The sequence below is a fragment of the Euprymna scolopes genome, chromosome 39 (assembly GCF_053919585.1).
Source record: "Euprymna scolopes isolate OS-2025 chromosome 39, ASM5391958v1, whole genome shotgun sequence".
NCBI classification, from domain to species: Eukaryota; Metazoa; Mollusca; class Cephalopoda; order Sepiida; family Sepiolidae; genus Euprymna; species Euprymna scolopes.
The window spans coordinates 43,967,965-44,039,470 of NC_136520.1; the positions used below are offsets into that span (position 1 = coordinate 43,967,965).

The 71,506-nt window shown below is 32.6% G+C and overlaps 1 protein-coding gene across 1 annotated transcript; it reads right to left on the reverse strand.

Annotated features, from left to right (window-relative positions):
• Positions 1-51,797: 51,797 nt before the first annotated feature.
• LOC145263911 (protein FAM200C-like) lies at positions 51,798-52,358 on the reverse strand. Its single transcript, XM_080120990.1, has one exon. The coding sequence runs from the start codon at positions 52,356-52,358 to the stop codon at positions 51,798-51,800; it is 561 nt and encodes a 186-aa protein (XP_079977116.1).
• Positions 52,359-71,506: the final 19,148 nt, after the last annotated feature.

A 71,506-nucleotide genomic window follows, 5' to 3' on the forward strand; every position in this document is an offset into this window, starting at 1 on the left:
TTGTAGGAAAATGAGAAGAAACTTCATGAGGAAAAATTACACAACCGAAAAAGTATAAACAAATCTTGGAATCAAAGCTATCAATAAGTAATAACCTGGCTTATATACTAAAATAAAAAAAATATCCCGTTTAAGTTTGTGGTGAGTAAGCGGAGGCGGGCCAACAATCATCTAATGTATGCAAATTAGCTAGATCTTTTGCTAGTGCATGCAATCCCACAACCCATATATAAGAAAATTATATATATATATATATATATATATATATATATATATATATATAACAATTATCTAATACTGTTCAATGGACCTAGGTCTCGACTTTGTTACATATTGTTAAAATTCGAAACTTTAATCTTTAACAACCATGCTGAAATATTTCTGCACTGATTCTGTGGAGTTCTTGAAAATACTAAAATGTAGATTCTCGCTATATAAATAGATAACTGAGTTTTCTAATCCTTCAACGTATTAAAACGTTGTCTTAAATATTAATAAATTTATGTTTTTTTGGTATTCTATATTTTTTTACAAACAAAAGAATAAGAAAATGAATAAAATAAGGATGTTCTGCGAGAAAAAGTAAAATAAAAACGTAGAACAAACTAGACACTAATTTTATTAAGATGTGCGTACTAATGTTTGTTTTGTGTTTTGTTTTAACTTTTGACCTTTTCCTTTTCTTTTATGACTTTAAAATCAAATTGTAAACGGTGAATAATATAATGTATATTACAGAACGTCAAAAACACACTGATAAAAGCAAGCAAAACTAGTTGAAATAAAACGTCACTTAGATGACACAATCAACACGGTACACGTAGAGAAAGAGCCGATCGTCGCAAGTATTGACATATTTGACCTTGAGTGTCCCCAACCAGAGCAGGAACGGCCTGGAAGAAAGTGGAAATATATCGAGCCAATGACTATCGAACCAAAAGCGGAAAAGATCATTTCGATGGAAAAGGTTTGGGTAGGGGTGTCGTGGGGACTCACACATGCGCTAGAGAAAAGAACCCTGGCAATCAGAATAAACATAGCAAAATGTTGCGACTCTCGTGATGTGTGTATTGCTAAGTGTGCTATTTTGACCTTAAGTTCCACAACTCGTTTTCCATTTATTCTGTCTTCCTTTAAATACATAGGCATATAATTCGTGCCAATGTCCAAGTCTTTTAAGTTGGGTTTTAGGGCTACAGCATACACCCTCGCCAAATATATCTTTATATATATATATACGAGCAAATAGGATATAGAGGTTATTATACGAGCAAACAGTTAATAAAACATATTAAAAAAATTTAAATGAGTTAAAAGTATATATAATCTGAAAAGGAAACACTAGATAAGTGGGGAGTCCTTAATCCGCGGAGTTTCGAAGAAATACTTTCCTTCTCATCATTTTGCTAATTCCTACTCTCTGATGAGAAGGAAAGTATTTCTTTGAAACTCCGCGGATTAAAGACTACCCACTTATCACGTGTTTCCTTTTCAGATTAAATATGTTTTTAACTCATTTCAAAGTGTTTTTTAACATTTTTTATTAACTGTTTGCTCGTATTGTAAGCTCTATCTCCTATTTGGTTTTATCGAGCTTATACATCCGGCTGAGATAACTTTATAAATATTAATTCTGTAATATTTATAATATACTTTAATTTTACCATCTTGGATCATTTTGGTAAATTTAATTTTAATTTATATATATATATATATATATATATATATGTATATATGTATATATATATATATATATATATATATACTAGCAGCATATTCTTTCCCAGGCCCTATGTACTGTTCATAACTTTATGTGCATATGTATATATATATATATATATATATATATGTATATATATATATTAGAAAGTTTGACTTATGTCCAGGTGCTCTACATATAAAATTTCAAGTGTTTAGACTCTAAATTGGCGGAGGAGTTTTGTAGAGTCTGCAATGGTCAACTGTTTCAACTTTGGCCTCTTGGCAACAAACATTTCGCCACAAATACTGATTAAAAATATACGGCATGTCTTTATGTAAAATTTCCAATGTTTAGATCCCAAATTGGCTGAATGGTTTGCTACAGACAGCAATGGTCAAATCTTTTGAACATTGACCCCTTGGCAGCAAAAATTCCGGTCTAAACTCCAGATGAAAATCCATCCAAAACGAATAAAAATTTAACCTATTTTTAATACACTTTATCTAAAATTTCAAGTGTTTAGACCAAAAATTAGATGAGTAATTTAGTAGACACCGCAGATATCAAATTGTTTATAACTTTGACCCCAGTTTTGGCCCCTTTCACATTTATTGTCTTAATATTATATTAACTTCAAAAGCTTGAATTATGTACAAATAACCTACATCTAAAATGCTAAGTGGTTAGACCCAACATTGGCGGAGGAATTTGGTAGCGTTTTCAAAGCTCAAACCGTTGAACTTTGACTCCTTGACAACCAAATTTCTAGCCGAAAACCGATTACAAAGATTTTCTCAAAACTCAATACAGCTAACGTCAAATCTTGAGCCTGTGCACTGAAAATTGACTGATTAGTTTGGTAGGGAAATGTACATACACAAACCCTAACACACGGAAAATCCACACACACACACACACACACATATATATATATATATATATATATATATATATATATATATATATATATATATATATATATATAAGTGAACATGTCTGTGTGTGTGTCTGTGTACATTTCCATACGCAATAACTCTGTCAATTTTAAGTCTAAAGACTCCAAATTTAATATACAGAGTGCTGGGATATGGGAAAATCCACGTAATCGGTTTTCGGCCAGAAATTTTTCGATTAAGGGTCAAAGTTCAACGATTTGACCTTTGAGAACTCTACCAAACTCCTCCGACAATTTTGGGTCTTAACACTTAAAATTTTAGATATGTGTTCCTTGGACATGGATCTAACTTAATAACTTGATTTGAGCCCAAAACAATAAATGTTAAGGGGTCATAATCGGAGTCAAAATTGGCCATTTATTTATTTATTATTTATATTTTTGCTAAGCATACACCTCCAAACACCCGGGTAAAGCCGGACACCAATTGCTAGTATATCTATAAAAATGAACGTGTCTGTTTACATTTCCTAACGCAATAACTCTATCAATTTTTAGTCTACATACTCGAAATTTGATATACAGGGTACTGAGATATGGGAAAATCGATGTTATCGGTTTTTTGGTCAGAAATTTCCCGATTAAAGAGCCAAAGTTCAACGATTTGACTTTTGAGAACTCTACCAAACTCCTCCGACAATTTTGGATCTACACACTTGGAATTTTAGATATAGGTTCGTTGGACCTGGCTCTAACTTAATAACTTCATTTGAGCCCAAAACAATAAATGCTATAATAGGGGTCAAAGTTTTAAAAAATTGACTGCTTTTTTTTTTTTTTTTTTTTTGGGCTCAACATATACTTCCAAATACCTGGACAACGCCGGGCACCCATGCAATATATCTATCTATCTATCTATCTATCTATATATATATAAATATATATATATATACATATATATACATATATATATATATAGTAAGATAGATAGATAGATAGATAGATAGATGTCGTTTTTTTTTGTTTTTGCGATATGTTTTGAATGAATTCAATTATTTACCAAAGTGCATTTTTACTTAAATGCGAGGTTGGGAATAATTTTCCCTTTAACTAATTTGGTACGCCCACATGGAGGGCGGCATATATATTATTTTTAAAATATAATATATATATATATATATATATATATATATATATCCATCTATCTATCTATATTCCTATAATTTTTTTTCTTTTGTGTGTATTGATATTCATATTAGAAACCCTCTTTTCTATTTATTTAAAAAGAAAATACAATTTTCTTATATATGGGTTGCAGGATTGCATTCATCTGCAAAAGATCTAGCTAATTTGCATATTCTTTTGAGCATCCATTTTAATTAATTTTAGTTTTTTTTCGGTTCTCTTATGAGATGATCATCTTCAGTTAACTAGTATATGTAATTATATTCATGCAGATATTCTACATGATTTATACTTGTATAATATTTGCATAAAAAGTTTATAGTAAAAACAAAATTGTTTCCATATATAGTTATGTATTTTTGTTAGATCTATCTATCTATCTATCTATCTATATATATATATATATAATATATAAAATATATTTTTATAAGTGAACGTGTATATGGGTGTGTTTGTGTGTCTGTGTACATTTCCTTACACAATGATTTGTCAATGTAAAGTCTACAGACTCGAAATTTGATATTCAGGGTACTGAGATTCGGCAAGAAATTTGGCTATTTAATGGTCAAATTTCAACGATTTAAAACCGAACTCCTCGTACAATTTTGGGTCTAAACACTTGAAATTTTAGATATAGGTTCCTTGGACATGGATCTAACTTAATAATTTGATTTGAGCCCAAAACAATAAATGTCAAGGAGGTATAATGGGGGTCAAAGTTAACAAAATTAACCGTTTTTTTCTCAACATACACCTGCAACGCCGGGCTGAAATGATTATATATATATATATATATATATATATATATATATATATATATATATATATATATATATATATATATATATATATATATATATGCCCGTTTATAAGGAAACGTTCACTGTAAAAGCGTAATATTTATTTATATTTATGGTGCCAAGGATCAGAACAAAAACACAATATATATATATATATACTAGCCGTACCCGGCCACGCGTTGCTGTGATCCAGTTTGTTAAAATGGAAACATGCCTCATAAAAAATTGAATTTTGTATTGTTTATTTATTTTATTATTTTTACAATTTTATTTATCAATATAAGATGGGTTTTTTTTCCAAGAAAAGGTGAATTTTTTACCATAAATTGTTAGGTGAATTTTTTTTTCTTTTTTTTTTCAGGAATTTTGTTTTAAAAGAAAGTTGGCAGTAAACATTTCTTTTGGAAAACAGAATTTTAATTATAAAAAGAAAAGTTGAATGTTTTATATGAACACTGTAAATAGTTAGGTGAAAGTAGAGAAAAGTTAAATTGTTTTTTCAAGAAAATCTACAATTTTTTTGTGTCAATAGATGTTAAGAAAATAAACGGAAAAATACTCCCATCATTAATTAATTCTGCAAAAAAATAAATAAAATGTTGGTTTAGTGTTTCAACATTTGAACAACGCTCGGCTGCGTCCGGTGATTGCCGGTCGAACCCTAAACTAATTGGAATCCGGTGCGGGGAGGGAGGGTTAAATTCTGCATGAGTACCATTTTTTTTTATTTTGTCTTTTGTTCAATTTTTTTGTGCGCTTTTAGCGCTAGCAAACTAACAAATTTAACCAAAATTCAAAACATTCAACAATTAAATAATTTTAATAAGTGCTCAGCTCCTAATACAAATCCTAGTAAATCAATCCCCCTTATTGGAAACATTGAAAGGAAGGACGAAACCAAATTATTGCCAGTATGTTTGGGAGAGGTTCTATAGGTGTATCACAAAGTGGCCATTAAAAATGATGATCAGAACCTTAATTATTCAACTTACTATTTTTTAAAGCTTATAACTACTTGAAAATATAGTTCAAACCCTAATTTTTTTTTCAATTAAAGGAGCAAATATCAAATTTAAAAAAATAACAGGTTTAATGGCAAATTATGCAATATTTGTTTCTTTAAAACGGTTTTCTTTTTAAAAAAAATGTAAAGAAAATCAATATATTTTGACTTGCTTATAAATATATGTACATATATGCCAAAAAAATCACTTACCTAACAAATATTATTAAATGGGTAGGTCCATTCTTCATTGTAAAAGATTTATCCATATTTATATTTTAAATTCCATGTACTTTTTAAATAAAAGGATCTTTAAAGCAGGGTCCTACAAAATCGCATTTTTATAACATGTTTTGCACGAAGCGTTAAATAGCTGCTGCTGCTAAAATGAAATTTATGAATATGGTTTCGTCCAAGGGCATAAATAATGTCTCTTTTTTTATTGCGTGTGTTAACCAAAATTAGTATTTTTCATCCTCCGTAGTTAAAAAAGAAACGCACATTCACTCATAAGTTTTTCCCCTAGAACAAAAAAATCCGCTTCATTGATTAAAAAAAAATTATTTTAATGAAATACACGAGTTTTTGATTGATATATTTTAATACTTCTTCATCAACTAATGTTACTTTTTTTAATATCTAAAAAAAGAAAACATTCAATTAGATAGAAAAATTTGCCGTCAGCGTCTGGTATTTACTTGATGATGTAAGCATAACATGAGCTTTCATAAAAAAAAAGGTTTTACACTTTGGACTTTACAGGTAAATTACCAAAAAAAACTATTCTTTTTTTTGTTTTAAATTGGAATATTTTCTTTATTGATCTTTTATCTTCAATTTGTGATATATAAAACTTTGACACATAAATTAATTATTGAAATTTTAATAAACATTTCAAAATGGGGTAGTGAATTAAAAAAAAAAACAACGTTTGTCTAAAATATTATATTTTGTTTATTGGAAAGAGCATAACATTTCACATTGACCTTGAAAATATCGTAAAAATTGAATCAATAGAAAAATTTTGATAGATTTTTAAGTTTAAAAATTGAAAAATATTTAACTCGTAAAATTCTATTGATTTTATTACGTAAAAAATGGCTGCATAAAGGCATGCCGGCATTTTGTAAACATTTTGCAAACACTGTTATTTAAAAAAAAATATTTCTATAATGTTTTAAACAACTTTAATAGTTTATTTTGAATGTATATTCAATATAGAAAATAAACAACTCACTTTAAAAAGAAAAATTACGAGTTTTTTATATTTTATTCGCAGTTTTCTGTTAGAGGTGTAAAAATTGCTCCAAATTTCTGATACATCTAGAGTTTCTATTCTTTTCTTTCTTTCTTCTTTTCAATATTTTAAGCAGATTCATCACTCAGGTAGCAGATTTGGTGTTCGTACACTTTATTGCCGAAATTGGAGACTCCATTTTTTTCACGCACTTGCTATCCAAATCTTGGGAAGACATCATTATATGGCCGAATGATTGCTTCCGGAAAGGGAAAGAATAAATTTTCCAAAATTTACATTTATTACTTCCGGAAACGATAAATTAAACTAAATAAATTTACCAAAATTAACATTTATTACTCCCTTAAACTAAAATTATTTGTTCGAAAAGAAAACCCCAAAAAAAACAAAACACACAAACGAAAAAATAAACACACAAACAAAAAAAACTAATAAATGTTTTGGTTTTGTTTTGGTTTTCAAATGCCGCTCGCCCAGGTTAAACTATTATGAATATGTCATTTCAATTTTCTGTTTTTAATAAAAAAAAAATTGTTCCATGAAAAACTTTCCCGCTCTCATCAATTAAATTGAAACATTTCCAATTAAACAATTACGGATATGTGTTCTCTTTCCCTTTCTTTATTTACTTTTAAAGCAACATTGGACTTTTATAAAAAAATTTTTTTTGTTTGTTTTTTCGAACAAATAAATAATTTTAAATATATTTTTGAATTGTCGAGATTCATTTTCTCCAGTAATATCGGTTCACCAAGTTTCTGGAAGTAATAAATATAATTTTAGTTTAATTTAACGTTTCCGGAAGTAATAAATGTTAATTTTGGTAAATATTCTTTGCCTTTCCGGAAGCAATTGTTCGACCATATAATGATGTCTCCCCTAGATTTGGATAGCGAGTGCGTCAAAAAAAAAATGGCGTCTCCAATTTCGGCAATAAATTGTAGAAGCACCCCAGATTTTTATAGGTTGCTATTTTTGCCATAAATTATTAGGTGAAAGTTTGTTTTGTTTTTTTTTTCAGGAAAACTTGCACTTTTTTTAAAAAGAAAGTTGGTAGTAAACGTTTATTTTGGAAAACAGAATTTGGTACTCATTGGGTGCTGAGTTCCATGGCGACCACCATAAAAAACATGCATCGCTCCCTTTCGGACGCAAGCGCACGTAACACTTTTTTTTTATTTACTGACGTTTTCGTAGTAACTAAACGATTATTTGTCACATTTTTTTTGAAAAAAATGTTTACTCTTTATGAATATTAAAAGAAAAATTACTAAACATTTATTAATAATGCCTCACTTTTACAGACATTTGTTTTTAATTTTCTTTTTAAATGACGACATTTATCGACTTTTTTTTTAATAGCATTTGCTGATGGGTAAGCTGACATTTGTTTTTTTTAAATTTCTTTTAAAATGACTTTTGTTTTAATAGCACTTGCGGATGGGTAAAAAACGAAAAAAAATAACTTAGCCATTTACTGACAATTTCTCGGTCTCTTGGCTTTGATAAAAATAATTTGTTAAAAATATTTGTAAAGGTGAGAATTATCAGTAAATGGTTTAGTTTTTTTTTTTTTTCGTTTTTTACCCATCCGCAAATGCTATTAATAAAAAGAAAGTCGATAAAAAGTAATTTAAAAAGAAATTAAAACCAATGCCAGCAGACCCATCCGCAAAAGTCGATTAAAAAAAAGTCGATAAAAGTCGTCATTTAACAAATTTAAAAACAAATGTCTGTAAAAGTGAGGCATTATTAATAAATGTTTAGTAATTTTTCTTTTAATATTCATAAAGAGTAAAAATGGAATGGAAATTTAAATTTCGCTCCGATTTAATCTATTTTTTTAAATTGTGCTTCTCCCAAACAAATATAATCAAGAAAATAACATTCAACAATTGGACTTTATATATATAAAACACGAAATATTAAAATATATATATATATTAACGAAAGAGAAATAATTCCATTTTTAAACGAAAAAAGTCAATTTGATATATAAAAGTTCCGTTTAATGATGTCACGTGATGACACGCGGTGTGAAATAATTGTCCCCAAATAAAAAAAAATGGCCCACCCGTACCAAGAAAACCAAATATTTATTATAGAAAAATTAAGTATAATGTTATAATTACAAAGAGACATATAGAAACACGCATGCGTACCATAAACATATTATACCAAACTGTGGAAGCCATCCGTCGAGTGGTTATTTAGACTATTAATTACGAACGAACCAAGAGTTACATTATATATATATATATATACATTTATATATATATATTTTTTATATATATATATGTATGTATATATATACATTTATGTGTATACACATTTATATATATATATATATATATTAGAGAATATATATATATATATATATATAAATGTATATAATATATATATATAAATGTATATAAAATATATATATATATATATATATATATATTTCACAGTCGGATTTCGGCGCGGTTTGATTGATCTGTGTTGGTTAATAGAAATTCTTGTGTGCAAGGTGTTTGCTAAGTTGGTAGTGTGCTTGCCTTGCATGCAAGAGGCTCGGGTTTCGAATCCTGAGTTAGGATGTGTTTAACTTATGACCCCAAATGATTGCGAATCTCGAGTCTTGGACTTCCGGTTCTTTAACTGTGTTGGCACTTGTGAGCTGCGACGTTGTTTGGCTGTGGAATTTATTATATATATATATATATATATATTCGTCATATTTCTTTTTTCTTGATTACAATGAACGGATGCCTACCTGACGTAAATATTCCTAGAGATAGTTTGCCTGCGAAATGAATTTTCCAATTTTCGGCGAAAATATTCCTTTCAATATTTTTTTATCAAATTATTTCGTAGTTTTGGTCGCTTTTGTTCTTTTCTACCATCCACGATTTTTTTCGTGATATTCCCTTTAGGTCAGAGCTGACATAATTACCCTCCGCCCTCCCTACAATCGTAAACCTCTGCCATTCTTGATGCTGTTAGAAGGCGATTGTGTTATCTCTTGCCTCGCATGATCAAGAGGACGTATTCTTTTGCACGCTATCAAAACTCTCTAGATGAACAAAAAAAAAATGGAAATAGCCTGTTCAATACTTTGATTTGTATCACACTTTTTGACGTTTGTTGTCCCCGTTATTTTATTCCTCGTCATATTTCTATTTACGTAGTCATACTGAAACATTCATCACGTTTGAAATATCGTCCATATTTTTTTCCAGCTTCAACGGTATTTCTATTTTCAGTGATATTTTCGTTTAATATCATCTTCAGGATTATCTTCAGCAATTATATCTCTTTTTTTTTTCTTTTTACAAGGTGGTCACCGCTTATCAAGGCCCGGAAGCCACTCAGGGATAAGGTTTAGACCAATGTACAATTTTGTAAAACAAAAAAAAAACAAAAAAAAAAAACAACTTAATAAACATAAAAAATATAGGTTGGCAGCTGTGAATATTCGTTCTCCAAAACAGAACAAATCAAATGGACTAAATACACATTTAAAAGATGTGCCTTCATAGAATGTAGATATTTTACATCTTTTTCTTTTGAATCTATATAATTGTAAAACTCAAATTACCTTTTTTTTTTACACGGTGGTCACCGCTTATCAAGGCCCGGAAGCCACTCAGGGATAAGGATTATTGCAAGTATAGTACGTTAGTGTGGATATTTAAAGTGTCTACTTAAGGGGGCGGTTCATCAGGAATTTGTTTACGTCGGACTTGAAGACATCAAAGTTGTAGTCAGGAGGGAAGCAGGCAAACGGAACAGAGTTCCACAGGCGTGTAGTTCTAAGAAAGAAGCTTTATTCATGGAATCTACGTTTTGATTTAGGCAGAGATAAAGAGTGGGGAAGGTTTTTGACAGTGGATTCAGCTAGACGGGTGTTTTTTGTAAAAGATTGGCGAGGGGGGACCAGAGATTAGAGTTCAGACGAGCACATGTCATATTTCTCTTTTTCTTTATGCCTACTATTTTTATAATATTATTTTTCTCTCTTCAGTTTATTCATTTACATTTTCATTGTGTTCTTGTTTCCCAATCGGTATATCTTTCTTTTTTGATGTTCATCTTTTTCATTCCATCTATTATATAAATCTTATCTGTCTGTTTAAATGTACGTTTGTACATATGTATGTATGTATGTATGTATGTATGTATGTATGTATGCCGGCCTAAAACATTCGACAGACGCGACGGATTTTCAGGAGATCGGGATCGTTTTTAAGCTCAACCCTTCGGACGATAAATATCAAAAGATTTGCTAAAATCATTAATTTCTTTACCCTAAACTAGGCACTCTTCTACAATGAAGGGTTGCTTTTTTCGCCGATATTTTCAAATTTTATCCCCTCTTTTCGATTGACTTGTCTTTATTTAAACCGTCACCACATCCTGTTTGGCGATGGACTCAACAGCAAAAACGTCACGTTTTATTTCATGTTCTTTCCCTCCTTCGCGATACGGTTTGGGCCTGCCTGTCTACTACCACTTTTTGTCTTTGCTCAACATACACCTGCAAACACACGGCCACACCGGACACCCAAGCTAGTCTATAATTTAAATCTCACCTGTCATATTAAATGTATGTATGTATGTCTGCCTAAAACTTTCGACATAGGCGACGGATTTTCACGAGATAAGTACCATTTTGAAGCCTGACGTCTCGGACGATAAATTCCGGCAAATTGGCTGAAAACACGAATTTCTTCATCCTAAACTTGGCAGTTTTCTACAAGGAGAGGTTGTTTTATTTGCGGACAATTTTTGCAAGTCATAGTATCGGTTAGATTGCCGTTGCATAATTTTAACGTCTCGACATTCCGGTTGTGTCATGGAGTATTGGTTAGACGGCAAATGTTCTTTAACGTTCTTCTCCGCGTTCGCCTCACGGGTTCAAGCCTGCCTGCCTACTACCACTTTTTTTCTCAACTCACACCTTCAAACAGACGGGCAACGCCGGGCACTCAGGCTAGTTCAAAATAAAATGTAATGTTTATTCAATTTTTTCAATGTTGTCTTTTATTTTTTTTAGCTACTTGCCTTTCATACCGTTCATCTTCATTCTTTTATTTTCAATCTGATTATCTTCTTATTTCTTCTATGTCCTATGAGTGATTCACTTTATTTCCTCCTCTGTCCATTCATATTTAATAAATGAGACTCTGTGGTTTAAAATCCAAATATTTTTCATGCTGATTTCTACATCTTTTATCCCCAATCTTTCCGGCAGTTTCTATCTGTTCTTTTGCACTTTCCTCCCTTTTTCCATCTTCTCTCACTACCACTTTTTTCTTCTTTTTTTTCTTTAGCTTTTCTTTATTTATTACTTTTTTGTTGTATATCCTATTTACTCAATCGTATTTATTCTGGGGAATTCTTCCGGATTTTATTTACCTTCTGTTAAAAATAAATATATATTCATTCAATAAGATGTGCCGAAGTAAAATAATATAAAATAATATTTTTCAAAAACACCATCTTTGCTTATGTCTTATTTTTATGAATAATTAAGTAGGCTTTTTTTTATTAAGAAAGAATAAAAGCTAGTTTGCGGATGTCTTATTTCATGAATAATTAAGAAAACGTATTTTTTTTATTAATTAAAGTAGTAAAATGTGTTCATTTTGTCTCTAAATATCATTAAAGCTTAAGAAAAGGTAGGAAATAAATTTGAGGCAACAATTCTTCGAAAAGACAGAAAAACACCAGCCAAGTACAATTTTATTGTCTTCTTGTTTATGCATGTATATATATATATACATATTTACACACACACACATATATATATATATTACAATAGAAAAATGAGAGCATGAAAAGTAATATGGTGAAGCTTAAACATGGAAAAGTAAAAGACTAGTTGTTTAAACTGAAAAAGCAAAGGAAAAGATATTCTAGTAAAAATATAATAAATTCATACCTGAAAATATTGCCGCATTAAGAATTGATTATATAATGTTATAAAATGAATTTAAGAAAAATGCTTAATGCTGCAATATTTTCAGTTATAAATTTATAATATTTTTTTACTAAAATATCTGGTCTTTTTCTTTTCAGTTTTCAAACTAGTCCTTTACTTTTCCATATTTAAGCTTAACCATAATACTTTTCATGCTCGCATTTTTCTATTATAATCTATGATTTCCCCAATAAATTCTCCTGTTCTTTGTTCAATTTCAGTCTTATTTTCCCCATAAACACATGTGCAATAACAATGTACGACACTCGTCTGCTTTAAACAAAATCCCCCAATTATCTCCACTTCATGCTTTCATTTTTTTTTCTGTTTCACTTGTTATTCTCTTTTCGAATTAGTAGCAACAGTAGTCGCTGAGGCGACGTGGTTGCTATGAAAAACAGCCATAAAAAGCGTCGCCTACCTACTTACATATTTTTACAATTTTGAACACAAGAAATTCATCATAACTTTAATTTTACTGAATGAAAATTGAAAATTGTTTTTTTTTTCACAATATAGCTAAAAAGTTGATCTATAAACTGAAATAATTATTTAAAATTGGGTCGAAAAATGAGTGAGCGGTGAAGCTTTAAAGCAGTTCTAAATAACTAAAACTGTCACTTAACTATATACCGTATTTGAATGATATTTACACAGGAACTCACAATTAATGAAAATAATGTACACTAATTTTTGGCTTTGTTTGATGGTTATATCACTTACGAATCTGGTTTCACTAGTAAGTACTGAGGTAAGTGTTATTTGTAAATTTAAGTTGAAATTAATGTCTAACTTTTCTTCTCTTTCTCCTTCTTATTCTCATTCTCTTTTTTCTTTTTCTTGTTTATTGTTCTTCTTCATCTTTTCTTCTTATTACGATTTTTTGTGACATTGAAAGGTGAACCGTGTTGTTTCCTCTTGTGTTGCAGGATCGAGTTCAAGTAAACACAGACCAAGAGGATGTTGTATATTAACAACGGTATATAATTGCTCATGAATGGTGCATTGTTGTCAAGGCTGATGAATCAATCATTAATTTCTCCCTGTAGGTACACGAAAGAGCATCTAATCTAATTGGTTTCGCACTATAAACTAAGCTTCGACCTTTGCCCCCTTTTCCGCAATATTGTATTTTGTACATTTTTACATGTAATTTATACAAATATGCTCTGACGAATTCGAAACACGTCAGCACACTTCACATACATACATGCATTTACCAGATAAGTGGCAACATCCAAGCCCTTTATTATAGATGTCCTTAAATACCGGGAAACTATCCCATTATACTTTTTTCACTCGCATTGCTTTCATTAGAAATTCCCTTCTTGTTCCCAGTTTTCTATACGGTACTAAAATGTGTATATGTAAATAAAATGCGAACAGATATCCTGACCTGCTTTTTAAGTCTCTACATAGTGTCTCTGTAAACATATTCCGAAATAGATCCAAGTGATAATATGCTTTGTGTGGAGTGAATGAGATTATAAAATTAATCTAAAATTTGGAGATAAAAATGAAGAATTCATATTATTTATATTAATATGAGTATTATTCCCATAAGTGTTTACATAACGCGACTATTTTTATAAAAAAGAATGTTTTGGAAGGTAAGTATGTGGATCGAACCCGAACCCTTGAGACAAAGTTGTAAATTAAAGTGTGAAAAGAACGTGCGATGTTAACCATTGCGCCACCACGAGATGCTAATGGAGACACGTTTGAATTTATTTAATTACTTAAATAAGCATGGGCACGTTTTAAGGACTTATGAGGTCAACTTTTAACTGCGGATAGCATTTAATTTAGCGTGGGAATGCTTTTTTTTTTGTTTTTCCATGAAGAAGATTGCATCTCAAACTGGATACTTTCTGGATCGGTTAAATGACCCAACATCTTCCTCTGACCTTGCCAACATATGTTATCAAGTATATTGTTTCAGATATAAAGTGGGGCTCAGTTTCAGAGGTTTCTAAAAGCAAAGTTCCCCCTCAGTACAAGGGCTGCTTATTTCAATCAAGAGTGAAAGTCAGAGCGTTTGTTACGTTGTCGCATCATAAAATGAGCGTTTGTTGTATATTAATTGAAATTGGAATGGAGATGATATATTAAAATGTGTCTATTTTATAAAGGATTGAGTGTTTAATTATCTTATCAGAGTTAATGACGTTGTGTGTGTAATCGTCTAGTGATTTTTCTATAAACATATATTCATATGCTGTTAAGTGTGAATATGTGTGTGACATGTAATTTGAACATACCTTCTGCTATTTTGTTGGTCAATCTGGAACATCTCATCTGGGAGGGAGACTTGATACATGTTTTTTGGGACGAAGATTTATTTCACACCAAGACAAGAAACTGGTTCTATAGTTTTTTTTATTCACCTTCCAGATCGATCACAGAAGAAAGGAAAGTGAATTTTGTCTGTGGTTTCTTCTTCTAGGTCTTATTTCTACCACGGCAGCGTTCGTTTCCCACCCCCAGCGAAGGGAAGGGGACAAAGGCGAAGCCGTCCGCTCTCGTCCAAGTCGCAACCAAATTTCCTCGATTCAGCTAACCTGATCACATGACTCACACGCAATCAAATCAGCTGATATTGACTTCCGGTCAACGTGTCTACACTATAACTCACACATCTTCCCTCCTCTCTCTCTCTCTCTTTCTCTCTCTCTCTCTATCCATTCGCTTACACGTTTATCTAAAGATGGAAGCTTGGTTTTGGACGCATTTATAGTAATCACTCACATTTTCCACCATGGCGCCATGTATAAAGATTAGAACTATCTAAGTCATGTCGCTTTTTAAATTGTTGACATAGATTGTATTGCTGTCGCTAGAAACATCGGCGAATAGTCTTATAATATTATTTAGGTGCTTCATCGATAAAGGTTATGTCGAGAGTCGTTCTTTGCTAACTCACGACTACTTTGATAAACTTACCAGAGAGAAAAACCTCGATGGAATTTCCATTTTTAATCATCGTTTTGTTCGTTATTTTGTTCTTTATTTGTATTTTGAGATTATCTTCGTCTCATTCAAAAGATACTACGTTTATTTATTTGTTTTTATTATGTGCTATTTTCTACGTTCTACTTCTGTTTTACAGCTTTCTCAACTTCCGGGAATGTGAGCTACTCATCAATGATTTGGTTTGTTGCGATTTACGATTTGGGATTAAGCACAGAGTTGAAGGGCTTTGCCAACCTGTCTAAAATATTAGCTCGCTCTGTTATCAGCTTCGTCTCGTCGTAAGCATTTAGCAATGGCGAATTGTCGCTAGCCCGTGGACATACAAACAATATATATATATATATATATATATATATATATATATATATATATATATATAGTCTTGGACTTCCGGTTATTTGACTGTCATGGCTCTTGTGGGCTGAGACGTTGTTTGGCTGTGGAATTTATTATATATAATCTCTCACATTCTGAAAATTATATATATATATATATATATATATATATATATATATATATATATATATATAATGTGGAACGGTAAAACTGTCACCATAGAAAATACGATATGATTCTACTCCCCTTTGATGAAAAAACCCGCTTTTCTTTTTTGTTGCAGATAATCTACTAGTTGACCAGTTGTGTGCAAATCGCAAGAGTGATAGAAGCCTTCTATCATGCTTGAGAGTGACACAATGTTCAACGAGCGAGATCGGAGATCTGCTCCTGTTCCACTCATGCTTTCTACTGCTCCAAAGAATGACAACAGTACCATTGCAAGCACCCTCAAAATGCATCACTGGATTACCAAAAATAGCAGGGATGTGGGTAATGACAACAAAGTTGCCGGCAACGCTTATGGTCTTTCGCTTGATTCCACGCGAGGGCCACATCATGCCAACTCACATCATCGAAGTCGGCTTGAAAAGTAAACGCCAAAGTATACTTGCATGTGCTGAAAACTGTGGCGATCCCCTGGTGCAATCAGAAAGCTGTTGAGAGACACTTGGTGCAGCAGCAGGACTCGGCGCCGAACCACAAGTCTAAGGAGACCCAGGCTTAGCCTTAGAAGGAGTATTACGACTCTGTACCCTTCACTCACTACACCAGCTCTTCTCTCGACCTAAACTTGCTCGACTACGTCAAGAATATCATCAGCGTGATCTCTCACAACATCAAAGTCAGACTGATCGCCGACATATGCGGGGTGTTTGCCGAGTTCCCGACAGCGCTTGTGGAAATGTAATAAAAGTAAGTAAGAGGATCGAACCCGAACCGTTGAGGCAAAGTTGTAAATTAAAGTGTGAAAAATAACGTGCGACGTTAACCATTGCCCCACCGCGACATGCTAACGGAAATACGTCTGAATTTATTTAATTACTTGGATTTAATAGGTGCCCGTTTTAATGAGTTAATGAGGTCAAGTTTGACTGCGGGATTACATTTACTGCTGAACACCCCCCAAGATGTTATAGGAAAAAGACTAACCCATGTTACGGAACGAGGCGATGATCGAGGCTGAAAGCGGCTACATTGAGTAAATGTAACCTCTACTACATAATGAAGTTACCTGTATTGATTTGTTTAAACAAAGTATTAAAATAAAGCTGTAATTTTGTTTTCTTTGAGGCGACAACTTTATTGTTCCACCCTGTACATGAACACACACACATATATATATATATATATATATATATATATATATATATATATATATATATATATATATATATATATATATATATATATATATATATATATATACACTTGTGCCCGATATTATTCATACCCCCCCTTGAAAATTGAGTTTATTAGGTGTAACTTTGTAAGAATTTATTGTTTACGTCCATATTGATACATGTTCTTAATAAACCTCTTCTGATCATTTTCGTCATTTTAAAATCTCGGGATACTTGTAATAAAAGAAATATACAGCTATTTATAAAATCTGCAATGTTCAAAAATAATCATACCCTCTAATTTTTTTTCAGTATTAATCGAGTTTCTGACTGTTTGTTTCCTGTTTGATTCATATTTTGAATGCTTTTATACAACCTTTGATTAATTTCATTACGTTTTTTTCATTTTTCCGAAATTAAAATGATATCAACTGAAAACCAATAAAAGAATAAAAATTATTAGAATGGGGAAGAAAAAAGAGCTTAGTAATGATCTTAGGACTAAAATTGTGAATTCACATAAGGATGGTTTCGGTTACAAGTCAATTTCCAAGAAATTTGAGGTCCCTGCAGCAACAGTACAGATCATCATCAAAAAATTCCAGAGCCACCACACAATAAAAAACTTGATTGGTAGAGGAAGGAAAAGGAAACTGTCTGCTTGAGCCACCAGGAATATTGTAAGAAGTGTTAATGCAAATCCAACCACCACTACTAAGGACATTTTAGAAAATCTGGAGTGTTCTGGCATAAAAATATCAAGGCAAACATTGCAAAGGACTCTGCATGAAAATGGTCTGAAATGAAGAAGACCAAGAAGGACTCCATTGCACACCGGAAAACACCTTGCAGCACGTCTAAAGTTTGCTAGGACCCATGTGAATTCTCCAGAGTCCGTTTTCTCAAGTATTTTGTGGACTGACGAAACAAAAATTGAATTGTTTGGCCATATGGATGCTTCTTATGTTTGGAGGAAGAAAGGAGAAGCTTACAACCCAAAGAACGCCATACCCACAGTGAAACATGGTGGTGGTAGTCTAATGTTTTGGGCTCCTTTTCGGCTAGTGGCCCAGGTAGTTTGGTCAAGATAGATGAAACCATGAAGAAGGAGCAATATTTGGAGATACTCCAGAAAAAACATTACACAAGATGCGGAGAAGCTCCATTTAGGAATAAACTGGGTCCTTCAACAGGATAATGATCCAAAACATACTGCCAAAATAGTCAAGAAATTGTTTGAGGATAATCAAATTAATGTTTTGGAATGGCCTAGCCAGAGTCCCGACCTGAACCCTATCGAAAACCTCTGGCACATATTGAAAACTGAGGTTAAAAATCGGAAACCTAGAAATTTGAGAGATTCGGAGAACTACTGCATTGAAGAATGGTCAAAAATCAGTGTTGATGCTTGTAAAAACCTTGTTGATAAATATCCAAAACGGTTACAAGCAGTTATTAAGAATAAAGGACATGCTATTGACTATTAGTAAAAGAGGTATGAATAATTTTGAACTAGTGCCATTATTATTTTTCTTTGTATAATGTTTCAAACTTGCATAATTTATTTATTTGTTGAGTTTAAATTAAATGATTATGCTTGATTTATTGTTTGAAATCCCTTTAATATTGTCTACCTTCTGGTTTGAGCAATATTCTTATAGAAATCTCAAAGATCCGAGGGGTATTAATAATATCGGGCACAAGTGTATATATATGTATATATATAGTAAGTTATAAAATATATATGGCGATTAAGCTACACTGAATATTCCGCGTTTCATCCACTCTAGGATTCTTCAGACTTATGCGCATAAGCGTTTCATCCACTCTAGGATTCTTCAGGCTCATGCGCATAAGCCTGAAGAATCCTAGAGTGGATGAAACGCGGAATATTCAGTTTCGCTTAATCGCCATATACATTTTATAACTTACTAACTAGCTCTACCTACGTATTGAGCACTTTTGAAGTAAATACTTATAGTTTACGCATAAAGCTATACTTTTGTATATTAATTTTATGTGAGTAAATTAAGTAGTTATATATATGTGTGTGTGTGCGTGTGTGTGTGTCTCTCTCTCTGTCTCTGTATCTCTCTCTCTCTCTCTATATATATATATATATATATATATATATATTTATAAAGAACATCTGGTAGTGTTTACTTAGTAAAACTCTTTCGACACATATAGACTCATGAGAAATATTGTTGTCATCCTCTTTTGCATTTATTTATTTAATTAATCATCACGGTTTCTATTCTATTCTTTTTATTATTGCTTTAATTTGATTTTTTGTTTCATTTTCAGCTTACTTCTGTAAAGAATATTCAACGACAAACCTCACATTCATTGTTTTTTATGTGTTTCTATTCTGTTAAACTCTAAACAATGACATTTTCTCGTGGTTCGCAATTCATATTTCTTTTCGTCATCGTTCTATTTATATTTCTCTTATTTTTTATCACTTTTTTCATTATATTTTTCTACTTCTTTCTGTTTTATATTTCTAAATTTTTTTTCATTATATTTTTCTACTTCTTTCTGTTTTATATTTCTAATTTTCTTTCATTATATTTTTCTATTTCTTTCTGTTCTGTATTTCTCATATTTTTATTATATTTTTTCTACGTCTTTCTGTTCAAAATTTCTATTTGTTTTTCATTATATTTTTCTACTTTCTGTTCTATATTTCTCATATATTTTATTATATTTTTTCTACGTCTTTCTGTTCTATATTTCTAATTTTTTTATTATTTTTTTTCTACTCTTTCTGTTCTATATTTCTCGTATTTTTTAGTCATATTTTTTCTACTTCTTTCTGTTCTATATTTCTTCATATTTTTTAATCATATTTTTTCTACTTCTTTCTGTTCTATATTTCTCATATTTTTTTATTTTATTTTTTCTTCTTCTTTCTGTTCTATGTTATATATATATGTTATATTGCTAATTTTTTCATTATATTTTTTCTACTTCTTTCGCTTCTATATTCCTAATTTCTTTTCATTATATTTTTCTACTTCTTTCTATTCTATATTTCTAATTTTTTTAAATTATATTTTTTCTACTTCTTTTTGTTCTATATTTCTCATATTTTTTATTCTTTTGTCTACTTTTTCTGTTCTATATTTCTAATTTTTTCATTATATTTTTTCTACTTCTTTCTGTTCTATATTTCTCATATTTTTTATTCTATTTTTCTACTTCTTTCGCTTGTATATTTCTAATTTTTTATTATAATTTTCTTACTTCTTTCTGTTCTATATTTCTCATATTTTGTATTATATTTTTCTACTTTATTCTGTTCCATATTTCTCGTATTTTTTATTATATTTTTGCTACTTCTTTCTGTTCTATATTTCTTTTTTTTTTTTCATTATATTTTTCTACTTCTTTTTGTTCTATATTACTATTTTTTTTCATTATATTTTTCAAATTCTTTCTGTTTATATTTCTATTTCTTTCTCTCATTCTTACAAGTTTTGCTGCTGTGTCTATTTCTTTTTTTTCCTTTCTGCTTTGAGTTCTATTCTCCAAGTTTGATTAATCTTATTCTATTTTTCTTTCCTTCATTTCTTTTTCTTTTCTTGCCTGTTTCTATCTACTTATTTATTCAATTTCTTTCTCTCATTTTATTTTTATTTTTTATTATTTCTCATTCATTTTTCTGTACTTCTTTCAGTTCAATATTTATTTTTTATTCGTTCATTCTTCTGTATTGTTCCGCTATGTCTATTCCTTTCTTTCTTTCACGCTTTCTGTTCTATCTAGTTTTACCAATAGAATCCTCTATTATTTTCTTAAGTCTTTTACTTTTTTCTTTCTTGTATTATCCGTTCAATTTACTGTTCTACTCCTTTATCCTTTTCGTTTTTTCTACTTTTCCATTTATCCTTAATTTTTTATTTTATTATTTTTATGTTTACCCTGTTTTTTCTTATTGTTATTCTTCTTTTATTTTTCTTTCCCCCTTTAACTATGTTTTATAGTATTCATATAAGCAGTAGTTTCAGTTTATTTCCCTTTCAATTATTGTATTTCTACTTCATTTATTAAGTTTTCTTGGATTTGTTTCTGTGCCATTCCAAATCGTGCATTCGCCTTTCCTTTAACTAACTTCATTTCATCATCATTTGCAGACATCTCCATCAAACCATTGCGTGATGGGCACAACATCGCATGATTTGAGCCAGGCCGTCATCTCGACTCATTTCGCACATTTTCTGTCGAGTTCATCAACTGGTCTCACAAAAAAATAAAATAAAATAAATCCAAATCATTTGAGAATCTATAAATCCTGACCAGCATCCAATTCCTTTCAATCTTAGGCAGCTGTATCACATGCTATAAAACATATCAAGTTGACAAGTAAGTTGTTGCAGTTTTTAACTTTTAAATTCAGATTCCCATATCTCGGCTCCAACAAAGATTTATCGATCGAAATACGCATCATCAGAATCGATACACTTTCGCCAAGGCAAAATATGTGCACTTATGCCAGTCACGTAAAAATCTCGCGTTCTGGTAGCGAGTAAGTCGCTGAAGGCGTTTATATATATATATATATATATATATATATATATATATATATATATATATATATATAGCTTGTTTTTAAAGTATTTCTCACGCAGAATGTTGTCGAAATGCATGGAAAAGTGATAGTTGGTAGGGGAGAGGTCTGTAGAATATGGTAGATGAAGCAGAGTTTCATAGCCTAATCTGTTCAACTTCTGCAGGACCGCTTTAGCAACGTGTGGGCGAGCATTGTCGTAATAGAGAATTGAGCCTTTTCTGGTGACTAATGTTGCGGGTTGTTGTTGAATTATCTGATGCATTTCATGTTGACAGTACTTTTTCTGCCGTAATAATTTCGCCTAAATTTAAAAACAGTAATTGATGAGATTAATAAAGCAATCATCGATTCGCATAAAAATAGACTGAAGGGTTCCATAAATAATTATATTACATATAAGTTTTACATATTAATAGAGTCAGTGATGCATGAATCTCCTCGGCTTAATATTCACAGGAAGCATAAGCCGAAAGAAGTAAATTGAGGATATTGCGAAAAGCTGCTTTAAAGAATATGAGTTCCCCTTATCGTGCTGGAGAATTAGTCAGACTTGAGAATATCCTGTACCACAAGGCCAGCATTCGTCCATGCATAGAGTAATGTTACTATATTTGAGCTCATGTATCTACCATTTGTCTCTGCCTGTGATTAGGTTTCAAAGAAGAGTATCCAATTTAATAGGACCCGCATTGTAAACTAAGCTTCAACCTCTGTCGAATCGCCTCAGTGTTGTGTCCCTGTGCCTGTTTTTTTAGTATTTAAATGGAATGTGCTTCTTTACTATTTATTAGCTTGCGCCTAATCGATGTAAATAACCTCGACTAACCCGAGATCCAGCAGAATTTTGCCCCTTCGCTGTAGAAATCCCTATATTCCTGAACGATTTCTACTCTAAATGTTTTATCACTCGGGTTGCTAGACTTTGGAATTCCATCTATGTTATCAGCTTCCTTGGCTGTATTGAAATACAGAATTTTGTTGCGGGTTGTTGTCGAAGTATCTGATGTATTTCATCCATTGGTTGACAGTACTTTTTCTGCCGTAATAGTTTCGCCTCAATTCAAAACTCTAATGGATAAGATTAATAAAGCAATCATTGATTTGTATAGAAATTAGCAGAAGGGTTCCAGAAATAATTCCTTCGCCAGACGTGATTGTAAACTACATTAAGAGGCAGATATTTCTCATTGAATACCTGGCAAAATTGCACTTAAAGGTGTTCGGATTTTAGCTGACTGTGCAGAGGTTATGTGTTGCTTTTGTAGTCGGGGTCTCCAATGTAACTAACTCTACTCTGGAGTCGTTAACTTTTAAGTATGTGAGTCGGTGTCAACCAATTAATAATCCGGATCTCTCAATTTTTCAGGCTCTGGTTGGAAGTGTAGGGATCTCTAGAAGTCAAATGTACTAGAGTATTTGCAGGACTATTAAAGAAAAATGTACCAAGATCGCCGATTAACAGAAGGATGTCGCAAAATCAAATCCTTCCATACATAATATTAAAATAACCCCGGAAAATAACGACAAAAAACTTAAGATCGCTGTATTAATATGAAATAACATTTATTTACATATATGAGGATGTAGACCAATAAATTCTTGGACACAAAAGGTCGCTCTTTTTATGATATTATCCATGTCCTCGTTGTTCTCCAACATTCTGAGTTGAAAAATAGAGAAATTTGATTTTTGAAACGACGCCCGTAAATATATTATGCAAAATATATTGAAATATTTGTAAAATATCCTGTGAAGTCATTTAAGATGCTGTCGCTAAAATGTAGCAGTTCAGTAAATATGCAATGTGTAATTCTATTAACTATTAAATGCACAGGTAAACAGTTAGGTGGATTGTTTAACGGTCATTCTAGAATTAAGATTTGGCAGTCCCAGATTGTAACGAATTATAACGTAAACCATACAACAATGGCGAGACTTCTCTAATATGTAATGTAGAAAACCTCTGGAGGTGGAGGAACCCCAAGAGTGGTGGCCGTATGTGTGTGGACCCTGCTCCGGTGCCGGAACGGAGTCTACCAAAAAAAAGTGCGATTACACGACACGATATGGTTTCAAAGAAGAGTCGCCAATCTAATAGGACCCGCATTGTAAACTATGCTTCAACCTCTCTCGAATTGCCTCAGTGTTGCGTCACTCTGCCTGTATTTTTTTAGTATTTAAATGGAATGTGCTTCTATACTATTTATTCACTTGTGCCTAATCGATGTGAATACTCTTAACTAACCCGAGAGGCAGCAGAATTTTGCCCCTTGGCTCTAGAAATTCCCATATTCCTGAACGATTTCTACTTTCAAAATGTTATCACTCGGGCTGCTAGACTTTGGAATTCCATCTATGTTACCTACATCTTTGGCTGTAATGAAATACAGAATTGTGAACCTAATGTAAACAGATATCTCGCTCATATCACCAAAATATCATTCCCAAATAATAGGTACTTACGTCATACGGCAATATGGCCCTGTTTTGAGTAAGAGGATTAGGAAAAGAGCGGTCATGTGAAAATAGACTTTTCAAAGAAATCTGATGGTGGGATGAAGAGAGTAATAGGATGTAATGTAAACAGAATGAAACACTTTGTCAACTACTCTAACGTATACGCAGTTTCGACTGTAACAGACGTTTGCGTAAATAGTGAGTGTGAAAAATTTCTTCAGAATGTTTCCAGTTGCTGTGCTATAAAATATATATATTGAAGAGAAAATCAAGATCATGTTATTAAATACAAAATAAAGATTGTGTAATATAAGAATGAAGTCAGACGACCACTAAAAATAGCGGCAATTTCTTACTCCGTCATCTGTCGTTATAGATTCTATTTTTTCTGTATCAACATCATTTTCTTTTACACTGTGTTCGATTTATGTTCAATCAATCCTACCGAGATCTCACCTTTCTAGTAACAACCAGGCAGTCATCGAAACATATGTGGCAAAGAAGTGGTTAATCTATCGAAATTAAAATATAAAAAAAAATTAATATATCAGATATTTTGAAAAGCACATATTTCCCTATTGTTTCACACACTGACATACACACGCATACAATGTGCCTTAAATAAGTCTCCAGACATTTTAGTATGAGGACTTTTATTTATAGTATACATAAGAAACTTAAGTTTCCTTCGAAGTAATGTTCTCCGGCTGCAATTCACTTTCGGTACATTTCCAACAATTCTGCAAGGTCCCATTGAATTCCTCTTGTGTGCGCATGTCCATCGTCACAGCCTCTTCTATCGCACCAATTATTTTATAATGACAGTCTTTAAGGTTTCCCGTGAGCTTAGGGTATAATTATAAATAAGAGAAAGCAAAATCTATACTATAGGGAGGGTGAGGATCTATCTTGATGCCCATTTTGGTCAAATAGAATGTGACAAGGATGGCGTTGTTAACTGCTGCATTCACCTGGTGAACCTGGTGAAAATGCAATTGACCAGATTTGAAGAGTGCTGGCTCATCATGGTATTTCTTGTTGACTGTCGGTTCAAGGAGAAACGAGTGCATTTTGACCATGCCTACGCTAAGCAAGCAAAAAATCATGATATATTTTTGTGTAGATTCCCTTTGTCTGACCTTGGTGTATTTAGAAGCGCCGGCATGCTTCAATTGGGAATTCTGTCTCTTTATTTTTTTGCCATAGCAGTATATCAAGCTTTCACTACAGCTTAAAGAACTGCGGAATCTGAATAGATCAGCAGGACCATCTTCCTGCTGTCATTAAAACGTTTTTTTTGGGGGGGGGGGGTATCTCTGAGCACCCTTAGGACAAACTTCTCGCAAATCTTCTCCATCTGCAATTCTTCGTGAATATTTTTGAATAGTTTCCACACTTACACCAAAGGGTACGCTTATTGTCTCAATAAATGAAATTATTTATTTTGCCAATCAACGCTCGTGTTCTGACTTCCTTGCCCTATCCCACACATCACCGCTCACAGACCTCCTAGTTTCCTTGATCCTCTCATCCCATCCAAAAACTGATGCTCGATTTATGAAGATAGTCTATACTTTGATGCATTCCATGTGTTTTTGTAGGATTTTTCCAAGTATTAAACAGAATGTTATATCATGTCGTTCACGTTCAGACTGCATTTGTGAAATTCACCAAGTGTGATAATCGAGCTTTAGTAGGGTGTATTCCAATGCCTGCTATAGCTGTTCATTAGAGTCTGAAATCAGAAAAAAATAATCAGTCATCTGATAAGATGTACAGCAATAGCATACTCGATTCTAAAGTGTCTACGATAATTTAAAATACCTGTACAAAAATGACTGGAAAATCATTTTAAATAGCTCGTGTATATATATATATATATATGTGTGTGTGTGTGTGTGTGTGTGTGTGTGTGTGTGTGTGTGTGTGTGTGTGTGTGTGTGTGTGTGTTTTATTAAAAAATATTTTCTTAACTTTTAACCAGGACACCGTTTTCCTCTTCCGGCATTTCTTAGTTGGGCAATAAGTTATGTACGTGTTTTGTACATGTTTTTTCTTCGTAAAATTAAATGGTTACTCGTTCTGGGTGAGCGATTTCTGTCCCTGAATGAGAAGGTTATGAATGTGAATTGTAGTGTTGTAGTTTACTGAACCTCTATGTATTTTTACTGAATAAAAAGTTGTTTTTGCTTCACGATAATTCTACGAAAACGGATATATATTAGTAAGCAATATCGATACTGATTACCATGATTAAATTCCAAACATTAACTTCTGATCATTTATGAAGCGTTTCGGTGAACTGTTTACAATTCACTGAAACGGTTCATAAATGATCAGAAGTTAATGTTTGGAATTCAATCATGGTAATCAGTATCGATATTATTTACTCATATATGCTATTTATTTAGCGGTGATTAAATCAGTGTAAAAGACTCCAGCTTCAGCCCTTAAATTTGTTTTCGTATTTTGCTAAGTGTAGCCATGCTGATAACTCTTAAAAGCGACAAAAGACGTGCTTTTGTTAATGATATTTTAATGTTGGTTGGTTGTTTTTGTTTTACGCCATATCAACCCTTTTCATGTTATTTAATGCCGAATCCAAAGATTCGGAAGAAAATTTTTTTTGGATAGAATATATTTGTTTTCCAGTCGGTTTCTATTTAACCCATAGTTGGGATCCTAACAGGTACTACCACTTCGGAGCAATGGCAATTTAAGGGTGGCTCCACACTCCCCAAATCCGAAAAGCTGGGGCCTCATATAGTTATATATATATATATATATATATATATATATATATATATATATATATATATATATATATATAGTTTAAGGTCATATCCAGTTAATATAGTTTAAGGTCATATCCAGGACCGATATTTTAATGCACTTACACATAGGCAAACATAGGTAAACACACACACAGATACATATATATATATATATATATATATATATATATATATATATATATATATATATTATAGAATAAAATGAGAAATGATTTCAGATTGCATACTGCATAATACCGTAAAATCTAAGCCAGTATAAATATTATTTTCAATATTTATAAGGCAATCGCAACATTAGGTGTCACTTATTTAGTTTATCAGTTATTATTATTATTATTATTATTATTATTATTATTATTATTATTATTATTACAACACGTTTGTTTTGATGTTTCGTTTTTGCAGTACATTTTATCTTTTTACATCTTCTTTTGGATATTATCTGATGCATATATACATGGACTTTATCTGATGCATAAATACATATGAACTTCAAAAACATTATTTAGCTTAGATTGTAACACCATATTTTTAATGATCCTGGATCATACTTCCATCACTTAACCTGGACTTTCTATTAGAATACTCTTTTTAAAATTTTTGCTTTTTCTAAAATCTCCTGCAAACTCTTGTTTCAATTTATATTATAACCAGCAAAATTTTAAGACAATCTATAAATATTATTTAGCTAATTACGTTTCCTGTAAAAATAAGAGACACTCATAAAAACTCCATGAAAATATGAAACAAAAATAATATTTTTATTTCTTGTCGAATAATAAATTTGCTGTATTTTTTTAATTTACAGAATCAAAATCCAATTTTTAATTGTATATATATATATATATATATATATATATATATATATATATATATATATAATATTATATTTAAGACACAAAATGTAATCTAAGGATATGCATGTCTTAATGTCCTACTTCTTGTCAGCTTAGCTTGGCTGTTCCTATGATTCGAACCTCAGACCATATGCATTACTGTATAGTGCGTTTACTGTCTCGTAATAAAGTCTTATATAACTCCACTTGTTATTTCTAACGGTTTAAAACCCATGTGAACTTTTTGTTTATGTTTTTGTTTTTGTTAGACGATAATACGGTCAACAATCGCCTCCAACATTAAAGATATTTTTCTTTTTTTGTCCGTCAATCTTATTTCGAGTATATCTAATACAGTTAACTAAATATCATAAGCGAACCAAACAAAACACGGCACAAAGACATTGGCAAGAAATAAATGAGATCAATAATCGTCTAGATGTTGTTGCAGAATAAGAAACTTTTGATTCTATAGTAAGTTGCATATAATAGAAACATCTCCTATTCTAGTATACTGCCCGAATTGGTCGGTAAGCATTGCAAATTGCAGTGTTATGGTGAGTAAAGGATGACCTGAATGTTCTACCATTCATTTGGAAAATTTGACAGTAAGAGAATCTAAGAAATTATCTCTTCCCTTGAGAGGGATGCAAATATGTGTCATTAAAATTCGTGGCCACACTACACTGAAAGTAACGGTGGCTTTGTAGAAGTATGAGTTCTTGAGCCAAAATGGCTGCTCGTTGTATGTTTTTCTAACATAGGCATAACCACTTATCAATGCCAAAGACCACTCGAGGATAAGAGTTTACAGTGTACAGTAGTCAATTGGACAATATAGTAATCGTTAGTAATGAAAATTTGTTAACTTAAGTGGAACGGCTCATCAAGAAATTCTTTACGTTGAACTTGAAGACAACCATATTGTAGTCAGCTGGAAAGCAGGAAAACGGAAGAGAATTCCACAGGCGTGCAGTTCTAAGAAAGAAGCTTTGTTTGTAGAATGTACGTTTAGGTTTAGGCAGAGATAAAGAGCGGGAGGAATTATTGATAGTGTTTTCAGCTAGACGATTGTTTCTTGTGAAAGTTGGGATTGAAGCTCACTCGAGCACTTGTCATGAAAATAACGATAAAGCAGAGACAAACTCACAGCATCTCTACTGTGAGATAGAGGTTGCAAGGAAGAGAAAATGGCATCTCTTACGAGGCTCCGAAATCTATTTATAACTCTATCAAGACAGGACAAGTCCTTTCTAGCAGCTCCTGCCAAGAATTGTGACAGTCTCGTCTTTGTAACTCAACTTTTTGAGTTTATAAAAAGGAGGCTTTACTTTTAGATCCGACGCGTGTATTATAAAGCGCACTCCGGATACTCATATACAGCCATTGTTCATCACTGGTAAAAGTGCATTGAGAATCGTGGTGACTCTGTAAGAAAAAATATATTCTGGATCATAAAAGCTCGCTCGTTTTGTTGGTATGGTATCCTTGCTGACATCGTAGCCTTTGTACTTTTTACATTACTTTTGGAACTAGCCTCATATATCCTATATTAGTTGGTTTGCACATAATGTAACAGAAATTATAGTATCTAAAATACATCAGGATATCAGCTTGAGCTTTTTCTTCATTTTCTTTCTTTGAACATTATAATTCTGGGTATATGTTAGCCAAACCAGCTGCCAACATTTCCCTGCTTTTCATCAAAACCACCTGAGCGTTTTTTACGTATACTCGCTGTTCCATTAAGTGCAATTGTCTGGATTTCCTTTGCACTTGGTTCACCAGGAATATTAGTTAGGTAGAAATTCAGGTTTTTCTTCATAAGCCCTGTAGCACCCATCATATCTGGTATAGTTGATATCTCCCTTAGATTCCAGTTTTTTCCTGTTATACGTGAGACCTAGACGTTTGGTCTTCTACTCTCTTTCAACTCTGTTTAGACTTCCATCATTAGGGATACTCAATTCAACCAAGGTTGACAATCTTTCTGGCGAACCCTCCTGTTCAAATGTGAAGGGCCTATCATTGAAATGCTTCTTTATTTCGACATTTGCAGGAGTAAAAATATCCTCTCTGTAAACTTTGCGTAAATTTGTGCGCCTTCTTTTACATAAATAAGAGGTTATCTCTAACTCTCAGCGATGTCAGCCCAAATCATTACTGAAGAAGATTTTTGGCGTCGCAAAAGAGATTTCACGGGAAAGAGAATGCTATTCCGCTCTTTGCCAAAATTCTGTCGTTCTGTTAGTTGCATTTGGCCTCGACAGTGAACATTTACTCGCCAGAAAAGATTATTTCAGCAGTATCCTTGCGATGCTTCAAGCCTCTTTTGTTTCTGCAATGTCGTGAGTTGTTGTCTGCTCGTCCTTTTCAAGAGGACAATTTTAGATTTTCTTTAATAATGATTCTTACGCTTTTTTCGCCAATTTCCAAGCTCCTAGCAATTTTCCCTTTTCTTGGGGTTCCTCCTTAATCGCTCCCTAATTACCTTTATTTACGAGTAGTTCGGGGTCGTCCACATCTGGGTCAATCATCTATTATTTCAAGTTCTTGGTAGAGCTTTACCGCATCCCGAACTGTTGATTTGGGGGCCTTTAAGATCTTAGCAATCTATGGGTTTGTCTTTCCCTCGCAATGTAGCTGGATAATAGCCTCACATTGACCCATTTCTACAAAACAGAAATTAAATGTAGGAAAATTATAAACTGAAACATAAAAATATATGTATCTGCAAAGACAATGAGCCAAATATATACACATTTAGAAAATAAATTATATCTTAATTTAATTTTATTAAAATTTGATTGGGGACTTTTTCCGAACCTTGTGTATACGCGTGTGTAGCCGTTAGTATTGAGTATCACGCCTTCTTTTATTTCGTATGAATCGGATGTCTATGGTTGGCATTCGTTTTCCTGATATTAATGAAATTATAACTTTTTTGACAGGCATCGGGGACTTAGGGTATGGGCCACGTAACGGTTTCTAACGTAAATATAAGTAGTCACATACAGTGAATTGGACATCATTTTGTCAGGCCGTGTCTTTTACCATTATGCCATCATCTTCTCTCTGTTCTTGAAACTTGTTCGTTTGTTGATCAGCATTAATAATGATAATGATTTTTATTGCCATTCGTTTCCTCGATACCTTATATTAGAATTATTTTTAGAACGATATCGGGCTCTCACCAGCAGGACCACGTGAATGGGTGTGAACATTGCTAAGTGAAGGTGTTCTGTAAAACGAACTGAGGTCAAACTAGGTACACCCAATATGTAAATCCGTGCCATTAACCAATATGCCAGTCCGTGCCGTTTACCAATATGCCAGTCCATATCGTTAACCAATATGCCAGACCGTGCCATTAATCAATATACCAGTCAATGACATTAACCATTATGCCAGTCCATATCGTTTACCAATATGCCAGTCCGTGCCATTAACCAATATGCTAGTCCGTGCCATTAACCAATATGCCAGTCAATGCCGTTAACCATTATGCCAGTCCATATCGTTAACAAATATGCCAGACCGTGCCATTAACCAATATGCCAGTCCGTACCGTTAACCAATAGGCCAGTCCGTGCCGTTAACCAATATACCAGTCCATATTGTTAACCAATATGCCAGTAGTGCCGTTAACAAATATACCAGTCATTGTCGTTAACAAATATGCCAGTCTGTATCGTTAACCAATATGCCAGTCCATATTGTTAACCAATATGCCAGTCGGTGCCATTAACCTATATGCCAGTCTGCATAGTTAACCAATAGGCCAGTCCGTACTATTAACCAATATGCCAGTCCGTGCCGTTAACCAATATGCCAGTTCGCATCGTTAACCAATATGCAAGTCCGTATCGTTAACCAATATGTCAGTCCGTATCATTAACCAATATGCCAGTCCGTGTCGTTAACCAATATTCCAGTCTGTATAGTTATCCAATATGCAAGTCCGTGTCTTTAACCAATATTCCCCCGACATCCATTACTATTGCTCTTTAGTAGTATTCATTCATTTGTCTGTAAATTAGATAATTCCTGGCTTTATTTTTTTTTAATTTGGATTAAGCAATCTCTCGCTTTAACGAGACTACAAGCAAATCAATTCTGAGGATTGTTTTTACACGCACTAGAACAGAATTTGTAAAACACAACACGAAGCAAATATAAAAGTCGTGGGCTCAGAGGAAAGAGCTGAGTACTCATCAGCATGAGCGCATATGATAGCTAAGTCAGTCAGTCTTATTTCCATTATCAGAATAAGAAATGCACGTGGCTGAATATTGTCAGCGAACCAAACAAAATACGAAACAAAGGGTGTTGATTTTTAAATGAATGGAGAGTCTGATTAAGGGAATTAGAATGTTCTACTGCCAATATGAAATGGTGACTCGTTCTGCTAGCAACCAATCAGAAAACAGAATTGTTTCATAAAACCAGTAGATCTTTTAAGAATTCGCGCACATAATGTGTTCGTGTGGACAGGAGGCAGATCTTTGATCTTTACCTGCAAAAGTTAAAGTCCAAAACTTATATAGATCATATATCCACCAAAAAAACCTATTTCACTTCGAAGACTTATACAGATTAGCTACCCATTGGAAACTTTCAGTTTTATCAAAATGATATCGGATAGTTACGAGAGGGACTTATAAACACCCTAAGTTAAAGTGTGGACGTAAACCAAATAGAACTCAAACACAGCGCATCTAGGTTACCAGTCAGCGGCGTTAACCCATTAGAAACCCTCAACTCCCTACGCGTGGAGATGTGAGTGCATGTGTACTGACGTTTTGTTCAATTCTCTCTAACAGGAATTCAACCGAGAAGGTAGTAAAGTTTTGATGTTCTATTCCGGATTCGTTGTGTATAAAAATGATGTTTATTGTATGTCTACGCACTTATGTCGGCTTTGGCTCATTAAATATGACAGATTTACTTTATATGATTTAATTGTAATTATTTTGATTTACTCCCTATTTCAATTTCTTTTGTATCAGTATTCATAAGTACTTAATTAAACCACTTTTCATGCAGAACAATAATTTCCAAACAATAATTCATGGATCCAACTTTATTTGTAATTATTTGTATTTTCGATTTATAGTTCTCTGCTTTGTCTCATATTTTTATTCGGTGCTAAACAGGGAAACACGACGTTGCCCGTGTATTAATGAATGTACCACTCTTCCAATACATTTATTGTAATCGAAATTGGTAAAATCGCCCATTCGTTGATCAAATCGAGTTCTTGTCTGCACTGGTCGAGAACTTGAATAAAATGTTTAAAATTCCAAAGTTACGTACCGTGGTTCGAGTGCGTTACGAACAGAAAAAAATTCATTTCGAACGCACCCCTGTCTAATCACATAGCCTATAGTTTGGTTTATATTTTATACTCCAGGCTCTGCTGCTTCTGCGGTGATAAAACATTACAAATGAACTTACGCTGTTAGACTCTATGAAGTTGTTAACTTTTTGTCAAAATCGGATTGTTAATTTTATTTTTCAATTATCTATTGACTGTACTTATCAGGTGCATTCCGTGACAAACGCCATATACGAACACTCACAAATACATGAGGTGTGTTTTTTGTGAAATCTCATAAAAAAATGGCCCAGCCGATTTTTATGAGATTTCGCATAGAAGTCTTTCGCTCTTACATGCATGCACAGATAAAGTGCATTTTATATAGCAGTATATATTTTGTCTCATAATTTGAAATGATTCCTATCTTTGTTATTGCTTCTTGATTGCGGATGATATTTATTTGCATATGTTCTTTCCTCGTTTGCATCTGTTGCCTGTTGTGTATTCATATGTTTAGTGGTCTTCTTTATAGATGTACACATATTCTTTTTATGTATGTAAAACAGATATTATGTAAATAACATAACTGGAAAGTTAGAATTGATTTTGAAAAGAAAAAAAAACAGTGAGTGATCGGTTAATTTCGAAAGTGTGCATATACAAGCAATAAATCGAAAGTATCATTCGATCTGCTACTTGTCAGTCCTTTGTTTCAGTCCTAATGTCGAATGCACATACATTAGTCCAAGAGAAGGTTTTTCTTTCTCTTTCAACATGTTTTACGTCATCTTCGACAGTCGAGTCTATTTCTGTATTCGTCCATTACTTTGAGATCAGCCATCGGCCTCTCTCTCTCTCTCTTACTCTCTCTTTCTCTCTCTCTCTCCCTCTCTCGGCAGCGGCCATCTCTACAACTGTCATTTATAAACAATGTTCGTCTTGCCTGGAAACGCGGAGTGGGGTTGCGGAAATATTGTGATAGGTTTGTTTTTGTTTTTCTTTTTTGCTCATTTTGACTTTGTGTTTTTTTCTTGTCTGTCATTTTTATGGTCATAGTTTTTACTATTTTCATATGCTTGTCGAGTACGAACCTAGCGATACAGACAAAAGAGACATAGTTGAAACACATTAAGTACAAAGACATTCATTCACTTATAATGTGTGAGTATATATGTGTATGAAAATATCCATTTATATATACATACATATATACCAATGGCCGTGGCGCAGTGGTTAGAGTACTGGGAAAATCAATTGTAAAAGTGATATTCTCCTGAAAGGTGGAAGGTTCAATCCTGAGTGTGGACGACCGAAATATACATTTGCGAATTACTTAGGACCTCTATCCAGTCATGGCTGATGGAACAAGAGCACGCTACCCCCGTGAATTAAATAAAGGGTTCCGCTCGAAATTCCGTCGAAATTCCCGAGTTCGACAGAAGCATTCCCGAGTTTGACAGAAACATTCCCGAGTTAGACAAGATACACATGAAGAAGGTCGGGGGTTATATCGACCGAAACGTTGTGAAAATCACACTCAAGATTAATAATGATAATATATATATATATATATATATACATACACACACACATTTCTCCATATACACAGGAATATGTATATATATCCAGAGAGAGAGAGAGAGAGATAGAGAACATTTTAAATGTACAAAAACTGTACAGTGCTTTGAAAATAATATACCAAAAAGCCGCGGCGCCATTTTGCAAACAAACTCACCAGAAGTTGGTCCTCGGGTAAATCAAGAAATACAAAAGAAAAAAAAAACGAATTATATTGTCACGCAAAAGCAGATACTCAGGTATTTACTCTTACCTTACAATTTAATTCGTCTCATATTCAAATCTCTTCATTTACCAACGATTAATTCCTGGTGAGTTTGTTTGCGAACAAGGCGATTGTCGATTGTAACTAGTCACCTAAGTTTGGGGGTGATATTCATGTATGACGTGTCTTTTACGTCCGAATCTATAGTGAAAGAGTCGTGAACATATTTTTTCAAGGGAGGGGCGGGGTTGTTCGCGTCTCTCTTTTCTTCTGCTCCTTCTAGCTTTTCATATCTTTTTGTCCCTGTCGGTTTTCTCCCACACGGACGGGTCCATTGTTGTTAGAACCATGTGCCTTGAGTGGGTCTTTGTAGCGTAATTTCTGGGGCTCCTGGTGGCCTCGTACCCTAAACACTGTATAGAAGCGATATAAAAAAAATCTGGAACGCTTCCAGCAAACTAAACTGAGGCAGATTTTGAAAATCCTCTGGGAGCACCAGACTAATAATATTTAAGTTCCAGTGACCAGCGTTTAGCTCACCAATGTCTACCACCGCCTCCGTATGATAGGAAAAAATAAACTAGATAATGGTCTGTTTCAGGCTTATATAATGTATTTTTGCACGAAATTAGTTTTAAGAAAAACTCTCCTATAAAAAAGAAGGAGAAATAACTATCTTGAAGAAGGCTCCTTCAGTCTTTGACAGATTATGGATACCCAGGAAGGGATGCCTGCGCGAGAATTTTTTGTGGTAGAAGATGCGCAATCTTTAAACACAACTCTCCTTAGTCGACCTTAGTAAATACCAGTTATGTGCATGTACAGGAGAAGTGGAAACAAATGCCAAGATAAGCGGAAAGCACATACAGCGCATAGAATTCATAAATGGTCACCAATCTGGTACTAGCCAGGCTCAACATTACTTAACTTCGGTGATCTGAGGAGAACTGGTGAGTCAACGAGATCATGGCGTACTATCTTGAAATGTAAAATAAAACTTTAACAAATATATCAATTTCCAAAAAAAAAAGTTGTCGAATCATTTCAAAAATATTATGGCGTTTGAATATATATAAAACAATTTCATTATTGCTATTCATGCAAACTTATGTATGTATTATGTAGATGCATCGAGCTAATGATCTCATCTACAATGTTTTTAGTATTATGAAGATATATATATATATATATATATATATATATATTGTTTGAAGTATCTGAGCCGCCTTGATACATTTCGCGTAATTAATCAGGTAACTCGCCACACTTAAGTAATACCGTAGTCTAATCTGGTTTCCTAGACTGAGATCTGTGTACGTTTTGACATCTGTCCTCTCGTGGTACCACCGATCGGTACTCGTGGTAAGACCAATCACAATCTTGCAAGACGGAAAGATGTATTATATCAATTTGCATTAGGTTTCGGTCGATGTAATCCCTGTTTTATTCCTGGTGCTACCAGATCAGTCTGTCTTAATATATTGGCTTTCTGAGACGAAATTCACCTAACGTTGATGTGTTTTGTTTTTTCTACTTTTTTTTTCTTTTTGGTCTGCAAAACCAAAGACAACAATCTACATTTTCCCCCTTTTACGTCTTCTCATTTCCCATCTCTCTTTCTGTCTTCCCAACTTCCCGACTTTTTTCCTTACTTAAAATCTACAATGCATTAATACTGTAACCATTTGCCCCTTCCTCATAGAAAAACCCATTCATATTTAGCAGGGCAGGGAACAAAAAAATATTACAATCCACTATAAAACAACCACACTAAATACTGCAAACAATCGATTGAAGATACAAAGAGCTTGAAGAATAAAAACCTTCCACAAAATAATTGGATGCAACATGAATGCTATTTCCAAAATAACGTAATTTGCCATTTAATAATCCGAAGAGTTGATATGCCGTAAAATAACGCAACCAAACCAAACTAACCCTATCTTCTTCAAAGGTATAAGGAACAATGCTCTATATTGTTAAAATAGCATTCAAGATTAGAACATCAGTCCGATGAATACAAATTAGCGGTGCATGTGAAAATTCCACAGAGGCATATATAATAATATATATGTAATATATATGTGTAATATATTCTTGCTGGGAAGCGTTAATAGAGATCCTGCAATATAATTTTGCCTTTTTTGAAAATATAAAAGTCTGGTTAATGTAGTGTCACAATATATCTGATTATTATAGTTTATTTCTAATATCCTTATAAGAGTCTCCGATATATTTCCATTGTATGGACGCTCGATACGAACGAAAACCACGATATCATTATACCATTTAAGACAGAGCAGATACTACCCTTGGAGCCTAGCAAGAAGACCGAGAACGAAATTGTTAGGTTCATGTACGGCCAAAAAGCGACATAATTTATTTTTATTTTTATTTATTTTACATTGCTTCTTTGATGCTCAGGAGATCCTGTTTATTAACGTATCTATATACTTACTTAATTCTTAATAGCTGTCTGAAAATATTGACTTCTTGAGATGAGATGCACCTAACGTTGATCTTTTTATTTTTCTTCTTTTTGCAAAACTTATTTATTGTCTGCAAAACCCAAACCTAAAACAACAACCAAACTTTTCCCCCCTTTTCAATCTTCCCATCTCCCCTTTCTCTTTCTATCTTAAAATGTTGATCAGAAAGATACGGCACGTATTGTTTCTAAATAAATCTAACTTAAAAGAATTGCGCCATTGTTTCTTTTTATATTTTTATTTTCTGCACATGAAAAGCTAATAATTTGAAACACTGTTGTTTTCAACCCTTTTTGATAAACATTGTAAAACTTTCATACTTTTTTGTTTTATTTGCAAAAACCTCCAGTAAATCTCCCTGTAGTTGTTTTCGTATTTTCATTGATTTTTGTTCGATTCGTGTTTACTCTATTTTCGCCCTAAGGAAAAGTGAATAAATTCACAATGGCGACGCGCGATTTTATTGAAAATGTCGGCCTGTGATCAAAGTTGAAGTTCGCCCTTTGTTGATGACTTGATGAATTTTTCTGGAATAATTTTGAATTATAAAGAATATTACATTGTTCCGTACATTAATCTAACATCAAATGAATAGGCTATGCTCTCGCAACTTAATAGTTCAATCTAAATTCAAGCTGTGGGATATTATTCAATGGGTTTTATGTTTTCAGCATTTACTGAGACACGTCGATAATAGTATTTTGAGTTTGTCGCCAAAGAATATTCCTTCTGATTAACCAGATTTCATTTGTCATTGTTGCACTATGATATTCGCAATATAAAAACGTATTTCGCTTAAATTTATTTAAAACCTAACTGTATATGTCCGGTGTTGCTCGTTCAAAACATATTGCCGGACAGAGAGATTAGTCAAATACTATATAAGATACACCGAATATCCTAAATTGTTACGAAGAGTGGTCCCATGTTGGATTTAGAGAATCATAAAATCCATCAATCTTGGTATATTAAAACCAAACGTGAAGTAATCCTAATATCTTAGTGGGGGTATATCTATTATAGTTAAAATAAATAATCTTATATTCGGTTTTAAGCGCAACTGCTGAAAGTTATTAATAATTTAGAATAAATAAATTTAAATATAAATTAAATTAAAAACAAAGGAAGTATGCACGGTCTCCCGTAAATGCACAGTAAACGAGGGATAAAGAAAATGACTAAGTTCAGCATCTGTCCCCCACATTTAATCACAAAAGTCTCCAGTGGAGTCAAATCCTTGTAAAAATAAACAAGCAGTGCAGTTTTATTCCTTAAGTGTAAATTTGAGTTCTGCACCATGTAAAAATAGAACTAAGTCCATCATTTGCCCTCCAACCCAAAGCCTTAACATATTTAAATTTGAGTTCAGCACCATGCAAAACTGCTACATAGACATACACAGAAAATTTAGGACTAATATGATAAAATAGTCCTAAAAATGGAGGTTTTTTTATTAGTACTAGAAGAGCCTCTGGTGCACACCCAAGAGTTGTCGCAAAGTATAAACAAACAAAATTATATAGAAATCAGTTAGTTATAACTGTTCAGAAAGTTTTATAAAAATCCAAGGCATTAATTTTTTTTGTCGGGGGACCAATAAACAACATTAATTTAGCTGATAGAGTATTTCTTAATAGAACAACTAAAACGATTCTATTACAACAAACAATAACATCATACTAATTATTGAAATAGATTTTACTTAATATATGCGAACGAGCTTACTTATTGAATGTGAATTTCCTTGGAATAAATAGCATACATAGAAATCATGTTAAAAACGTTTTCACGTTTCTGTATATTGGAGATGAGGATTGGTTATTCGTATTATTTGGATTCATCGGACTAGTGTTCTCATCTTGAGTGTGATTTTCACAACGTTTCGATCGATATAATCTCCGACTTTCTTCAGGTGTATCTTGTCAAACTCGGGAATGGTTTTGTCGAACTCGGGAATTTGGACGGAATTCCGAGGGGGGCCTTTATTTACTCTACGGGGGTAGCACTGTGCTTTGTGCTTGATTATCACAGTTAATTAATGCGGGAGTTTTAGGAAATGCTTGATCAAATTGAGTGATTTTTAGAATATGAAATTTTCGTTTCGTGCCGGGCACGTACATTATAAGGGTTTGCCTGATTTTTTTATTAGGATGATGGAACGTTTAAAATGAAGAAATATCTGTTATATCAATAGAGAATACAAGAAGGTGTATCACTTTGGCGAGGAAAACGAAGTAATCGCCTCTCCCACGCTTAAAGCTGTAATAAAAAAACGACAGACCGAGCTAACAAAATAAAAAAAATATATTAAAAAATATTACTGAATTCCCATAAAAATAAATCTATACGTTTTAATGAAACAAATAAAACACACACAGAAATATCAATAATTAGAGAAAATACATACGATGCGGATTTCACTACTCAACTTTGTTTGCAAATCAATGAAATTAACTGGGAAAGTGATTTGCTTCATAAGATAATATGTATGCCCACTATTTGTCTTTAATCGTCTTGTTTGAGTTAATGTCATTGATATAACTTTATAACATATAGTTAAATTTTTGTAAGACACTTATATTAGGTGTCTATGAATGGTCTTTATGTAATACGAGAAGCATTACAAAAATAATGCTTTTTAATTTTAACCCCAATATTAAAACATTGTGTTACATGATAAGGGCTGTCCCCTTTTCATGTAAGTATAAAAATAGAGAATTTAGTTAAAATGAAAATGAAATAGCAACAGACGGAATTCAAACCTCGTAATTTAGTTTTAGAAATAGATTACGTGTGAGAATTTAAAAATGTAAAACAAACTTGTTTAGAATATGGATAAAATATTTCAAGGAAAGAATGTGAACTATCAAGTTTGTTATGAAATTTTAAATTGAAAGAATGCAGCTTATAAGATAATGTTTTTAACATATTGGAAAAATAGGTTACTGAGTATAGGAAAAGTTTTGGACACGCAGGTCCAGAACACGTGAAAGAAGGCACATGTTTTAACATGTGTATGACGTCACGGAAAATAGAAAGTTCTGGGGTAGAGAAAAACTTTAGAGAAGAGTTGGTCAGTCAGTGAAGAAACTCGGAGAGAGTCAGTCGTCTAGGAAGCGAGACGTCACTTCAAGAAAAAAAATGGAAAGCCTTGAATTCTTGGTGATGGAAACACGGCCGTGTGACGAAATAAACCATCATGTGTTTTGTAACGCTCGTCTTGTCTTATGATTCTTACAAAAAGGTAAAGTGAAATTGTATTATATATTTGTGTTATAAAATGTCGTTTCATACACATCACGACTTCTCATATCCACAATGAGAATCTACATCATGTCTACACAATGTCTGAACACTATGTCCTCACTCAGAGAGCTTTCTTCTTCTTCCATTCAACACAATTAAGGAATGAATATTTAATATATAGGAATCGTTATAAACGAACAATCTCTCTAAGTCTCTTACCACAACGTCTCTCTCTCGGAGTCTTTCTAAGCATCACGTATAATAAGACTCTCTCTTTTAATGAAACCCCTAAATATAACAATTAAAGGGCTGCGAAGACAGGATGGTACCATTAAAATGAGTGATCTTTTGTTCCCCAGAATTTATTTTTCTACACCTTCAGTACTATTCTTAAAACATGTTTGCGAACCTCTTTTAGTGCCTTTTTTTGAAGGTTCATGCCACGCTTTGTCACTCTGATATATGTCGCCAATCTTACTACGACGAGCCCATTTACTATCTGCAGTGACATCAACTACATCAGCCTCGTAAGTATTCAATAGGCGTCGGTGAATTTTGATCAGTTCACTTTTTTGCATGAGGAACGTCAATGAGGCAACTTTTTTTCTAATTTAAGCTCATAATATGGGTTAAATTATATAGTCTCATATCGTCATTATCTGCAACAGAGAGATGAAAATTTCAGTTCATAAATGTATACGGTTCGTCATCATTAGAACGATATTTAACATCCCTGTTGATTCTTTATCTATTCGGGTGAAATAAAAAAAAATAAGAGAGATTGTTTTTGTAACGTTCATCGTAAAAGAGGACGTTGAGACACCCGGAAGATCCTACATCCAACCCGACTCTCATGCGTCTTGTTAGAACGAGAGAGCCAACCAGTTTTACTATAAACAAACTTTCAGCGCGCGTAATCAATATTCCGTAGCGTGATCGGATTGTATTTATCGTTCAAACGAATTCATCGCTTTTTAAAATTTTTTTTTTTTGTTTAACAAGACAGTGTGTAGTACTCGCTTCAAAAATCCCGACTGAAAATCTATATTACATAATCATAACGCTGTTCCTTGGTTTGACAAATCCTTGTGTAACCGATTGTTCTGGTCGAAAAATTACGGCCGGTGGTTACAAGAAAGTTCTACCGGCTATGGCACGCATTTGACCATCCGGTTACACACAAAAAATAGTTCCGCGTCGTATAGTTGAGAATAGTAGACGACGAAGCACTACCTGATCAACGTCGTCGTCGAGAGAAATAAATTTCGGTTGAAATAATGAGCGAACTGGCTTTTAACTTTTTTGTACAATTTTATCTTTAATTTACACAACTTCGTATTTGTCATTTTCGTAGATCGTTTCGTTCAAATCTATTACGTAACACCCAAACAGTCACATCAATCAAAATTGTATTTTCTTTTTGTGAGGAGGCAATCTTTAACTAAACAACTATCATGTGCCGTTTTCGCAGATTGGTGCGTTCAATTGTATTATTCAACCAAACCTAGATTTATACCAACTCCCATAATTACTAGTTGAATTATTGCTAATACAATCAGGCCAAGTAGTTTTTATTGCATTAAGCTTCCCCTAGGGGTAAATTTCTCGGGACAAGCTACACCGATGGAGAACTATTGTTTCGCCCAATCAACAGCGTTACAGCTATGAGAAAAGAGATTAACCTAATAATATTTTATGTGCATATTAAGGGTACCTGAAAATTTTTAAACTTATTATGAATAAAATTATTAAAATGTAAAATAAAACAGATAACTTTTTAAAGCTAGAAAACTTATTTTTAAAATTTAGATTTTTTTCAATGACAATTTAACGCACACCACATTGTTTCGGGTTATTTTTCTAAATAATTTTTATATAATGCATAAAGGAACAGATGGCAGTTATCTTGCACATTTTTAAATTTTAAATAGAAACTATAATAAAAACACTAATAGTCTCTTCTCAACATAGCTTTTTTAATTATGAAATAAAATAGCTAATTCATGTTTTTTAACAATTTTAGGAGAGGAAATGCTTTAAAAGATTTTTACCATCTGAACTCCAATCTCTGGTCCCCCCTCGCCAATCTTTTACGAAAAACACCCATCTAGCTGAATCCACTGTCAAAAACTATCCCCACTCTTTATATATGCCTAAATCAAAACGTAGATTCCATGAACAAAGCTTCTTTCTTAGAACTGCACGCCTGTGGAACTCTGTTCTGTCTACCTGCTTCCCACCTGACTACAACCTGGGTGTCTTCAAGTCCAACGTAAAAAATTCCTGATGAACCGCCCCCTTAAGTAGACACTTTATTAAATCTCCACAGTAACGTACTGTACTTATAATAACCCTTATCTCTGAGTGGCTTTTGGGCTTTGATAAGTGGTGACCACCTTGTAAAAAAAAAAGGTGACTATAAAGACAGGTTATTTGTTTTTCATTAATTAATGTTTGCGATAATAACGTTTTGGTGTTTAGATAAAAAAAGAGTGAATAATTACGCGATAGCATTTAATTTTTATTAACGACGAACGATTGGCTTAATTTTTTAAGAAACTGTAAAATAAAATAAAGACAATAACCTCTTTCAAAACATATTTATGTATTCTTAATATCTTTGTAACCAAGTAAGAATTAATCTACGAAAAAACAGCATTGCTTATGCCGGGTAAGCAATTTATCTTCAAATGTAACAGTACACTTTAAAAGACATGGCAAACTGATTACGCCATTTCGGCCTCTCGAAGTCGGCGCATTTACTCTTGCCTCGCTGATTTTCATTTGTTTAAGTAAGCGTTTTATTATTTGTCTGATCAATTTCATATCCTATTTGTTAATCATTCCACATCCACAATCATCGTTTTTTTTGTCCGCCATCTTGTATAATTTTAGATCAAATTCACAATAATAATACTTTGAATTGAAAAATACATTTGAATCAAGATTCATTCCATCCACACGGGACATATTTAATGTACATTCTGGAAGAATGTGCTTCTGCACACGCCAATAAAACAATGCTTGCCATATCAATACAAATTTTAAGCAAAACAACTGAGTTAGAAAATTGAAATAACTGACTATCAAGAAGAAGAATGAGTTAAGGTCCGTATACAATGAATTCTTTGATTATAAACAAACAAATATTTAATTTTATTTATCATGCGGTGGACTGTCATTCGAAATTACGCGCACCCCCCCACACACACACATACACACACACATATATATATATATATATATATATATATATATATATATATATATATATATATATATATTGTTAGTACAATGCAATATACGTTGACACTCCGGTTCTCGCCAGATCACCGAAGTTAAAGAACGTTGAGCCTGGCTAGTACCAGATGGGTGACCATTTGGGAATTCTAGGCGCTGTATGTGCTCTCCCCTCAACTCGGCATTGTTTCCAGTCGTCCTGTACCTCAACTTGCCACTTATATACAACAATGATGACTCGGGAGAGTCGTGGTGGGAGACTGCGCAAACCCTTTCCACACAACATATCTTTAATAGTTCTCGAGAAAATAAACGTAATAGAGAAGTCCAAGGCTTCTAGAGCACCCTGCATATATCATATTCTTGAAATAGTGGAAGGCTTACTGTAACTTGATAACATTGTCAACAATTTGTGCTAAAATACTTGTGATTAAAACTGCTTCTACTAATAATAATACCAATGTGTATAATAGCGATTACCTTTATATATGTATCTTTATATCTTGTTCTCTCTCTCTCTTTCTTTCTTTCATATATGTACGTATATATATATACATTTATACACTCACATATATATTCATATATATATATATATATATATATATATATATAAATATATATATATATATATATATATTACAGATAAATTTCTTTTAATTATGTAAAACTTGTTCCTTCCAATTTTAGTGCCTACGTTTCGCTTAAAAAACGCCAAATACAATTTGAATGCCAAACTGCTTCAAAACAAAAAAACAAAAAAAAAAAGACCAAGTTTGCTAAATCCGGTTTTGGAAAGCCCGATCTCGCAACCGTTAACAAAAATATGAGTGGCCTCCCTTCGATGTAGCCTAGCTTTCGAATGCGATTATCATGATATATGATCATTGTTGTAACGATGTGAGCAAGGCATTGGAAGTAATTTCCACTTGAAGCGATGCTTCGCCGGAGAAAGAAGTAAGAGATGGTTACGTAAATAGTAACATTAAAAAGTAACCGAGTTAAAAAAAAAAAAAAGTCTCTGTCAAGAGGTGCGGAAATAAAAGAATAAATAATATATTGCCCCTTACAATGTGGTGTTATATTTTGTGTTGAACTATGTAGCAAAATATTACTTTCTACGTGTTCGTTAGTACTTACTAATTCATCTCATTTGGTTATATCAGTTATATATTTAAAATTCAATGGAAACTTTTTTCCGTAGAAAAACAAACTTAGTATTTAATACTCGATTTATTTCTTTGTGGAAACAGTAAATTAATCTGATTTTCTGCCGCATTCTTGTCTTTGCTAATAATTCCATGGAATTTCCTTTGAAAAAAATGACGATCCGATTTTGCCTTGTTATTATTGGTCCGGCCGTCCTCCTTCCATCCATCCCACCAAATATAAACTTTTCTACAAAAATAAATAAACAAATCAATATGCTTAAAATGTAATTAAAATCCTATTAGCTGAAGCTGTCTGACGATACTGGCGACCTGACTTAACATTTACCAAACATTAATGTTGTTATATTTTTCTTTCTTTTCTTTTTCTTAAAAAAAAATTCAATCATTTTCTTCAAATCAAAAATTGCAACAACGCTTTACTTCGAAATTAGTTAGATAATAAGTTTACAGTTTTAGAAAAAGAGCTTCAATAATATTTCCGGGTCTCTATTTAGGCTGAACGTCCACAGCATGCTCAGCAAGGATATATTATACGTGAAAAATGCCGCTTTGCAATTTCCACACGTCTTGCAAATAATAATAATAATGCTGATTTGCTTCTGGCTATTGGGGTTTCTATAACTATTTTGTCGCTGCCCAGAAAATACCAGCTTAACAGAAAACCTACTTGTTGATTAAATATATTGCTCATTCCTCGGAATTTCTACGGAGCCTTCTAGCATTAATAGTAAAACCCAAAGGGACAACTGCATCTTTCTACGAGGTTGATTGTTTATTCTATATGTGCCCGTCTAAATCTAAAGACGTTGGTTATATAGTTTCAGGAGATATGTTCGTATGAATCTCTCAAACACGTCCAGGAATTTGTGACTTTTTTCTATTCTATAAAAGCAGACGCAAGAGTGTACAACTTTGCATAAACAGAAAGGGCATCATCCTTAAGTAAAGTTAATTTTTATTGGACACCAATGATAGATCGAAATCGTTAATTGTCCGTTTTACATTACTTTTTCGATAACACGCAATTTCAGACATTAATTACGTACGCATGGTCATAGAATAGCTTGTTATATTAATAATAATAATAATAGTAATAGTAATAATGACAATAATAATAATAATAATAATAATAATAATAATAATAATAATAATAATAAACTAAAATATTAACGCCATAATACTTTTAAATTACGTACACACTTCCGCGTGTCACGATTTCTAGACTATAAATCCACCAGGAGATAATTTTTATTAAGAATGGAGGACATAAAATTATTATACAAATACATTAATTAATTGTTCATGGTATGTTATCACTGTTCCTTTTTTTAATAAATAGGATCTCCCGATCATTGAAGACGCAGTGTTAAAAAAAATAACTAAATAAGATGTCGCTTTGGGGCCGTACGTGAAAATAAAATATACCTTCTAAGTATCCTGGCTAGAATCCAAGTGTTGTATTTGTTCTGTATCAAAATAGTATAATGATATTGTGCCGTTTCCATTCGCGACCAGCGTCAATACAATGCAAATATGTCAGAGACACCTATAAGAGTATTTAAGAAACAACGTAATAATCGAATATATTCTGGCAGTGCATAAACCAAATTAGTTGGATAATAAGTTTACAGGTTTAGCAAAAGAGCTTCGATAATATTTCGGGGTTTCCATTTAGGCTGAACGTCCACAGCATGTCTCAGCCAGAATATATTAAATGTGAAAAATGTCGCTTTGTAATTTCCACAGATCTTGCAAATAATAATAATGCTTAAATGATGATATTAATAAAACAAAAAACAACCACAGCAATAATAATAATAATGTTAATAATAATAATAATAATAATAATAATAATAATAATAATAATAATAATAATAAAAACAACTACAACAACAATAATATTAATAATAATAACAATAATAAAACAAAACAACAACAATTATAATGATAATAATAAACACAACCACAGCAACAACAATAATAATAATAATGACAAAAACAACCACAACAACAGTAATAATAACATTAAAACAACAAAAACAACCATGACAACAACAACAGCAATAGTAATAAAACTACAAAAACAACTATTACAACGAGGACAAAAAGAACAACAATAATAATAATAATAAAACAAAAACAACCAAAACAACAATAATAATAATAATAAAACAACAAAAAGAACCACAACGAGAACAATACTAATAAAATATTTAGTAATAAAATAACAAAAACAACCACAACAACAACGACAATAATAATAAAACAAGTACAACAAACACAACAACAACAACAATAATAATAATATAAACAATAAAATAACAAAAACGACGACAGCAGCAACTACAACAATAATATTATTAAAGCAACAACAAAAACAACAACAACAATAATAATAATAATAATAAAACTACAACAAAAACAACAACACAACAACAATAATAGTAGTAATGATAGTAGTTAAACAACAACAAAAACAGCATAGCAACAACAAAAACAAATACATCAACAACAACAATAATAATAATAATAATAATAATAATAATAATAATAATAATTATAATATTAATAATAAAAAACAACAAAAACTCAACAACATCAAAAATAATAATAATAATAATAATAATAATAATAATAATAATGAAAATTATAAATAGAAGAATAAGGATAAAAAGAAGATAACAAAAACAGAAGAAGAAAAAGAAGAACAAGATAAAGAAGAACAAGGAGAAAAAGGAGGAAAGGGGGAAATCAGTACAATATGTAAAAAATTGCGATGAAAATGGTTTCCTCAAAAATGGTAGAAAAACTGCAAATAATAAAAACAAGTAAAAGCGTAAATATTTCTTTTGAAAATCTATCTTCGCTGCATTCGATTTAACACTCGATGTATTTCTTTGTGAAAACAGTAAATTAATCTGATTTTATGCCGCATTTTTGTCTTTGCTGCTAATACCATGGTGTTTACTTTGAAATGAATGATTCGATGAGTCGATTTCAAATTTGTTATTTGTTCGATCTCCACCCTCCAACCATCCCACCAAATATAGACTTTTCTACAAAAATAAATAAACAAATGAATATGCTTAAAAAATAAGTAAAATCATATTAGCTGAAAATGTCTGACGATACTGGCGATCTGACTGAACATTTAACAAACATTAATGTTGTATTTTCCCTTTTTTTTTCAAAAACAAACTCAATCATTTTCTTCAAATCAAATATTTAAACAGCGCTCTCCTTCCACAAAACCATGAAAAAACTATATAGATAAATAATAAGATAATGGATTTTGTTGCCTCTCTGAAAAGAGGCTCTACTGAAACATGAACACACAGATGTAGTCAAAACTGTTTCTATGAAAACACATATATAAAACATTCTTTAAGAAACACTGAGGTCTCATTGGATTTGCATGTAAGAATCTTAATTATACTACCTTTATATATATATATATATATATGTGTGTGTGTGTATGTATATATATGTATATATATATATCATGTATAATGACAATAAAATCGTATGTATAATATTTTTAAGTTTTTATATAAATAAACTATTAAATATAAAGAGATTATTTGCAGATAAGAATATAAATATGTAAAATGAATAATCCTTAGGGCATAAAACTTTTTTTTCCAAAATTCTTGGATTGGGCATGGAATAATCCAGGACAGTTATCATGCCATAAAACATAATAAACAAACCAAACTAAACTCCATGAATATTTGGAGATATAATGTCTTTTAAATTCGTTAAAACTAAGTGGGAAATTTGAAATTTAGAAAATATACGTATATTATTACTTATCATATTTCACAAAGTTGAATCTATCTCAATGTCTACAAAACCATTTCACCTCAATTAACAGCTTTTGCATAAAACTAAATTAAAAACACATAAACTATACATAAATCACTTACGCATAGTTGTTGTGTTTTAGCGTTCATAATCGTTGTCTATAAAAGTGAACTCTATACATCCAAGGATACTGGTATATACACCTTTCTATAAGATGTATAAATATATATATATATATATATATATATATATATATATATATATATATATACTAGCAGGCCAGTTAACCGGACCCATTGCCCGGTGGAAGTATGACAGATCCAGAAGAGAATTGTTAAAACCCCTTCTCGAAAACAAATTAAACTATGCTTGCTCTAGGTGGCCACTGCCGTCCCTGGAAATTAGCGGACACTGGCGGCCCCGGTCCAAATGAAATAATCTGGCTTCCACTGTCGGGCATTCTTTGGCAGTAATAGCTAGTGGAAGCTACTGTCTGTGATTGTCAGTACTGTTGGTTAATGCTTTTTAGTGTTCGTTGGGGGCGGTAACCTGCAGGTACTGACTAATTATAAAGAATCTATTTAATAATTCTTTAAAATGACTGAGAACAAAGGAGGATAAATGCATTTTTTTTCTCTTGGTATACTGCAACAATTTTTTTATACAAGTATATTTAGTAACAACACACAGAGAAACGTAGGTAAGAAAACAAATCTATAACAAATTAGTGTTTTCGTAGCCAAACATCTACGCTGCAGCATAATATTTTTGTGTTTTGACTTATTTGCAAGCGTTTAATCAGTTCTAAAACGTAAATGTCGACATGATAAATCGGAGCTGGGCAATTGGTGTGTCTGTATTGTGTGCGTATTTACATTCTTAAACTAATGCTATGTTTACATTTTGAGAGGGTTCCGTCCGTGCACGTTAAGAGCAATATGTGTTTGATTACATTTTATGCTACTTTCGTGTTAAAATGCCAATAATTCCTTATCCTTTTTGTTAAAGCTCACTTTCGCAAAATCGTTAGGGCTCCAGTATTTGATATTTTAATTTCGAGCGATTATCATCACTTAAAAGACGTTATGCATACTCTTTTATACGTATTTTATTTTTTTAATTACATTTTCACCCCAAACAAGGCACATTACCACTTTGGTGTAGGGGGCTATTATCAGAGGCAAAAACTACTGGGTACCATCTAGGGATTTAGGCAGAAAGATGTCGGTTCACGTTACACTTGAGCTTCTGCACGCCAGCACAGTTGGGGAAGCAGGGACCTGGAATGGAATTCCAAAGTCTAGCGGTTCTGGGGAAGAAACTACTGGAGTTGAAAGATATTTTACATCTAAGGATCTCTACTGTGTGGGGTGAGATTTAGCTGCTTGTCGGGTTTGTCGAGGGTGTTTACGTCGTGGGGGCAAAATTGATTGCAGTTCGTCAGAGCAGTTTCCATTAAAATACTTGTAGAACAAGCAGAGGGATGCAACATTTCGTCGATGAGACAGAGGCTGAAGCTTAGATGTCAGTTCAGGGCCTATCAGATTGGCGACTCTCTTTTTAACCTTGTCTAGGAGCGAGAGACTAGTAGTAGATGCACCAGCCCAAATATGACAGCAATACTCCATACATGGGCGAATGGTGGCCTCCTAGAGGTACAATATACTTTTGGGTGTTAGTTTTCTAGCACAATTGGAGAGCCTACCTTCTTTGCAGCGGCCCTCACAATGCTTTCAATGTAATTGTTCCAACTCATGTTTCCTGTGAGTGTTAGGCCAAGGAGTTTGAAAGATGTACTCTCAGATAAAGAGTCGTTGGTCATTGCTATTGTTGGTAGAGAAGGTTTCTTGTAATTATTGCAGGAAACTAGTTTAGTCTTGGCAGCATTGAATGTGACCATCCATTTTTGTCCCCATTCCACTACGGATTGGAGGCCATCCTCTAGTGCAGCGGTTCTCAACCTTTTTTGACCCATGGACCCCTGTTCCCTTCTTTTTTTTCTTGGTGGACCCCCTTATAATTTTTGGTCATAAAACAATATTCTATTTCTCAATATAATTATTTGAGCTTTTAATAAACAAATAAATATTATATAATTAAACTTTATTTTTAAATGAACACTAATTTAATGCAAATAAAGTACTTTACAACAATTATAATAATGAAAACTCGATTAACGCTAACTGTTTTTTGTGTTTTTGTTTTTGTAAATTCACGTAATGGAATGAATGGGTGTGTGTGTGTGTGTGTGTGTGTGTGTGTGTGTGTGTGTGTGTGTGTGTGTGTGTGTGTGTGTGTGTGTGTGTGTGTGGTTTTGGTACTTATGCAGGATACGGGCCGTGCTATTTTGTAGATTTTTAAGTTATACTCAATTTTTGCGGTATGTTTTGTTCCATTAAATTGTTAGGTGAATGTACATACATCTCAACCTTTTCCCGGCTATCGCCCCCAAAATCTATTTTTGACTTAAGTTAATTCATAATCGCCTCCAAGAATAAATAATAACAAATATTGTAATTATGACTAACCAACACTAGAAACATGTTGTACGTGCAAATGGAAAACAAATTAATTAAAAATAATTTTATTGCAAATTTACAAGAAATGTAGAGAGTCTAACTAGTGAGAGCCCTGAGATTGATGATGTTTCGCTAAAAATTCAATGTTAGGTTTAATATTACTCAAGCAGATACGAATATCTCCACGAGAAATAATGTCAAATCTGTTTCGTTCCTTCTGTAAAATGTGATTCACAGCGCTGAATCCAGTTTCGACAAGATATGATGTTGGGAAACACAAAAGGATTTTCGACATTTGTGACCACAAATTTGGATACAGTGATTTTACAGTGTTTGATTGCCAAAATGCACACAACGTTTCTCTTTTGAACTTGATTTGCAATTCATCATTGCATTTTATCTCGATGATTTCCTCCTGGATATTTTCGTGTGCACTGAGAGGATCACAATCGAATGGGTCAATCATCCATGGCTCAATAGTGAAGTCAAATAAATCGGAAAATCTGATTTCTAGATCATTTTTCATGGCTGACAGATGGTTACAATAAATAACAATGTCAGTTTCACATAAGTTCATTTCCGCTAGTTCGGGTATATTATCAAATTGCCTTCGTTTTAAATTAATTTGAAACATATTAAGTTTTTCAACAAAAGCTCTCATCACCCGTTTACAGTCTATCGGGTTATCATTTTTCCTTGCAGCAGAAGAGAGACTTCATTTAACTTACGGAAGATCCAACTAAGATAGTGTATATTTTTCTTTCTAGCTTGAATTTCGAAAGCTAAGTCTGACTGTCCTTCTGTTTGTAGGAATACAACTATTGCATTAAATAAGTTTACAAATCTTTGCAAACAGTTGCAAACAGTTGTCACTGGAGAATCGGATTTTTTTTTGGTGGGGGTGGGGTCTAATAATTTTAAGAAAATGTTTTAAGAAAAGTTTCAGAGAATTTTTGGTTTTGTTTTCAAATATGTTTTAAAGAGATTTTGTCAAGGAAAACTGAGAAAAAATTGTTTTTTTTTTCAAATATTTTTTAATACGTTTCTTGTATTTTTTTTTAAATGCATAAGAAGGTTTTAAAAATGTATTATATTCATAAAAGTGTATAAGAGAGTTTTAAAGATTCATTATCTTCGTACTATCGATGATTTGCATGAAACAACTGGTGTTTTTCCTCTTCCAATATTTATCTAAAATCGTCTGCTGGGCACGAGTGTGGCACGGCTTCGTTGTAATTCAGCACGCTGTGCTGTTATTGATTGATTGTCGTGCAACGTCAGACTGCAACTAACCCCGAACTTTTGCTCGGAATAATCCAGCTGTTGACGTCTTGTTCTGGCCAAATTTGAGCGAATTCAAATATAGTCTGGTTTACAATATGTACCTGCATCAAGATGTGTTTAAACTTTAAACAAAGGTGGCGCAATAGTATGATGCGGTCTGCGTGTTCACTCAACATTCATTACGAAGAAAATATGTAGCGAATATCTACACGTATGTTTGCATATAAAATAACCCCAGAGAAAGCATAAATCACTTGATGTAACAAGTTAAAACATATTACTCCAAGGTAAAAAAAAAACAAACTTGCTAACATTATGGGTTATATAGATAGATCCTAACTAAGAAAACAGCAATTCTTCCCTCTTTATCAGAAACATCGCTCCTGGAATGTTACGACTGAAAAAAGTAAATATACGAAGCGAGAGTTACGCACCTGGCGAAAGTAAATCCGAAAAAAAAACTCCATAAAAGTGCACTTAAAGAGGAATGTATATGTTTGAATAATATTGCATGATTCTAAAATGGGATCTGCGTTTACGCCAAATGTCCATGGAATAGAACTATTTTCAAACACAACACTAATATACAACGAATGGTCTACACAAGACTAGAATCTCCAACCGATCGTTCTATTACGTTGGTGCAAAGATAATGTCGTTTTCTGACGTTCAACTTCAAAAGATCATAACTCCTTTCATAATAAACTTTATTCATCGAAAAAGGAAATATTAAAATCGACACATTTTTGCGAACGAGAAACAAGTATATTTATTCTATTAGCATAGAAATCCGGAGATGCAGTTATTGAAGTTTGGTTCGTTATCATCTCGGCTTTTGAAGTAAGTTTTGCGCAGGAAGTTTTGGAGATGCTTGGAAAAGTAATAATCGGTGGATCAGACGTCCGGGGAATATGGCGTATGAGGCAGGGTCTCGTAGCTTAATTCGTTCAGCTTCTGCAGGGATAATTGGGCAACATGCGGACGAATGTTGTCATGGAGGGAATATGTCTCTTCATATTGACCAATCTCGGGCACATACGGTGGAGCCTCATGGTTCATTTCCTCAATTTGTGGGTAGTACATCGCCGTCGTAATCATTTTGCTCGGATTCAAGAAGCTGTGATTGATGAGACACGCAGCAAATCACCACAACATTCACCATAACCTTGGGGGGGCAATTTCGGCTTCGGAAAGTGTTGTGGAGCTTCGACATCCAACCAATGTGCTGAACGTCGCCGGGGGTTGTAGAGGATCCACTTCTCATCACACGTCAAACTCCGCTTAAGAAATGGGTCGTTTTTGTTGCACAGAAGGGGCGTAGAAGACACCTCCAAACGATGATTTATTTTATTATTGTTCAATTCATACAGTATCTATTTATCCAAGTTTTTGACTTTTCTATCTGCCATAGCGAACCACTGTTGAGTGGTCGACCTCGAATTCAACAACAATTCTCGTGTGGTTTTGCGATTATCGGCTTCAATTAAGGCTTTATAATGTACGTTATCAAATGCAGTTGGCCGGCCGCGACCGTCTTCGTCTTCGAGGTTCTCGCCACCAATGAAAAATTTATTGTACCACCGTTGTGTGCACGATCGTTAGTTGTTCCTAAGCACAAATTGGATATCACGAGTTGTCTCGGCAGCTGTTCGGTCTAGATAGAAATAGAACGAGAAAACCGTGTGGATTGTAATTTTGTCAATGCTGTCGAAAAGCCTGCAAAGAAATGAATGAAGAGATTGAAGATGGTAACCAATAATATGATTTGATCAAGCGAAAAATGCGCTTCGAAATCATTTACCATGGCATATATATATATATATATATATATATATATATATATATATATATATATATATATATATATATATCAATGAATTAATTCGGAAATCATATATTTAAGTAACATATGTGAGAAAAATATATTGCATTTGCATTAACCTAATAATAATATTTATTTCTCGTCCAGAAAAAATAGTTTTCATAGTGGCTGTTTACATTTAAGGAATCTCAAATAAAATTTATCTGTCACAAACAACGCTCTGATCCCACCTAACTGCAATACAGATGAATTGCTCTTGTCTTGAAAGACATACTGCTTTTACAATCTTTTGGGATTGAGCTGAAAAATGTGAGACTTTTTTTTTACAAAAGAATCACCACTTATCAAGCCCCGGAGGCCACTCGAGAATAAAGTTTAATGAGTATGAGAAAATGTCGTAGTTATCGTTAGTTGTGGAAATTTGGTAAATTGAATTACTTAAGGAGATGGCTCATCAAGAACTTGTCTACGTTGACCTTGAAGACGACCATATTGTAGTCAGTTGAAAAGCAAGAACATAATTCCACAGGAGTGCAGTTCTAAGAAAGAAACTTTGTTCATGGAATCTACGTTTAGTTAATGCTCAGAAAAAGAGTGGGGGAAATTATTGATAGTGGTTTCAGCTAAACGGATGTTTTTCGTGAAAGTCAGGCCAGGGCGGGGACCTGGGCATCGACTGAAGCTCAGACGAGCACTTGCCACGGAAAAGACAGGTACGCAACGCGTCTTCTGTGGGAAAAGGTTGCAACGAAGAGAAAAGGGCATCCCCCACTTCGTAGCTACGAAGTCTATTTTGAACTTTGTCAAGGCAGGAAAACCTACTTTTAGAGATAGATCATTCTAGAAGGTATCTCACCTCTGATGCAAGCTTGTACCTTTATTATAACTAAATGCTCCCTAAGATAGAGAAATGTTACTGCATACAGTTAAGAATATGATGTATTTGTAAAATGTATTTGTAATCTAGTGGCCGATGTCCTTTTCTCTGTCACACAAAATCATTGTTGAGACGTCCGTGTATTTTCATTGTCATTTTACTAACTACTATTAAGATAGGTGGACGATGAGTCTACTATAATGTAAGCTACGTCCTCTATGGCGTAACTTGTTGAAGCTAAAGCTAATTATAATTCCCAGAAAAGGGGTATATTGTCTAAATTAACCTCATAAATCTATTTTCTTGTATTTATTAAATGCCTTCGATAAGTTTCCAGGTGTTTTTTGACCAAGTATTTAAAATTGTCGTAGACTTTTAAAAATTTTATATGTTATTGCTTCACATCTTTATGATTTCAAGTTCTAATGAACATCCAGAGCAGGGAATGTAATACACCTTACTAAGGTCTTATTGTCACATATGGTGAATTTTTAAAAATGCAATCTGGACGTGAAGATACCTTAGAAGACTAATATGCAATAACATTCTGTTTTAAACTTGAGAAAATACCACAGAAATGTATGGAATGCTTCAGCCTGGTTTTGGATTATCTTGCATGAACTGTGCATTAGGTTTGGTGTTGTATAAGAACTTCAAGAAGGCGAAGATTCTTTAATTGATGATGAGAGATGTGAGAGGAGTAAGTCAGAACACCAGAGTTGATTGGCCAAACAAAGAATTACATAGATAAGGATCGCAGTTTGTCTATAGAGATCATAAATGCACAGGTTGATGCCAGTGTAAGAACGGTTCACAAAATTATTCACGTGGAACAAGATGCGGAAGATGTGTGCGAATGCACCAGTCCACAGGTCCATCTTTGTTACAGATTATTTGACCAAGATCGACACCAAGACAGTTCTTCACTTCCCCTGTAGTTTCGACCATGCTCTCTGTGACCTGTACTTATTCGCTAACCTTAGGAAAAAACTTAGAGACTGTCGTTATAAAACAAATGAGATGAAAGACGAGGATCATTAACATGCTCACACAAGAGTACTTTCAAGGGAACTTCGAGGAATTGTTTTTAAGGTGGATATCAACACACACACACACAATCGATAAGAGTATAGACTTTCGAGCGAATTTGCTATGGGGAGAATGTGTTCATTTTATGTTTGCTTTCAAAATAAAAACATTTTAAACAGGAACAATTTACGCTCGCTTTATGTATAAAAAGAAAAAAATAGTATTGACAATATCGACTAGAGATCAAAGTTGAGTATTGATGTTTAGGTATCGATTTCTTTTATTGACATATTTTCCAATAATAAAATCAAATGGCCGTGCAATTAAAAAGCTGAAGATGCAATAACAATGATTTAGTTGTTGAGAGAATGTGATTGAGTGGCTGAGTGGAGAAGTTTCGAATACTTGCGGTCTTCAAATGAAAAATTGACAATCTGATGGATAATTGTAGAAGGTTCGGTTTTATGAAAGAAAAGTACTTGTCATTATCACGAGTAGAAAGGTATATAGAAAAAGCCAAATCCTTTTGTTTGGAGTCGGTTAGGTCGATCTGAAACAAACAACCCGATCTATTATTTAGCAAAGCAACACATTTGGAAAATTATAATAGCAAGGGAAAATAATAGCTCTGAGATTGGAGATAATAATCGAAGAAAAAGTAAGAACAATTCGCGCATGCATTAATAGCGGTGTACTTCCCATTTATCACGTTTTTGCTGTTTCTCATTTTATTTCCGTAAGATACACACACATTAAAATTTATGAATTAATTTACACGGGAATAACATCATTCACCCAACACCAAACGTCTTCGAAAGAAATGGCCGACCTAGCTGAAAGGGTTTTTCTTTTTGGTCAGAAATATGAACTTTTATCAAATCAGGGCTCGATTTAAAACAAACTTATTTTTGCAAGCCTCTGGGAGCCGCTAAAGAAATATAAAAGGCATGGAGAACTTCTCTTGTCAGAGAAAGGGATAACTGACACCAATAGCAACGTTCGCTGAGTGAAATTCAGTACCTGAAACCACAGCTTTTCTCACACGTCAAATAATATTGCTTGACTCTCTCTTTCTCTCACTACGCCACAACACGTGGTAGGACTTTTTCTCTCGCGCTTTCAAGTTTTCACCTCCTCCTCCCTTCCCTCTTGCATATCGACTGCCATCTTAGCGCACACTAAAAGGCATTTTTTTTCTTTGTACTAAAATATATAAAAATTAATTTTAAATTATTTGGTAATGTATTTCTTTTTCTTTCTTTTTATTTATTTATTTCATGGTATTTATGCAAGTCCTCAACACGTATGAACAATGAAACTGTTCGAAAAATGTCTATTGTTTTGAACGGCTTTTCTATATGGGAGATTACTACAACGATTGTGACCTCGGGAATAACTTAATTTTGATAAACTTTCCAGATATTAAAATATTGCATTTAAATAAGCAGTTCAGTTATTGTAAAAAAACGCAAAGATGCTCGATAAAAGAATCATAAAACCATGGTTTGGAGCAAAAACTAGTTTGCATTGATAGAATGGCAAACTTTGTATACAATTAAAAATATTCACTGAGAATTTATCGTCATTTTTGAAAGAGGATGAACATACAAGCACAAACAGTTATTTTTTGCTTTGCGTCCTTTTTCTTTCTTATTTTGACATTTCGTTCATTATTTATTTGGCTTTTCGTCTTTTAATATTTCCGCGTCGCCCGATTTTTATAATTGTATCTCAAAATATCGCCGTATATAGTGCATAAATATAGATATAATGTATCGTCGAATGCAAAAAAAAATCATATCTTAGTGCATTTGCATATCATAATATTCTTTAAACATAGTTCAAATTAGACTTCGTAGCTTAGTGGGGGATGTGTTTCGATCTTCCCTGCAACCTCCTTTCCACAGACGAGACATTGCGAGCCTGTGTCTGCTTAATCATTTTTTTCATGGGAAGTGCTCGTCTGAGCTTCAATCTATGGTCCACTCCTTGCCAAACATTCACGAAAAACACTCGCCTAGCCAAAAACACTATCAATAATTTCCCACACTCTTTATTTGTGCCTAAACCTAAATGTATATTCCATGAACAAAGCTTCCTTTTTAGAACTGCACGCCTGTGGAACTCTCTTCCGTTTGCCCGCTTTCCAGCTGACTACAATCTGATTCTCTTTAAGTACACCGTAAACAAGTTCTTGATGAACCGTCTCTTTAAGTAATCCAATTTACAACATTTCCACTTATTATGTTTACTACGCTATAATCACATTGACCAATGTATACCCATTAACCCTAATCCTTGAGCAGCCTCCGGGCCATTGATAAGTAGTGGTTCCCATGTAAAAAACAAATACTGTATTTGTTTATAGTTTTAGCTCAAGAGCAGCACAGAGCCATGGCACGTGTCACGATAAGATCCGACGACGTTTATTTACGGAAATCTTATATTACACGAAACAAAAACTTAACTATTTTGGTGTGTACCACACGGATGACAATGATTTCTTCCTCCTGCTATAAAGACGGGAGGAATAGTTTTAAGTTAATATGCACATGTTACGCATACTTGTTAGGCAGATTGATGTGGAATGTTTCTCTTTATCTGCTGTATTTCTTTTTCTTTTACATGTAATAGTTTACTAAAGATGATCATCCCATGAGGAAACCGAAGGAAAAGGAATAAAGAATAATTTTAAATGAATGCTTAAAAGAAGTTGGTTGTTTGCTTGCTTGGTTGTTTTTTTCACGACATGTCAACCATTTTCAGGTTATTTAATGCTGAATCCACTGATTTTGAAGAACAATATTTTAATAGGATATATTTGTTTTTTGTTTTTTGTTTTTTTTTTGGGTTTTTTTAAGTCGGTTTCTATTTAACCCATAGTTGGGACCCTAACAGGTACTACCAGTCCGAGTCAAAATAGACCTGGGAGCAATGGCAATTCAAGGGTGGCTTTACACTTCCCAAAGCCCGCAAGCTAGAGTCTCACCATCGGATATAGTTTAAGGTCATATCCAGGACCTTCAAAGAAGTTGGCCAATTGTTTACAAACCCCAAAGGGTGATAGAAGTCTTCTATCATGTTTGAATATGACACAACGTTCAACGAGCCAGATCGGAGATGCGCCGCTGTACAGCGTATGTTCTCTACTGATCAAAGTTATGACGGCAGGACCATTGCCAGTACCCTCAAAGTGCAAATTCGAAGGTTTAACGCTCGAGGGCATGTCCAGTGTGATGAAAACATTGTTTCCGGCAACTGTGATAATCTTTGTTGTGATTTTAAATAAGGGCTACATCGTGCAACCTCACATCTTCGATGTCGGGTAAAAGTCAACATCAAGGTGTACTTGGATATCCTAGAAAGTGTAGTAATGCCGTTTGTGTGACAACACAGCTCGGCGTCGGCCCACAAGTCCAAAGAGACCCAGACGGCTTCAAAATGAGTTCTGCGATCGTGTACCTTTCTCTCACTGTTCCCTCGACCTCCGACCTAAATCCGCTGGACAACTTCGTTTAGTAATACGTCAAGAACATCACGAACATGACATCTTACAACACCAAATCCAGTCTGATCGCCGCTATCTGCCGAGTATTCGTTGGGCTTGTGCCGACGGTTGTGGAAAAGGCATGCTCCAAGTTCCGGACTCGTATCAAGGCGGTGATTGAGCTTAAAAGCGGTTACATTGAATATATGTCAGGTCTACCACATAATCAATTTACTTGAATTGATTTTGTCAATAAAAGTTTGAAAATGAGGTGTAGTATTGTTTTCTGTAGGGTGACAACTTTCATCGTTCCACCCTGTTTCTTTACGATTCACTCTTGATCCAGCCCGATTCACAATATAAAACGTCATATTTGTTTCTAGTATATATGCATATATTTGCAGATATAGCACTAACTGGATAGTTGTATGGAAATAATCAGGAATGATAACACAAGAGATTAATTGTATATTGATACTTGACAAAATGGTTGAAATCTGGGAAGACATTTTTGTGAAATGCTAAAAATATAAAAAAGCAGAAATAAGAAAACGGAGCCAGCTACTGTTGGAGAATAAACTATATCTCGACGGGCGCCAAGTAAGACAACAAAATGCTATGTTTAGCAAGGAGTCAACACGTGGAAATTAGTATCAGACTCTAAACATGAAATATGTAATTTGCATGCAACTTGTCCTTTGTCTACTATAATTTTTTTACGTTAGAGTATAAAAAAACAAGCATATATATAAATGTTTGTATGTGTATCTATATATATATATAAATCTAAACCATTTATAAGGGTATAGAGAACGCACTATGAAGATGATCTCTATACACCTTTCTAAAGCAAATATATGTTCAAAAGTAAAAGATTAAAGGTTGTTACATAAATTACATCAAAATGACACTCTCAAATGATTCACATGTTGGGCCGTGTCCTATTCGCACAGCTTCCAGGGCGAGACTGATTTTTTCTCTCAAAGGCGTGACTTAATAACATATTGATATCGTTTGACACCGGTTCTGTCTAGCACTTTGGCCCTATTTATTTATTTGTAAACTGTTATACTCATCTGCATAGTCATTGTTGCTTCACCGCGTTTCCGCTAACTTATTGTCTGACCTTCCCCAGATGATACCCCGCGATGGGATAAGAATGCTGAGCCTCGTAAGTGTATCCCCAGTAATTACTACCTTCCATAGTTGTTGTTGTCTCACCACGTTTTGGCAAGGTACACCCTTAGCCTGCTTTGAGTAGCACTCACACCGGAATCTTCCGACAATGCCCACATTGAACCGCAGATAAGCAATGCCTCTAATCACTGTGCCACGGGCCTCGATAAATAAGAGTTTTAACATGTTTACATTGCCTTGTCATCCACCTTTCGTTCAACTTTGAGAACCAACTTTTTTTTACAGAGTTTGGTATACTTATCTGTATTTATATTACTCTAGTCAAAGATGCACACTTGCGAACTTAATCGTTACTTGCTAGAGTAGCCTCCTAATATATACCTTTAAAAAGAAAGTTCTTCAATTAATTTTTAAAAGATCAAAGGGTCCGATTTTGGGGATAACACTTGGTTTCACTACGATTCGACTTTTTTCGATTAGAGGTTATTCCATTTATTTCTGTCATGTGTATTTCGTTAGAGCTTTGTTTTACAGAGCTTGTTTTCCATATTTCCTAAGTTTATTTCCAGCTGCTTCTATCACAAACAGGTATATTCATTACTTTCAGAGACCACGTCGTTTTCAGATCATTCTTTTCCTTTTGTAGTGGTACTGCTACAAAAAAAAAACTCACATCCGAGAATGGATACGTGTTCTCTCTCTCTCTCTCTCTCTGTCTCTCTCTCTTTCTCTCTCTCTCACACACACACACACACTCTCTCTCATCTCTCTCACACACACAGTCTCTCTCTCATCTCTCTATCACACACATACACCTACATACTCTCTATCTCTCTCACACACACACACTCTCTCTCTCATCTCTCTCACACACACAATCTCTCTCACACACACACTCTCTCTCATCTCTCTCACACACACACTCACTCTCTACATTTCTCTCACTCTCTCTCTATCTCTCTCTCTCTCTCTCTCTCTCTCTCTCTCTCTGCCAGTTCGGGGATAATAGAAGGAGAAGACGCAATAGGCGTGACATGTTTTATGTAGGAGGACAAGATAAGCCACTGGAAATGGCGACAATTTCTGAAAGTAAAGGGGCACAATCTAAGAAAAACAAGTCAGTTTTTCGTTCATGTTTGCTAATTAAACCTCCATAAACAAACGACGTGAAGGAAACAAAGGAAAAAGGTCACTCCGGCAAAAACGTCCGACCCATAATTCTCCAAATTCTCCAAAACAGTATTGGTGTCTTTTAATTTTAATTTATGCGATCGAAGATGTTAAAAATGAAATTTTAAAATTAAATTATCACAATATTTAGTGAAAACTCGTTATTTAAATAGACATTATTGCGTGACTGACATTTTTTTAAAAATTTGAATCGACATATATTGTTAAAGTTTTTGTTGTTACTGCAAAATAATATTTCAAGTGTGAGACATTGTTCAATTTTTTATCACAATCGTTAAAATGTAAAGTGGTTATTTGTAGAAAGCCTTTCACTTGCTGCGAGACATTTTCTTTACAATATTATTTATGGCCTTCATAATAAGACATTATGTGAAAAAGAATACTAGTGAATGTTAAATGAAAAAACATAGTGTGTCTTTCTGAAGACTCTAAGATAAAATAAAACAAACACTCATTTTAAAGACGAGGTTGGCTTCATATTTTCCATTGAGTATAATAAAAAACGATTAATAATAGAAACAATGCAAATTTTAAAAAAATTACTTTGCACGCTGCACAATATAACTCGAATCAAAAATGAAATGTAAGAAACAACAGTGATATATATATATATATATATATATATATATATATATATATTTCTTTTAATGCAGGCTTAAGCGAAAACATAGGTAAACATTGAGCATATAATGAACACGTCGCGAAGATTATCTCTGTGTGCTTATCCCGAGACAGGTATCTTATGAGATGTTTTTGCCTTAGAAACGTACGAGTAAAGTATAGACGACAACACTGCATTGTTTTTCCCCTTTACCGTATATTTATTATTATTATTATTATTATTATTATTATTATTATTATTATTATTATTATTATTATTATTATTATTATTATTATTAATATTATTATTATTATTATTATTATTATTATTATTATTATTATTATTATTATTGTTGTTGTTGGCTCACATGATGCTTTCACACAATTCAACAAACGATCGGTTTGGAGACGTGTGGTGGTCTCTGGAAGCTGAGTGACAATAAGTCTCCCCAGACGTCCAGCTCTCTCCACCTCCTTCGATAGCATTTGCAGATAAATCTGCGTCATCGCAACAGCCTCATACCATTGAATTCTCGCTAGTAGTGACCATTATTATTATTATTATTATTATTATTATTATTATTATTTAACATATATATATATATATATATATATATATATATATATATATATATAAATTAGTAATGGGATGATTTCAATATTTTTCCCGATTCCGATACAATTACTGATTCTATGCTAAATTTTATATTCTGATAAAATTACGGATTCCGATTCTTTATAAATCTCTCAATATTTAAGGATAAGGTTGTTATTATCCCCGATTTTCGTAAAAACATGTTAAATAGGGAGCTATTGTCCTGAACGGCAATATGCACTTGTGTAGAGTGATATATCGATTGTAGCTATACTGCTATATAATAAAATCAATAAATGTTTATTCTTTCATCATTATTACCAGCAATGGAATATTTTACACTAAACAAAATCAAATAAAAAATAGATAATTAAAGAATCGTTTTGGCATCGGAAAATAGGCATATATTTTTCCGATTCCGATACCCTAAAATCTTCTGATTTGATCGTCCCAACAACCCCCCATATATATATATATATATATATATATATATATATATATATATATATATTCATATATATATATATTCATATATATATATATATTCATATATATATATATATATATATATATTTATATTCATATATATATATATATATTCATATATATATATTCATATATATATGTATATATTCATATATATATATAATCATATATATATATATATTCATATATATATTCATATATATATATATATTCATATATATATATATATTCATATATATATATATTCATATATATATATTCATATATATATATATTCATATATATATATTCATATATATATTCATATATATATATATATTCATATATATATATTCATATATATATATTCATATATATATATTCATATATATATATTCATATATATATATATTCATATATATATATTCATATATATATATTCATATATATATATATTCATATATATATATATATATATTCATATATATATATTCATATATATATTCATATATATATATATATTCATATATATATATATTCATATATATATATATATTCATATATATATATTCATATATATATATATATATATTCATATATATATATTCATATATATATATTCATATATATATATATATTCATATATATATATTCATATATATATATTCATATATATATATTCATATATATATATATTTATATATATATATTCATATATATATATATATTCATATATATACATATTCATATATATATATATACATATTCATATATATATGCATATTCATATATATATATTCATATATATATACATATTCATATATCTACATATTCATATATATATATATACATATTCATATATATATTCATATACACTTGTGCCCGATATTATTCATACCCCCCTTGAAAATTGAGTTTATTAGGTGTAACTTTTGTAAGAATTTATTGTTTACGTCCATATTGATACATATTCTTAATAAACCTCTTCTGATCATTTTCGTCATTTTAAAATCTCGGGATACTTGTAATAAAAGAAATATACAGCTGTTTATAAAATCTGCAATGTTCAAAAATAATCATACCCCCTTATTTTTTCAGTATTAATCGAGTTTCTGACTGTTTGTTTTCTGTTTGATTCTTATTTTGAATGCTTTTATACAACCTTTGATTAATTTCATTTCGTTTTTTGCATTTTTCAGAAATTAAAATGATATCAACTGAAAACCAATAAAAGAATAAAAATTATTAGAATGAGGAAGAAAAAAGAGCTTAGTAATGATCTTAGGACTAAAATTGTGAATTCACATAAGGATGGTTTAGGTTACAAGTCAATTTCCAAGAAATTTGAGGTCCCTACAGCAACAGTACAGAGCATCATCAAAAAATTCCAGAGCCACCACACAACAAACAACTTGATTGGTAGAGGAAGGAAAAGGAAACTGTCTGCTAGAGCCACCAGGAATATTGTAAGAAGTGTTAATGCAAATCCAACCACCACTAATAAGGACATTTTAGAAAATCTGGAGTCTTCTGGCATAAAAATATCAAGGCAAACATTGCAAAGGACTCTGCATGAAAATGGTCTGAAAGGAAGAAGACCAAGAAGGACTCCATTGCACACCGGAAAACACCTTGCAGCACGTCTAAAGTTTGCTAGGACCCATGTGAATTCTCCAGAGTCCGTTTTCTCAAGTATTTTGTGGACTGACGAAACAAAAATTGAATTGTTTGGCCATATGGATGCTTCTTACGTTTGAAGGAAGAAAGGAGAAGCTTACAACCCAAAGAACACCATACCCACGATGAAACATGGTGGTGGTAGCCTAATGTTTTGGGGCTCCTTTTCGGCTAGTGGTCCAGGTAGTTTGGTCAAGATAGATGGAACCATGAAGAAGGAGCAATATTTGGAGATACTCCAGAAAAACATTAGACAGGATGCGGAGAAGCTCCATTTAGGACCAAACTGGGTCCTTCAACAGGATAATGATCCAAAACATACTGCCAAAATAGTCAAGAAATGGTTTGAGGATAATCAAATTAATGTTTTGGAATGCCCTAGCCAGAGTCCCGACCTGAACCCTATCGAAAACCTCTGGCACATATTGAAAACTGAGGTTAAAAAGCGGAAACCTAGAAATTTGAGGGATTTGGAGAACTACTGCATTGAAGAATGGTCAAAAATCAGTGTTGATGCTTGTAAAAACCTTGTTGATAAATATCCCAAACGGTTACAGGCAGTTATTAAGAATAAAGGGCATGCTATTGACTATTAGTAAGAGAGGTATGAATAATTTTGAACTAGTGCCATTATTGTTTTTCTTTGTATAATGTTTCAAACTTGCATAATTTATTTATTTGTTGAGTTTAAATTAAATGTTTATGCTTGATTTATTGTTTGAAATCCCTTTAATATTGTCTACCTTCTGGTTTGAGCAATATTCTTATAGAAATCTCAAAGATCCGAGGGGTATGAATAATATCGGGCACAAGTGTATATATACATATTCATATATATATACATATTCATATATATATACATATTCATATATATATATATATATACATATTCATATATATATATATACATATTCCTCCCCTCTTTGGTAGAGCACTCTTGTAAATTATCTTACTCGCTGCTTAATTTAGCTGAAATAATGCGAAGCTCGCGATTTGTTTACAAACAAACGTTTGAGCCCTCTACGAGTAGCGGACGAATGTTTATTTAAATAATCGTTCGGATAGGTAATTTCGGCCACCGATTCCGTAGTCATGTGGGTAGGACTGCCGACTGTCATCACGACGGTTCTAGGTTCGATCCTCGGCTTGGGAGAGGTGTTAGTCTAGCGGCACTGATGAGTTGTGATACAACGAAACAGGTCTGTATGTCGATGACTAAAATAGATTTTATAAAGCTCCCCTCTTTGGTAGAGCACTCTTGTAAATTATCTTACTCGCTGCTTAATTTAGCTGAAATAATGCGAAGCTCGCGATTTGTTTACAAACAAACGTTTGAGCCCTCTACGAGTAGCGGACGAATGTTTATTTAAATAATCGTTCGGATAGGTTAATTTCGGCCACCGATTCCGTAGTCATGTGGGTAGGACTGCCGACTGTCATCACGACGGTTCTAGGTTCGATCCTCGGCTTGGGAGAGGTGTTAGTCTAGCGGCACTGATGAGTTGTGATACAACGAAACAGGTCTGTATGTCGATGACTAAAATATATTTTATATATATATATATACATATTCATATATATATATATACATATTCATATATATATATACATATTCATATATATACATATTCATATATATATGTATATACATATTCATATATATATATATACATATTCATATATATATATATACATATTCATATATATATACATATTCATATATATATATATATATATATATATATATATATATATGAGCAAACAGTTAATAAAATATGTTAAAAAACCCTTTGGCATGAGTTAAAAACATATTTAATCTGAAAAGGAAACACTAGATAAATGGATAGTCCTTAATCCGCGGAGTTTCGAAGAAATACTCTCCTTCTTCATGTTTTACATTTGGATTTTACCGTCAGTGGATTTTTATCTTCCATCAGACTATCCATTCATGTGTAATCACCTTTTTCTTTGCCATATTTCCTCTGCTTAACTTATTTTGTTTTCAAGTAAGATCTTTGACTTATTTGTTGTTTCATCAAATACTTCTGCATGCAAAATCCGATCGCGCATTTTGCTAATTCCTACCCTCTGATGAGAAGGAGAGTATTTCTTCGAAACTCCGCGGATTACGAACTATCCATTTATCTAGTGTTTCCTTTTCAGATTAAATATGTTTTTAACTCATTTCAAAGTGTTTTTTAACATATTTTATTAACTGTTTGCTCCTATCATAAGCTCTATTTCCTATTTGGTTTTATCGAGCTTTTATATCTGGCTGAGATAATTTTATAAATATTAATTCTTTAATATTTATAATTTACTTTAATTTTACCATCTTAGATCATTTTGGTAAATTCAATTGTAATTTTCATTTTATATATATATATATATATATATATATATATATATATATTTCAATAATCTCTCCTCATGCATAATTATCTTATTGATTAAACGAAACATTAATTCATAATAGTTTCTTTTTCTACTTCCCATATGAGGTAGGAGCAGCAAGTTAATTTTATTTTATAGAGGTTTCGCCAGAAGCTCTAAATTTCTTTTCGATTATTATCTGTTAATTTGTAGTCATTCCTCCTTCTAAAATATGATGCAAGAATAACCATCATTATTTTAAACAATAGTGTATATCTTGAAATTGTGAAATCTTTTTTTAAGTATTTTATGTACAATATATATAAACTTGACATTAGTAATCTATTCTGTTAATGAAAAAATAAAAATTTAGTTTCCAGCAGCGCGTATTTGAACACCGTTAAATGTACCTGTAGCATGAATTTTGAAGAAATTCTATATAAGCAATATTCTGCGTGTTACCCCTAACAGGTATGTAGATTTAGAGTGTTTCAGGACTCCCAATGCGTGAATCACTTACATACAACTGCAAGCAAGGTGTCTGAAAATTAAGTACAACACTTTTGAAGCTTTGTCCTTGAGCTTTATTTATAGACATGGCAAAACTAATTTTTATTGGGAATTGTAAACGTTTGAACTGAAATTGCACGTCAGAGGGAATAAGGGGAATCCGAGGTTGTAGTAAACTCTACAGGAAAATCTACTACCCAATCTTCATTATTAACACAATTAATAGGTTGATAAACTCTATAAAAGATTATAATTGATCGTATAAACAGCATCATTTCTAGGGCCAATATTGCTCTTTCACGAAGCCATTAACATTGCCGAAATTTTGACTAATATCTCGGAAAACCTTAGTCATCATGTCACTAACTGTGCAATTGAGGATCTTTATTTAATGATCCAGTGCCTATGAAAAGGAGGTGTTTTGAGAAAAGTGCTGCAAACTATCATCAAATAAATGTGTCCTAATAATAATATTCTTCGACTTAAAAACTAAAAACGTGGTAACCACCCAGTCTTTCAGATGTCCATATTGCGTTTTACATTGCGAGAGATAATTCGGGATCGAATCAAACGTTTAGTTTCCATGGACAGCAGCATATTGTTTGATATGTAAACCAATATTGCAGTCGATAACGTTCAGATAGACATATCTTTTTAGTCATTGTAAGGGTAACTTATAGCAATACCATAATTAAATATTAAAAATGTAAAGTTCTTGCGTAGAATGATTTCGGAATACCATGTAAAAAGAATAGAATTATACTTACAATATTATAATGACTTGGCAATACCGCTTGGTACTTCTAACGGCACAGGGTGGAAAAAAATAAACTTCATATTTTTTTTTTTTTGAGAAAATTCAAATTTTATTGAATTACCTTTTAAAATATTGGACAAGAGAACTTCTGTTTATGTTCGAATGATTTATTTCGGGTCATCCTACCATTGGTTTATTTCAGTGTCGTGGCGGTTTTTGGATTGGAAATGTCGAAATTTATAGGTTTTCGGGTATGCTGACAACTGATATCACACTTACATCTGGGATTGATAAGTCGTTCACCATATATGAAAACATGATATCCAACGTAAAAGCTAATGTAATCTCTGGCAGCCATTTTGATTTTCACAACCGAGTAGTGCGTAATGCGCCAGCGGGAAACTGAAGCAGGCAACAAAGCAAATATTGCACCTATTGAAATTGAAAAAAAAATAGGGTATTTATTCCGAAATCTGTTCTTAACATGGGGAGATTGTGAGGGCGTTTATTATGAAAGCCGTTCTTACCCTTGTGGAAGTTGGGGATATTTATTCCGTAAGCCATTCATAACATGGGAAGGTTGGGAGTATTTATTCCGAAAGCCGTTACGCATGCGCATTACTAACTCCTCAGTTTTGAAAAAAATGGCTGCCATTAACTTTTACGTTGGATAAAAATTGTTTTCATACCTGGTAAACAATATCTCAGATCCAAATCATATTCGTTATCAGCATACCTGAAAACTTATAAAAGTCATCATTTAGAATGTCAATGGTCAGTTGCAATCAATATAAAAAATACCGCAAAATTATTAATTGTTAAAAAAATGTCATTGAAATTAATATTTGTTTTCTAAAAATTTAATTAATATTTATATTTTATTAGCTACGATTTTTGGATATTTTTTATTAAAATAAACCTCTAATTTGTGTTGTCATAATTTTCTTGAAAATATTTGAATTCAGAAAATGTGTAAAAGAAAAATTTCTAAAAATACACATTAGGAAATTTTTTGCTCTGAAATTAATATTTTTTAATCTAATCGATGAATTTACAAAAAGATCATGATGAATTATTTAGAGAAAACGAAGGAAGTTATTTAAAGCAAAGGTAAAATCTCTTTATAAAAAAATATCTAAAGAGAATAGGAGTAATAATTTAATTTAAAGAAAAATAACATTATTAAAGTTGGGCTAGACTATGAATATTTTCAATTTAAGAACCCTGAGAAAAGAAAGAGAAAAAGAAATGCAGAAACCTGATGTTAACCTTAGTAAGCATTTCTATCGAAGCTGTACTTCTCCCCTGTCGTGGAAAATTTACTTAAGAAATGTATGAATTTTTTTAATTGATTTTTTTCTTAGTTAGTGACGGGTTTTCGGAAACAAATAATTGTCAAAAATATTTATCGTTTTAAAAGAGTGTAAGAAATTAAAAAGAAAATTTATATTTTCCATATCTATTAATAAATATTTTGATTGCGCTCCTCGTAAAATAAGTTAAAAAATATATAACATTATGCCGACATTCATTTGCATGCTGTCAAATTGCATAAGGGCTATGCTACAAAATATTAAATAAATATATACTAGTTTATTTTGTTCCTGTTGTATTTGTGTTGCATTAATGCTCTAAATTTAAATATAATGATAACTTACCATTGTGCGGAGTTTCTTTTCGCCTTCTCGATTTGAAGGTATTTTTTTTTAAATTAGCGTGAACATTAGGATAATTCAATTAAAATTCAAATGTGAATAGGTAAAATTGCAGCTTCAAAATAATGCCAATCTTCCAAACAGACAATTATATTTATTTACTTACACAGGAAAAAAAAACTTCATCACAAGATTCACTTCTGAACTGAACAGAGCCTAATATCAACACAAAAAAATGAAATGCCAGGCAAACTCGAATGGACATCCATATACATATACACACCCACACACAAATCAGAACCGACACATTAACACACACACACACACGAGCGCGCATACAACCACACACA

Excerpts from the sequence above, each read along its gene's own strand:
- LOC145263911 (XM_080120990.1), bottom strand. The coding sequence starts at position 52,358 with ATGAGAGCTTTTGTTGAAAAACTTAATATGTTTCAAATTAATTTAAAA.